At 36.0% G+C, this 72,089-nt stretch overlaps 1 long non-coding RNA gene across 1 annotated transcript; it reads right to left on the reverse strand.

Annotated features, from left to right (window-relative positions):
• Window positions 1-1,078: 1,078 nt before the first annotated feature.
• Window positions 1,079-37,164, reverse strand: LOC103657690. Its single transcript, XR_566924.2, has 2 exons — window positions 36,763-37,164; window positions 1,079-1,913 (listed from the first exon to the last, which is right to left on the reverse strand). It is a non-coding gene; the product is annotated as an uncharacterized LOC103657690 (long non-coding RNA).
• Window positions 37,165-72,089: the final 34,925 nt, after the last annotated feature.

A 72,089-nucleotide genomic window follows, 5' to 3' on the forward strand; every position in this document is an offset into this window, starting at 1 on the left:
AATATGAGAGCTGTATTACAAAATTTCTATGCTTTCTCCCAACTCTCTGATTCTGTTAATTCCAATAAAAATATAAGGGTAAGGCCAAATTGTGGAATGAAATTCCCAAGATCATAGTGAATATTATGTAGGCTGGACAGACATCTATATTTCTCATAATTTTATAAGTGATCCTGTCACTATAATAATTCATTCTTCAAATTACTCCATCTACAAATTGGATTGCCTGACACCCATATGTGCATACACGTTCTTTAAAACCATTTCTAGGGAGGGGCTTTTTCTGAAAATCAACAGACAGATCATGTTCAAGAACGAAGTATTCTCTGGCCAAATGAAGAAGCCTTTTGAGATGCAGCGTCTCCTTTTAAACCATGTTCTCTGTTTTCTAGGTGCACAGAGCATGAGATGGTAGTCAGAGACCAAGCAACTAGGGTTAAAAAATAAGGTTTAAGAAATATATATATAGGGGCGCCTGGGTGGCACAGCGGTTAAGCGTCTGCCTTCGGCTCAGGGCGTGATCCCGGCGTTATGGGATCGAGCCCCACATGGGGCTCCTCCGCTGGGAGCCTGCTTCTTCCTCTCCCACTCCCCCTGCTTGTGTTCCCTCTCTCGCTGGCTGTCTCTATCTCTGTCAAATAAATAAATAAAATCTTAAAAATATATATATATATATTTATTTATTTATATTTATATGACAGTGGGAGGAAGGAAAGTAACAGATGGCCCTGTCAAAGACAGGGATGGGATCAAATGGAAGTGGAAGACATGGGTGTGGGAAAGAGGGAAGCCGGGACAACCAGGAAAGGGACCCAGCAAGGGATGCCCATCATTTAGCGCATCTTTACCACTAGAGGCCTGATTCACTGCTATATTTTGAAGTGTCTTCTTCCCAGACTCTATGCTTAAGTAGCCATATCTTTAAACTGCCTGACTCCAGCAGCTGATGCGGTTGCCACCACAGAAATAGAAATTACAGCTTTCAACCCTTCATTTTATCCCTCTTACCTATAATCCTCTAGTTCCAGTCTGTCTGACCACTTGACAAAGTTTTTCGGTTTTTTTTTTTTTTTTTCGGTTGGGTTTTGTGTGTGTGTGTGTGTTTTGTTTTTTTAATTACTGCAGCTTTGTGGGACCACTTAAATATGCTTTACACACAGAGAACAGTAGATAGCCCTGAAAACTTGATGAGAAAAGAAAAAATCCTGCAGGGAGGAAAAATGGCACAGAGGGCCAAAAGTAATGTTCCTCATAATCGAGATGGTCATGTGTGTCATTCTCAGCCATCATTACCTGGAGGTCTTTCTTGAAAAACTGCTAAGATTCTTTATAGATTTTACATAAGGATTTTCCCCCCCAAAGGCTCACTGGTCTATTTTCACATGTGTGTTGTTTGGCTAGGTCCTTCAAAGGCTTCAAGCTTACTTTTATATTTAAAGAGGGTAAAGATGAAGGCTATTATTTGAATACAGTATTGCATTCAGTGGCATCAAGATGCTTATTATAACTGTCCTGGCGAGGCGGTCAAAGCGACTCATGGCTCCCAGTACCTTCTAATGTGTATTTAGGTGTCCCGTTGGATGGCTTGCCTTAGTGATGTGGCATATATTTGATGAAAGGACAGTAAACAACATCAATTATAAAAGACAATCCGCTAATGAGAGGAAGAAAAGGAAGAGAGAGAGAGACTGGGGAAAAAGAAGAAGAAATTATCTGTAATGGAAAGAACAAAGCACTGCAACTGAATTAAAAGAAATGTCATACCTTAATCATGTCCTAATTTTAGGGCACGACTGTACTCTTCTTTGGAGACATAACATATTTCTTCAACTTTTGTGGGACTGTCATTGAAGATGAAGATCAAACTGCTTTCAGTTTCCTTTATGGATTCGTTACAAATTTTTCCAAGATCCCTGCACAAAACAAAAAGAGATATTAAATGAAACTCAGGCCATGCTAAGCAAATTAGCTAAAATTGATTTTTGTCCTCTTATGGGGATGTTTTCCAATCCAACAATCCAGAGAGATCTGCCAACTTCTCATGTCCTAAATTTTTTCTTTTCTAGGGCTACTAATTTGGCCCTAGAAAACATTGTCTGGGTTTCCCCACCATAAAATGTCTTGTCAAGTAAAAACCAGAAACCCCTGAAAAGATAAAACAGAAAAGCTTTGGCTACCTTTGCTATGCTAATTAGTTATAAGGATTCGTTTTCCTTTGGATGTATTTCCCATGTTTAAAAAGGTTTTAAAATATTACCTACCATTAGTACAACTGATGGATAAATCTAGATTTTATTACCAGGCATATTAAATATATTTGCTTTGTTTTTCAACATCTAATTTCTCTATAGAGACTAATGTATCTAAATAACGCAATGTTATTTCTGTATCATTATTCTAGTCGATGATAGCAGTTGAATATTTAAAAAAATATATTGGATGTGACTAAAAGATGTGGTTTTCTCCATTCCAATTAGGTTAAATGAAGACAAGCACATTGTTATTTTCCTTTTTACTCTTAAATTGGGGAATCTTGGTATTTGGTTAAGAAATTACCATAAGAAACACTGTTTAGAGTGTGTAAGTTTGCCAGTCTTCTTAGGTTAGACATATGTATTCTCTCTTCAAGAATACATTTCTGTTAAAAGGTTATCAATATTTTTCTCAATATCTTCCATATGACAATATGCTTTCTTTTCATAATTTTCTTCTTTGTTCATCGGTACCTGAGGTGATGCTCAAGGGGCTGCCGAGGAAGAGGCATGAGTGACCCTGTTGGGGGGCACTGCTAGGAAGCGTATTGAAAAACTTCACACACTCTCCACTGCTGTTCTCAACTCTTCCGAGGCCAAGGCAGTGGGCTTGGCAGTGAGGGGTGGGGCCTAGGGTAGCTCATTTTCTGTTCGGGGTTTGGGACGGACGCCGATTCACTTCGGCGCACTTAGCCTCTGTGCGCAACCGCTTAGCAGAAACATGACTAAGGGGCGGGGTGGGGGGGGGGAGAAAGTTACTATAAATATGTTACATATACTTAAGAAATTTGAGATGGCAGAGTATCAGATTCAAAGTTATAGAAACATCCGGAAATGTGTACATCAATTAACCGGTCCGTGGTGTGGTGATTGCATCGCTTTTGCCTGATTTATTTTACTGAATTCACCGGAGACTTCCTTTCTCCATTAATGACATGGGGGTGTTCTTCATACTAAACTTTAAAGTTTTAAAACACAACAAAAGTTTTACACTCTCTTCCCACTGTGCACACATGTATGTTAGCATTTTGGAGCCAACACTGCCTTTGTGGATTAATCACTCCCCCCCCCCCAAATTTCCTATGATTGACAAAATTCCTCATATTCTACAATGGGAAATGGGGCTCAGAGACTCACTAAACTTACAGGGGCTGAAGACGCATAAGTAATTATGCTCCCAACTCTCAAATACGTGGAACACTCCCTTTGATAGCAAATAGATGAATGCTTTGAACATTTAGGCTATTTTTAATAACCTAATTGAAATAGTGGTTTTATTAATTAATGTTATGAATATCTTGTTCACAGTGCTGTATAGTATTTTGATTAGATTGGAAAGGATAGCTAGAATGTTTCCTGACAAGAATATTGTTGTGGGAATAAAGAGTTTGTGTAAAACATTTTAGTGGTCATAGGATTTACCTAATATTCTCATTTTTCCTCTCAGTCATCTCTTATAAGATTATGAAGTACTTGGTTAGTTTCTTTTCTTTCTCTCTCTGATATTCCTATTGACTAAAGGAATTTAAGAACTGTGGGAGCTTGAAAGGGAGAGGCAGAGTACAGAATGTGTTCTCAATTTTTAAAAACTTTATTGTAATTTTTTAAAATTAAAATATTCCCAGTGCACTTTCTTGGTCTCTAACCCCTGACAGCTACTATTAATTACCTTTTAACCTGTTAATGGTCTAACACTTTTCAACATATATTAAGCCCATTCCAAGTATTCTGCAAATAATGAACCTATCTATTAAGAACAGGATGCTATTGAAAGGAGTGGGATGGGACTGTAAGCAGGCTCAATTTGAGAGAGAAGAAAACATAGTCAGTGAGCTCTTTGGTCATAGAAATATTTGGGGGGCAGTCTCCTCAGGTAAGGGTAACAAAAGCTAAAATAAACAAATGGGATTACATCAAACTAAGACTTTTTTCAAAGCTAAGGAAGCCATCAACAAAACAAAAGGGCAACTACTGAATGGGAGAAGATGTTTGAAATCATACATCCGATAAGAGGTTAATACCCAAAATTATAAAGTATGTGCAAACTTCATATTAAAAACAACAACAACAACAACTCTACAACCTGATTTTAAAAAGGGTAGAGGACCTGAATAGACATTTTTCCAAAGAAGACATACAGATGCCCAACAGACACGTGAAAAGATGCTCACCATCACTAATTATCAGGGAAATGCAAATCAAAACCACAATGAGACATCCCCTCACACCTGTCAGAATGGCTATCATGAAGAAGGCAAAAGACAGCAAGTGTTGATGAGGATGTGGAGAAAAGGAAATCCTCATACAGTGTTGGTGAGAATGTCAACTGGCGCAGCCACAGTAGGGAGATTCCTCAAAAAATTGAAAATAGAAATACATATGATCCAGCAATTCCATTCCTGGTTAAGTATCTGAAGAAAATAAAAGCACCAATTCAAAGAGATGTACCTCTTTTTCATCACAGCATTATTTACAACAGCCAAGATATGGAAGCAGCCTGTGTCCATCCACAGATGAACAGATAAAGAAGATGTGGTATGTATCTACAATGAAATATTACTCAGCCATAAAAAGAACGAAATCTTGCCATTTGCAACAACATGGATGGACCTTTGGGGTATTTTGCTAGGTGAAATAAGTCAGACTGAGAAAGACAAATACTGTATGATTTCACTTATATGTGGCATCTAAAAAACAAAACAAACAAAACAAAACAGAAACAGATTCATTGATACGGGAAATAAGCTGTTGGTTACCAGAGTGAGGAGGGTTTAGGAGGTTAGCAAAATAGGTAAAGGGGATTAAAAGATACAAATTTACAGTTACAAAATAAATAAGTCATGGGGATGTGATGTACAGCATAAGGAATATAGTCAATAATATTGTAGTAATTTTCTATGGTGACAGATGGTAACTGAACTTATTGTGGGGATCATTTCATAATGTATAAAAATATCAAACCACTATGACATACACCTGAAACTAATAGGGTATTGTATGTCAATTATACTTCAATATTTTTTTAATAAATAAAAAGTGACCTCACAGTTTCTTTTCATATACAACTGAACTGGCTTTGCATGGTATATGAAGTTAAAGATATACAAACACCCACCAAAGTTAAAAATTTAAGAAGGCAGGGGAAGAAGCTTCTTCCCTTGCATGAAAAGATCATTTTAAGTTGAAACTTCGAACTTTCTCTCTCCCTTCTCTCTCTTCCTCTTTCTCTCTCCTTTTGTCTCTCTCTCGCCCTCTGTATATTTATTTATAATATCACTTGAAGATATGTTACAGATTAATTCCCTGATTCATTTTGTTATCTCTTCTTTTTTCCCATATTTCTCCTTTCATCCCTAAATGTTCTGCTGGCATGTATGAATTTAGGTAGGAAGAAAAGCATGAAGCATGACCTTCCATAGCAAATGATGATCTTCCTTTGTCTCCCAGTCTGAGCCTTTGCACCCACACACTGCCTGGCGTGTGGAGACCAACCAGACGGCCCTCACTGTTAGATGCCAGAAGGGACTGTGCAAGCCAAGGGCCCTGGGCTCACAAGCTAAAACTTGCATGCTTGGCAAGGCTCAGATGCCAAGGTTTGAATCTCTAATAAACCACTCACTGCCTCTCCAGTAATGATACCCTGGGGCTGCTGGGAGGGGATTCTTTTTATAGGAAACATACTCATAAGGATTTAATATTATCTTTCTGAACCCTTTGATTCAATAGGGTTTTTTTTTTTAACTTTCCCCCTTTATTTTGTAGACCCTGTGATGTGAGCCAGTGTTAATTCTTTATGCAACAGTAGTATGTAATCAACATCTCTCCACTGAGCTCAAGATTCTTTTTTCTTTTTAACCATGTGCTTAAAAAAATAAAATATCTTGCCACTGAATGTCTTTTTACAGACTGAAAAGACTTTTAGGTTAAACAACATTTGTTAGGCTTTGATGCAATCAAATGCAATTTCAATCTTCTTGAAATATTCAGCCTTGCCTCTCTAAAATTGCACATATGTGTCAGCTCTCAATTTTTTTCTCACTAGTGTTTTACACATGAAATCTATTTTCACTGAGAAAATGGAATCTTTGTGTCTTTGTCTCTCGGTGTGCTGCTTTCTGGCATGTTCTGGCAGGGGCTTTGACTATCGAGGCACTGGGGGAGGGGCCTGGCAGGCATTTGTCAGCTTTTCTTGCATCTGTAATTTCTGGCCACTCAGCAGTATTAGAGGGTCTTAGAAACCGGGTGGGGAGGGTGGGGGGAGAGCTTGTCATTGATGAAAGCCAAACTCCGAATAACTGCCCGATGTTAATGACCGAAGAGAGAGAGGAGAGTCTGAAAAACTTTTATTGTGCTTTAATGAAAAAGATTTTTTGGAAATGGCTAATTTATAAAATTGCACATGGTAACATTTTCAGATCTCAGTTTAGAAAGCCCCTGTCCATATTATGTTACCGATTTCATTGCTTTTAGCTTGGCAATGGTTCATGAAACTATTTTAATTTTCCACCAGTGGCTTCTGGTTATTTCTGCCCTTATTTCCTTGTAACATAACTGACAGCCCAATTAAACATCTGCATTTTTTAATCTGGACTTTCCTCCCATAACTATTTTGCTTTTCTTCTAAAACTTCCAGATGTTTTGGCTCCTTTATGATTTTTAATGCATGCAAGTATATTTGCTCCTATTTCAAAGACAGAGAGCTAGATGGACTGACCATATGTTTCTATATTAAAAGCTTTGTAATACACCAGTAATAAAGTTGGTATTTTCGTCTCTTTGTGGATACACTTACATTAGAATGTATCTTATTGTTTTTTAGCACTTTACTATTTGAGTTGATCTTTGAAACATGTTTGAGTTCAGAATTCACACTGTGATATGTTAGTTAATTGCCGTGGCCGATGAAGAAAGTGTCCAACTCCGTTATCTCAGTATCTAGTAATAGGAATAGAAGCTGCTGTGATTTTATTTTTTAATTTCTGTCTTTTTTTTGGTGAGAGATAAGAAGTTGTAAGCTGTGTGAGACAACAATGTATTTTAACTCAGTTTCCGGCTTTGTACAGACATTAAAGGAATCATCAATATCTTGCCTTGAAGTATCTGGACAAGAGTTAAAAGAGTCTCTAATATATTTCAAGAAAACCTGTTTCCCATAATTAATAACAGGAAGCAGGATAAACAGACATTTGCTGACAAATGAAACTGAGACGGTAACATATACACAGAAACATGGGAAATGAAACAATGTAGCATTGTATAGTTACACCAGAGTGGCTCCATTTCCAGTACTTATGCAATACTCACATAAAACTCCAGAGTAAATGATCATTAATTTTACATTTCAAGGCGAATTCTGACCATTTAAACACATGCTTGTAGAGTGTAATAATTTCTCCCACTCATTAGTATTTGAAGTGATCTCAGGTTATTTGTATGTTTAACATTTAGGCAGAAAAATCATTTCTTGGAATACAGATTTTCTAGACAATCAAATATACGTGAAGGAAGATAATTAAAAAAAAAACATTGTTATGAGATTTTTAAAGGCTATTCTTACTGCAAACTTCTGGAAATGAGAACACCTAGCAGGATAATTTTTGTGTTGTAGGGTTGTTTTATTTGGGGCGGGAGGGGGGATATCATCATAAAGTCCCAGGCAAACTAAATGCAACAATCATTAATTAGACAGGCGCAAAGGATCACTGGGAACTTGACCCACTTGTGCTTGAAGCTTCAGACAAAGCTTCCCAGGGAAGTAATGTGTCTTTATCTTCCAATTGTATCATACGGTGGGGACTCTCTGATCTTAGTACTGACCTTGAAAGCAGCAAACTGATGTGATATGTGGTTTCCCTGCTTCTTAGAAATATTGAACTCAATGTGAATTTTTTTTTTTTTTTTCTTTTTTAACAGCATTAGCCACTTAATTTGCAGTTAATTTTTAGGTATAAATGGCGATCCTTTAAGTGACAATGTTTCATTACATTTTAAAGGTAATTAGCCATCCAAGAGCTGTTAAATGCAAAATTAAGCTTTATCAAATGTTTATTTCTGATTTTGCAAGATGAATCGGAAAATAAAGAATGATGGCAAAAGTGAGGAAATGTTTTTATGATGTACTATATTGCAAATTAAAGAATGTGTTTTGACTATTCCAGTGTAATAAAAAGAAACACAAACTGTGTTACATAGCCAGAGTTATGTGCTTTCCTGGTAAGCACCCAGTAAGTGACAGCTTAAGACTAGAAAAATGAGAATGGAAAGTGCCCTGGGTACCAGGGTCAGAGGTGTTTGCCCATGTGTAATATACGCCCATGTAACTGAACTAGGAGCTAAAAGCCAAATTAATTCTTTTCATAGCAAAATCTGCAGTAAGTATAAATTTAAAGCGGAGGGGTTATACTCAGAGCTGATTGGGTCTAATTAAAAATAAATATGAATTTTCATATTTTATATATACATGGATGAGGAAAAGAAGTATGCCACACTTTATCTCCACAATCTTATATTCATTGTGGAATTTGAAACCCACAAAATGAATATCTTGAATTTAAAGAAAAAAATAAATTGAAAAAATTATCAGGGCAAAGCTTTGTTAATTGCAAGGGCAAGTAAGATATTTTCTAAGCTGTAAAATGTAATAAGTTTGTAGAGGAGCAAGAAAAGTGTATACAAATTTAAAATTATTAAATTTAAAGCATATTTATGTGGATTTTTGTTAAGTACAGGGCAGACAACATACGTTAATTATTAGGAGTATGTCAGTCATTCGGAATATTTTCTGTAAGAAAAACATAAATTAATAAGTCCTAAATTACAAGAAATGCCATCACAGTTCTCTTTTGTTAGATCCTTAGAGAAAGAAAAGCCCAGCTAGTTTAGTACTAGGTTATGCCATTAGCAAATTGATCCTTTGAAAAATATAAAATGTTTTTCCAAAATTCTTAGGTAAGGATCTTCTTGGAAGACTTTTAAGTATAAACTACAAACTTTTAATTATTAACCATAAATTTTTATGGAAACAATGAAGATAAACTTAGAAATAAGAATGTTCACAGGCAAATTCATTATTGTACGCATTCATGTCATAATATGTAAAGTAGTTCTTGGAAGAGGTTCTTCCTAAAGATCACATGGGTAATACGAGTTACATTGTTCAAAGAAATGATCCCAGAGCCACCTAAGATCTGGTTACACATATTTCTCAGGTAGATTAGGTTGACTAGCATTACCAATGCCTGGCAAGAATAACTTTCCCTCCCTTTCTTTGACTCCATCAAAGCACAATGTACTAGTTTTTAGATGAACCTGACAGGGAAAATTTGGTGTATTTATTAAGAGAACAACAGTGAGCTCTGCACATAATTACCATAGTCAGTAAGCCATCTTGCTTATGTAGGAAAGGACTAACTAAAATTCCATCACCTGAAAATGCTATTTGGAAGGAAAAAAATATTTTGGATCTGAACCTCAGTATTATAGTGGGCTTGGAGCAATATTTTGATCAAAGAGCTAAAATAGGTAAAGCAAAGAAAGACTTGTATAAATTTTCTAATAGTAACGTCTTTTGGTTCAAGTGGTTTGTGCATGGTATGTGAATTTCACTCTTCTATTTGTTTATCATATAAATGTATGTTTGATGGCTTCTCTGTCACACTGTTTTCCAGCTTTTATTTGCTTTTTAGGAAACTGCCTCAGGAAACACTGAAAATCTATCTCCTGACTTCTGTCTTTCCCTCTTTTATTTTTACTTATGTATGTATTTATTTATATATGTAGTCCTTTGTAAATTTTCTCTAAAAGGTATTTCAAAGAGATAAAACATGGATATGAATGGAAGGTGGCAAAATTATTTTTTGACTGCTTGATGACTCTGGCCTTCTAACATCTTTAGTAGCTCCTGTGGTCTACCTGATACCTAGCAAATTTCCAATAGGAGCTAGAAAATTTCTGCTGTGACTGTCGGGTGTGAGCTGGGCAATTTCCATTCACAACGTTGGCTGAAGAGGTAGCAAACAGTTGGGGTATTGGTACAATTCTCTAACAGAGGATTAAGCAGTTTCAACACCTCCCTCCCGGCTCCCTCTTCAGCCTCACTGTTATCATCAAACAACTCTGAAACTATCCCATACTTCTTAAACAAGAAAATTCTTCCAAACTTCGGCCAGGTTTCTGGAGCCCTTTTTGTCTTGCATTTTTGTGTGCTTGAGTTAGCCCACCCCAAGATATTTCCTATCACTGCTGTCTTTCTAAGCATGCACCCTGCAATATAGGCCAAACCTATGGATGGGAAACATGTTATTTGGTTAATAATGTGCTAGCAGCTGAGACTATTAAGATTGAAGAGCTGTTTTTAAAAACCCTAGCATGAATAAATGATGGTTGCAATGGCACTTGCATTGAAGCAACAATTAAAATTTTATTTGTAGTATAAATATAGGTCAGGACTGGACCTGTACATGGTCTATAAATACCAGGAATGCTGATTCTTCCGTAATAAACAATAGAACATGCCTAAGATATAAAATCAACCTTTTTAATTTTTTGCCTTATGATAAGTGCAAATGGTGAATGCCATTTAATTCATATTTAATTCATATTATTCTTCTTTCATTTTCTTTTCCTGCCAGTTACACATAGTACTCCTTCAAGGAAAACCAAATTCGCTTTGCTAGATAGGAAATTAATGTTTATAAATTTTAATTTAAAGTAAAAAAAAAGTAAAAAGTAAAAAAATAAAGCAAGTAAAAGCATAAAGTTTGTCTTGGTAGCTTAACAGGTAGACTATATTTCATCCATAATATATTCAGAAGCTGATTTAGTTCTGCTTTACAAAATCTGTGAATATTTAAGAATAAAAATAACTTTAAAGTATAATTTGCATTTTAAAAATTTAAATGAAAAATTTGAATGATATTGTTTAAAAAGAATGCCTGATGTTTTAAGAACCTGTGAATTTTCTTATAGATTTCTTAGAAAACCTAAGTATGCATCATGAGTTTTGTTAAAGTTTATTTGCTTCCAGATAAAAGGTTTATTGAAACTTTAAAAACATGGTACATAAATTCTCCATGAAAGGGAACTAGAACAATGTGTGTGCAACTTTTAGGGACCGATGTTGTTCAAGTCTACATTTCCATTCTGCATAGGATACAATATCCCTTAAGTTTTCAGCTCACTTTTATTGAAGTGTGATAAACAGGCATGTCAAATCGTACATAGCGAATGGGACACAAATCAGCTCTGCTTGTTTCTGTTGTTTTCTCGTTCCCTAAATAAGTATTTATTGCTCATATAAACAGGGTATGTGCCCTTTTATTTGGCAGTCCCTATTTCTTCATTGACTTCCCATTTCACAGGGTGGGAATAGAATCAACAGCCATTTATATGTCTCGGGAAAAAAATGTATTGAACAGGAAAACCACAGATTTTCTTTTCTTTTTGGTAAGTCTTGAACTTTCTCTTATAAATTCTACGGCAGCATAGAGCAATCAAGCCAAACTTGCTACATGAGTTTAAATTAAAATTTCAGATAATAAAAGTTCTTCCTTTAACAATGTTTCTTAAGCAATGTTTTTTCTTTCAGCATAACACACAATGTTAACTGTATATAATGCAGCAATATTTTTTATAATTACCTCTTACAAAGTTAACACTGTGGATTATGAAATTTATTGTCAATATAGTATAAAAAGAGAACTTCTTTATTTTTTGATATTATGTTACTAAATTTCCATGTATAATTTCAAGAAAAATTATTTGGTTATGTTGTAAGTCTCTATGAGAAAATGTTTCTAATGCTAATTATTAGTTTCATAAACTTAAATATTTGAGATATTTGTGGCTTTGAGGGGCAATGTATTTTTTTTGTTAATGGGATTAGAAAATTTGGGGCCCTGGCACCTAACAAAACTACCAAATAGCTATTTCATTATACTCTTTCAGCATACTTAGTATGCTCATTGAAAACAGAACAGAACGTTAAATAGAAGGCACAGAGGATAATACACTCCAATTTCTACTCTTACATAATCTTTTGAAAACATCTAAAATATGCAATCAGGGTTTAAGCATGCCTGGCTTTCAATCAATCCAGTTTTTAGAAAGATAGGGTTGAGCATCAGTGACTCTGAGAGGATAAATTATTCTATCCTACTTATAGTGTATCTACATGCATCCATTATAGCATCTCCTAAGACAGGAAAAATCACTTGTTCCCCTTCACATCTGTATGGGAACATGAAAGATTTTCATTGGGCGGGGCCTTAGACACCACCTGACCAACCCACTCTCCCTTACCAGTATATAGTGCCATCTTGAATGCCCTTAGTGACTATCCATGCTTAAACAAACACTGTTCCCTTCTGTATTTTAATATATCCTCAGTCCAGTACATATGCATGGAATAAGTAACCCTGGTAGAAGGTGTTTGGTGTCCTGTTTCTTATGGTCTTCAGCTATCTTACTTACATCTGCAAATTATCCTATGATCAAGGGTTATTGAGGAATAAACACTGAGGAATAAAATAAAAAGAGGGATCCAAAGGGAAAATATCTTAAAAGAGATGATGAAACTTATCTTTTGAGGGAACAGAAAAAGATTAAAAATTCTCTTTGAACACTGGACAAAATGCTCTCCCCCCCCCCTTAGGAATAAGCAACTGGTGGGAGTCACCAGATACCAATTATTTAGCCTCTGAAGGCAAACGGCAAGATTTTCCTTAGACCATTTAAAATGATTATGTAGGAGTCAAGCCTTCCGAAAGCAAGGGCTATGGCCAGTGTTCTGTTAATTCTTCCCATCTCTTGGCCTGAATATCAAGCTTTTTAGGGACCATCAATAGATGCACAATGCATTAAATTCTACCTGAGTTTTCAGAGGAAGAGGATGGAGAAAAGAGAGAAATGAACGCTTGACTCAAGAGGCTGAGAGTTTATTTGAGTCAGGTGTGGGTCTAGTAGAAATATGCAGAAAAGAATCTTGCGGAGGAAAAATGACTCACAAGAATGTGAGGGGGAAGACTTTTTAATGTCAATGTCCATATTTCCTGATTAAAATATGGACATTTGCATCGTGTTCTAGCAGTCTAAATATAATAGCAGCTCAGACTCTCTAAGAATACTTCAACTCTTAGTCAAGAACAGGAAAAAAAGAAGGAGGTAGAACCCTAATGGTCCAGTAAAAAGTATTGTCTAGCACAGTACACTCATTACAATAAAACCTTTTAGCTATTAGTTAATATTTTAAAGTAAATGCATAGATGATTGATAAATTTCTCAGAATTAAAATAAATAGGTCCTTGGCTAACATTTCACAAAAACTATGTCAATAGTCACGACCAGAAAGAAACTTACATTTTTACTTTTAAAAATAATTTGTTAAGTGGTATCTTCAGGTCTACTTTCAATAGCACTTACATTTTAAACACACATATTTAGAAATAAGGCAACAAAGAAAATATCACTAGTCAAACGTAAGCATTCCCCCACACTGAATGCCTATTAAAAATCACTCAAATATGAATTATTTTATCATTGTTTTGTGCCTACAAAATTCAAAGCACTGTTAAAAAATCCACAACAATAATCTTTTGAGAAGAAAATACTAATGGTTTTTTGTGAAGCGAACCATGTAGTCAATATTCAGAATAATGCTAACAATACTTTACATATAGTTTTTTAGATCAAAACTCTTCTTGGGTATGCAGAAGAAAACTGGGAAAGTGTGAAATATAGTGGAAGGAACAGTAGCTTTGGAGCTCTGGGATCTGGCTTCACTCTGACACAAAGCATGTCACCCAGGCTTCTCGGAGAACTAGTATTAAGCCTAACAGATGAGCTACCCAAAGAGTAAGGGGGAAAATAATTGCCACCATAAACATGATATCATGGGATCTCTCAGAAAAGAGACTTTTCTTTACTTGACATCTGGTAGAACCTGACTTAGTAAAAATCTGAATGAATGATTTGATCTAGGTTCTATCTTAAAATATATCCAAAATCCAGCTATTTCTCACCACCTCCACTGCTACCATCCTAATACAAGGCATCTGCCTCTCTTGCCTGGATTATTGCCGTCATGTCCGAACTGGTCTCCATGCTTCATCCTTGCACATTACCACCACCCTAGCCTAACATGCTCTTCACACAGAAGACAGAGTGGCCCTTTTAGGGTTACAGCCAAATCACATTAAGTCCACTGCTCAAACTCTCCAATAAATTCCCATTTCACTCAGAATAAAATCCCAAATTATAACCACGTCCTGCAAGGGCCCTACAAGGTTTCCCCACACCACACCCACACAGTATCTCCTGCCATTGTTCCCTGTTCACTCTGTTTTAACTCTAATGGTCTCCTTATTCTTCCTCAAGCACCTTAATCACATTCCTTCCCCAGGGCATTGGCTCTTGCTGTGCCTTGGCATGAAAACCTTCCTTTGAATATTCACATTGCTCCCACCACCCTTTCATTCAACAGTTAGCTCAAATGCTACTTTATCATGGAGGTCTTCTTTGAGAGCCTTATATAAAATTTCATACCTCACTTATTGCCTGCCGCCTTACTGATTTTATAGATCTATTTACTGTAAGCAGAAAATGTTTGTTTACCATGGTATTTTCAGTAACTAGAAGAGTGTCAGACTTAAAATACAGGGACTCAAAAATATGTGTTGAATAACACAATGAATGGATAGCCATCAATTTTAGAGGTATATAAGCCATAAAATCTCTTAAGATGCCAACTTTTTCTTGTATTCCACAGTCACTTCTTCTAATCTTAACAATAGTATCCCTCTATGTGATTCATTTATTTCTCAAAGTTTATTCTTTGATGAGCTCTTTATCTGTATTTTTAATGATTAATACTTAGGGGCTCATTAAAATCTGTAAAAGTAACCATTGTCCTCAGTGCAAGCCACTTATTGATCACAGATTTGAAAAGTCATGGGAATTAAAGGAAATGCAATTTATATGATAAAATCCTACAACTCCTGTCTGATTCCCTCAATTCCTAAGGTTTTTGTATTCAACTATATAAAGAAAATTGGGACCATCTGATTATTATAATTTGGACAGAGAAAATTTAGGACTCTTAAAATTGCTAGAGCTATTTCATTCTTAGAACCAATTCTTGGATTTCTGCAGGGGTTTTTCTAAGTCCTTACCCATCCATTCGGTATTTCAACAAATATTCACTTTGCACCTACTAGATTAAGGGCACTCTGCTGAGTGATTGAGATCCTGCCTTCAAGGATTGGTCTTCTAAGGATGAAAAGACAATAACACAAGGAACAAAGTGTTACGTGCCCTGAAAGGGATAGAGCTGAAAGGTTATTAGGGTTTAAAGAAGAGATTAAGCCCAGCAGTGATAGATAGGGAGGTGCATTGGAGAAGGTGGTGAGTTGGACTACATTTGGACATTTGGAGAGGAGTAGGGAAAAATCATTTCAATAGGAGGAAATAGCATAAGTGAACTAGGGAGGTATATGGAAAACAAAACAATAGGTTCACATAATAATGGGAAATCTTGGGCTATGACTGTTTATATACTTAAGTTCTCTGTATAAGGCTATCCTAGCTCTAATACAGAGTAAGGCCTACATTTAAATGCACTTGAGTATACATTTGAAAATATGCATTGAAAAAAACCTAAATATTTCCATTGCTTTCCCTAGTTTTATATTTTGAAACAAAAAGAAATTTTTGATGATCTCAATGGATTAGAAAATTCATAAGTAATAATCACATACTCATATAGGTAAGGTACTCATATCTAGCTTTGAGCACTTAAAGAAAAAAAATTACATAAATTTTTAAACCACTCTTTATACACAGTGTAATTAGTAAATATGCCATATACATTAGGTCACATTGTAAGTGTGGTAGCGGGTTGAGATCTTCGGTTATGTGGCACGATGCTTGCCTACATATGCACATTGAGACGGTTTTCATGTTTTGTGGAAGCAGTGAATATAAACATGGCAAACTTGCTGAGAAACCTTGTTCTTCCATTTTTGTGTTTCTTGTGAGAGTCAACATTTTATCTTCCATGTGCAATTTATAATGTCACTGTAGCTTTCATGATCCTTGCATGCCTCACATGCGCCCTATGGATTACTAGCAAATATGGGGCAAAGGAAGGGGATATTCCTTTCAGTTAGAATGTCAGCATTGTGCATTTTCCACGTCTGAAAGCATCTTACACTTTATAGAGAATCATTTTCAAATGAAAAATGTCGATGTTCCTGTGCAAAGTGGATATCGAGCAAGCCAGAGCAGTTACATGGGTGTTGGGAGGTCCAAGTCACCATCAGCCCCTTAGTGACCAGGCACATGCCCTGAGGATTAACAGCCTAGAGTTCCTCCTTATGGGGGCTGCATTTGCTTTTTACACTTTCAAGAATAAAATTATATTTAGCTTGAAACTACCTACACTGACTTAAGCATGTGCTCCCCATGTGTAAATGAGGACAAAATAAAGAGGAAAATAAATGGCTGCGTGTTTTAGTGTTTTGTTTAGAGAGTAAACCGTCTGGGAAAAACACAAGTTATAGTTCATGCTTGGATCATTATTTAACTTTTGGCAAATACAACATTACCTCAACTGAACTGATGCCTGAGTTATCCTTCTATAATGCAAATCTGAGCCTGCCATACTTTGTTTGTAATCCTCCAATGACCAAATGACCCTTGATTACCTGATTGGTAGCAAGCCGTCATGGCTGTGGGAAGGAACTCTGTGCTTACCAATGAGCTACAATGGGATTCACAGAATAGAGTCCTCCCAATGGGTACATTGAGTAAATGCCTCTGTAAACCCAAGGTGTTTGTGGGAATTCCATAGCCAACTGACTTCAGATGCAAACTGCGACTCTTCCCTGGGTCTCCAGACTGCTGGCCTATATTACAGAGTTCAGACTTGTCAGCCTCCTCAGTTGTATGAGCAATTGCTTAAAACCAATCTTTCTCTCTCTTTTTTTCCTATCTCTCTACACACACACACACACACACACACACTCACACTCGTGCACACACATGCAAGTGCACAGACACACCCTATTAGTTCTGTTTTTATGGAGAACACTGACTGCTACAGGAAGGTTGGATGTCTTCCAGATGGCTGTATGAATACCACCCAGCCTCTCCAGGTAGGATTTGCCATAAAGTTCCTTGTCAAATCCTGTCACAGACTCCCTCTTAGAATTATTTTAGAACTAGGTCAGTAGAGATCTGTTGGATGCATTGGCTTCACCTTTGTACTCGAATTATTCCGACACGCAGGACTGGCTATCCCAGTAGTCACTATTACATCTCTAGAACGCCTGTGCTGAAAAGCAGCAACTTTGAAGGTTATTTCTGCTATGCCGCATCCTGCTGTTCGCTGCCCCAGGAGGCAAAGGGTTGATATCAGTGGAAGGGCTGAGAATAGAAGACAATGGGGGAGAAATAGCAGAGAATCCCATACCTCCATCAACATTTTGGGTGAAATTGTTTCCAACATCTGCAACAATTAATTAATACTACATGGTGAAATGACTTGGCTAGAGATGTTTTCCTCCTGTGATTACAATTTTAAGTATTTGTGGAAGAGTTCATCAAATATGAAAAATAACAAAATTTTTCATATGACAAAATATTTTTTTCTAGATATTTGCCATGCCCTGTTATTTTAAGTATTAGGATAGTGAGGTGGTTTTAGAAGAAGCTTTTTTAGAAACACTGAATAGAATCCTTTATTTAAAAGGACATGTTTAATTTGATAGTGAAACCAGAGTTGATTGGTTGGTTGAAGGGTGGGCAGAAGGTTGAGAAGCAATTTTTGGGGGGATCGCTTAGGTGAAGTATCAAAATTTGCTTGACTCTTTGCAGTTTGGAACTCTGTATCTCAGCCCTGGGGGGAATAAAGGGAATTTGCTTCTGGCACAAATCTCCAGGGGCTCTTTACCCATGGCTCTAAACGGAAACTTCTGCAATCACTTCAACCTTTGGTCAGGACTCTCCCCTGTGGAGATCTCTCCCTTTTACCACGTACGTATAGGTTATTTGTTAGCTGTCTTTAAGAATATTAATTTAGACAAAGAAACAAAGATGGAATTTTTTTTTTACTTTAAAGCTGTGTTTGACTATTTGCTCTACTGTATATTCTATTGCCTTTTATTTCTTTTATGCCTATCGTTATGGGGGAAAGCTCCTTCTCTTGCCTGACTTTTCATGTGTCGTGACTCCACTAGCACACTAGCATAATACTCTTCACTCTTATTCATTCTACTCCAGACAGGCATTTAATTGGAAAGTTTGGAAGGAAAAACTGTGCATGTGAGCCAGCATACATCCATCTCTCTTTGTGTGTGTGTGTATGTGTGTTTTTCGTTCATTCTCTCGCTTTCTCTCCTTGAAGAACTGGCCTGCCTGCAGAATGTGTATACTCTTGGATGACCTTCTCCAAACTATAATTTTCAGCCTGCATGCTCAAAGGTGTAAGCCATATATTTCAAAATGATTAGCTGCAGCAGAAATAAAGATGATAGCCTGTCTCCATCTGTCTTACTTTTTATTTCAGACCTTGAGCAAGGAAGAAGGGTGCTATTTATTCAGTGCCTCAAGAATCCAGATGATGTAAACATTGTTTGAAACAAACAAATCCTTGGCTTCTGCATGAAAATGAAGGATTGCCAACATATATTTACCTATATTTCATACTGTTATTATAACTCCTTTATTTTTTTAATTGTGACTCAAAATTGTGTGTGTGTGAGAGGGCCCAATTTGACATATTCTTACTTTTCTCTTAAAAAACCTAACTCAGTTTCTTCAATTAGCTGTCCTGACACTTCATTTTCTCTGAGGTGAAATGATAATCTGTACTTATATTAGGATAAGTCAAATGAATACAGATGAAGATTTCTGATGGCAAACACCTGTATTATAACTTCCTTTGCTCTATTACAGTGTATAAATTTGACCCAAAACAAATAGCTTTAACAATTTTCTTTTTTTTTAATTTTTTACCACAGATTGTGCTATTTTGTAGAACTAACATGCACTGCCATGACAAACCTTTTAATTCTTTATTACTTCTAGACATTACGAGGAGCCGAGATAGAGGTTGATGACTGTCCTGTTACTGTATTATGATTACTTTATTCTTTCCTTGGGCGTCCCCATTAATTTAGAGGTAGCATTTCTCTCCAATGAGAAAACCTATTAAAACCAAGAGCTAAATAAAAATTTCTCTTCTCGGGAACTTTCTTAGAAATTGGAACCGTAGGGCTTTCAATAGAGGTAGGATGCTATCCTAGCATCATAATGTTTAACCATACAAAAGCTATGACAAACTAGTCAAAACTCTTGAAACTGGCTATATTGGGAGCAGAGAGATATAGAACTCTAAAGGACATAATCTGAGACTATATGTATGTCACAGTCAACACTTCAGAGGGGGCTGATAAAGAACACTATTCATCCTGACAGGCTCACTGAGGTAATGAGCTGAGTCAGCAGAAGAGAGGCCACTCCTGGAGGAGCACCATGGTAGCTGTTATCATAGCTGCTGGGAATCCTACACTGAGGTGTGGTTTCTACAAAAATGAGAGAGAGGACAGAACGCCATTTGTGACACTTGAAATCTCTTTGGAGGTAGCACTGTGCACCTGAGACTCTGTGACCAAACTAGAAATGTGGCTATTGTTTCTGAGTGCCTCACAAGGTTCATCCTGATTCCCTGGTCATGGTGCCCCTTGGCCTCCATTTAGTCTTATGGTGCGCTCCCTTGCTATCTCCCTGAAATTTTGTGTTCTTCATGAAACTATTCTATGTTGTCTCGCAAATTATTGTAACTTAAAATCTTTTTAGCAGTTCCATTTGGCATGTATCCCTCCAGGTCCATCTCCAGAATGAATCAAAATCCCTGATGTTGATATGGCAATTTCTAGAAAGTATGATTCTGTCGTCTGGCTCAAATATCCTTAAGGTTAATTGTGGATGAGTCAAAGTCAAAATAAACCCCTTCTCATTTGCCCTGCACAAAGAAAGGAGTAAAAATCATGGTGTTATTGATGAATGGGACAGAATTAATATGAGGATTCACTGGTAAGATAAGGGATCTAAGAAATATAGGCCCAAGTTTCAAGGTGATAAGTGACAAGAACTCACCTGTCAATTGGACCAATGACTCTAAAATCAATGATCTATGAGCTACTCTTGCTATAAGACTCCAAATTATTCCAGAAATTACAGTTTATTGGGAGTATTTTGTTTCCACCTAACTCCACAAGCACCATGGTATTCCATCAATTCTACTGCTCTGAAATGATTCTGAGACCACTACTTTTTGGGTTTCCAGGTCTGCTGAAAAGATTATATTGGTATCATACATTGAAGACTCAAGAATAGGGCAGCTTTAATTTTGAAGATTTTTGAAGCAGTGATAGGACTGAGTTGACCCAGAGCATGTGGTCAATGCTTGCGCTAACTGCGCTAATGCAGTGCCATCTACATTCTCAATGATATCACTGGTCTGATGAATGTGAACCCTGGAACAAAGAGAATGACATGAATGAATGGTAAGATCCCAAGTGTTACTGGAAATGTATCTGAGTTCTTCCAAATGCCTGTAGATTTATTGGAACAAATGTCCTACAGCAGAAGCTACTTGTTTGATCACATCGAAGGTACTATGCTTGGTGTTTCCTTTCATGCACATGCTCTCAGAATGGGGGAGAATGTGATTATAGTCAGTTAGTAATGACTTGACAGCACTTTTTTATGCAGTATTGAAACAAATGGTAATTATCTGATTAAAAATACTCCTTCAAATTACATGAAACAAGAAACATTAATATAGATCTATTTTTTCCGAAAATGAACTGATACATTTGATTAATCCTTGAATTTCCATTTTCAGATATTGTAGAAATCAAAGAATAGACTTTAGCCCAAAATTATACAGTACATAATTTAATGTTTACTTTTATAATTCTGAGCTTATATTTCCTCTGGTCTTTATTATGAGGATCAATTATTTGAAAATTATTTAAATTAGGATAATTCTGAAAATGAAATTCCTTGAAATTTCTGCTTATTTTGGATTGTGCATGCTTAGGAGGTTGCTATCCCCAAATTTAAGAATTTTGTGATAAATGTTTCTACAACCCTATAGAAAGAGAGTTGTCTTTTAACTTCAGCCTGTATTTTGAATAAAAGTTCATTACTTTGAGTACTTTTATTTTGAATCAAGGTGGTTATGAACACTTTGAGGATGGAGAATAAGTTTTTCTCATGTTTTTGATATCTTCCTACCTGTGTAGGCCAGTATTTAGAATAAACAAGAGCTCCATAAATAGGCATTGAATTAAAGTAGCATAGGGATCCAGTCTCTATCTTTTCACTGTGACCAGAGTCTACGTAATTTGGTGAACATCTCGTTTGCTTTCTACTCTTCAGGGACACCATGTTAGCTTAACTTTACTCTTTATGGAGATGGTAACAAATTCATGATAATACAGGAATATCTTATTGAATGATTTGAAAATCACTTATGAATATGAAGGTTTAAGAGAAAGCTAGATGCAAATTATAACAAGTATTTAAATATAAAGCTTTCTAATAAGAGTTTTTTAAATGATTTTTGCAATAGCTATTCAGTAACATTTGAAAGACTGGTTAGAGTAGTTACTTTTCAGAGACAAATAATGGAACTTCTTCAGGATGGTCAACATAGATTTAGAAGACAGCCTCAACTTTATTATAGAATTTCTCAGAATTTAGAGCAACATTGCAGACAGGAAACTGCCAAACTAGCTTCCAGTCCCTCGCTATTACGCTTGACCTTTAACAAGTTTTACCACAGTAGGCATACTAGATGCATGTTTTAAAATAGTGAATACCTTCAAAGATATTTTCAAGTGAATGAAAAAAAAACACATATAGTAAGAATTCTTTCAGATGTAATATATTTAAAAAATGTTCTGTTGTTTGTGGAATGAATGAGTTTCTGTAATGAGTTTCACTACCTGCCATGAAATCAAGAACTGTTTTTTTTTTTTAGAAAGCTGAGAAGCAACAAGAAGATTTTCGGGCAATGACTGACATTTCTTCTCCAAGAGAGAAGTTGATTTGAGTCAGAGTTTCACATCTAGAAACATCCAGTTGACTAGCACTTAAAAAATCACGAGAGGGAAAGTCTCGTGAGTCCAACCAAGCCTCCAACTAAACTGAATTTTAGTTGTTTATATAAATTTTAGAAAATGCCAGAAAAAAATTGAGAGGTGTGAGATTTTAGAATTTCTAAGTACCTATTTTTATTTCTTGACAGACTCCATTAACCCTGATCCAAGATTGAGATTGTTTACAGATTTTCTTTTTTAAACCATGAGAACATGAACTATGTTGATGTCCAATATCTTCTCTAGAGCTAACATTCAGTAAACATTTTAGATTGATTATGAAATGGCCACATTGTAACAATTTGATAGCTCTGTCTGTGTGTATAATTTTGTCCTTTCATAAGGATCATTGGTGACTGCATTCATTTGGAGGGAGGCCATTACAGGCTGACTTCTGTGCTACTGCAAATTGTCTTAAAGCTGAGTTCAGTGCATTTACTAAAATGCTGTGAGATTAATTTTTAAAATTTGTGACCAATACTAGTATACACTTTTTTTTTTTTTTTGCAGCATTACTGCTGTTTAGATGGAATAGCACAATATACTATGTTGATGAGGTAAAGGAGATAAAAAACAGGAAACTGATGAGCCATAGTGAAATATGATTGAGAACAAATTGATTTCATAAAACAAATATAATTGGCATGACAATAAAAGGTGTACTATCCACATAGGTCAAACTCTATTATAGTGACTTCCAAGAGAACTCAGTATATAGGAATTTTAAATAAATAAGGAAAATAAATGGGCTTTTCCATGGTGCCTATACATGTTCTGTCTCAATGTTCCTTGTAATGGAACTCATTAGAGAGATTTGACCTGCACATCTAAGAATTGATTACCCATGATAATGTGAGATCAAGCAGGCATCCTTTCTAGAATTAATACCATCTTGCATTTATAAAATGCTTTATTACACTGATGTGTCCCCTCCCCCCCCACCTATTATCCCATATTTTAGGACAATAATAGAAGAAGAGCCATGAAGAAAAGCAGTTAGATGCCCAGGTGAAGTGCTTGGTCTTTGGGTTCAAATGCTAGTCCACCATACAGGCATTGTGGCAGCTTGGGATTATTACTTAGCCATCCTCTTTCTAAATTTCTTCATTTCCAAAAAAGGAATAATAATGGGACTTACATCATAGAAATTTCAATGAGAATTAGATGTACTGTACATAGCACTATGATTTACTGGCAGTAAACACTTAATAAACATCTGTAGTGTCATGGGATATATAGGGTACGTGTGAGACTGTTCACAGATGAGAAGCTGAGTAACAAAGGGGTTAAGTGCTTCTGAAAGAGGTTTGATGCTTCTTATTAAAACAAATTGACTCAGCTTTATCTGTAGCAGGGCTTCTATCAGAACTAATGTTATTAAGCAAATGGAAATGTTGTGCTTTCATCTCTATGTTTTCTTTTATCCAGTCATTTTTAGAGAGACACCTGAGAAATGGAAAGAATTCTATCTTATCATGCTAGATAATTTACTCCATGAATTTGGATTACTCACTTCTCTCTTCAGGGCTCAGTTTCTTTGTCTACGAGTAACCTCTAAGGGCCTTTTCAGAGTGAAAATAATATTATTTCACACACTAGATCATAAAACTCTTGAACTCTGAAGTTTGACCCTAATAAATAAATTTCCTAAATTAAAAGAAAAGAAATCCACATTGTGACCATGAAAAATGCTACATTTTATTTTATGTGTATTATTTAGGCACTGATATTTTCCTAGCTCACAACTTGCTTTGGTTTAGCATCCCATTTCAAAAAATAAGTTATAATGAAAATTCAGATGCATAAATTCAACTTAGTATTGACAGCAATTATGGAATTAAAGTTTTCCCTACCAAGTTCAAATGTGACCATTAATAATGTATTGTGTGTTTCTGTGTGCATATGGTATAATGAATCACAGCTTTACAGAATGACAAAATCAAATCTGATATGGGTAAATATTTCTGAAAGCCTACATGATTTTCATTAAATAATTCACATTTTCAGTTAAGGAACTACTTTCTAGACTTAATATGATACTTTTATTTTTCTCTATTCTCCCTTTCTAAAGATTAGGCTTATATGATTATTTGAATACAGCGACTTTTTTTTAAAAAAGAGGGATAAAAAAATCATAGACATTTCCACAGTTTCATATTATAGATAATTTTATAACACTTGATTTTTGTATGCTGTGAATATCTGCAAAGGCAACTTAATTTGGATCTACTCTGTGTTTCTACCACATTTGGGAGGCAGAGATAATTTTGGTGGACAAACAGATATAAGAAATCAGTTTCTAATTGTCTGATTTATGACATAATCTGAATAGTTGTTAAATTGTTGATCACAATTTCCACAATTAACAAAGGATAAGCTAAAATCTCTTATATCTACTTTAGTAGAAAAAAAATCCCAGTATAGTTATAACTCTTTATATTTCAAGTGTATTTTTATAATTCATTTTACATTTATTATTTAACTCACTGACATGATATTTTCCTCCATGGATTCCCATCACTCATGCTGCAATCCTGATTTTTAGACTTTTAGTATAAGCCCTGCTTCTGACATCTGAAACTGAAAATTCAATTCCTTGCATTTATTCCCTGTGGAAGTTGTATCTACATATATCACAGTTATAAACTAGTTTAAACCTAAAGCATAGCCTGAATTAGCAAGAGAATTTATAACTTTCCTAAGTGTTCATAAACAAGAAATCTGAGTAAATTTGCATTGCTAAAATTCAGGGTAAAAACTTCCTCAACAGTATTTCAATGATCAACTTCCTAATAATAAAAATAGGGGTAGTGCTAACTTGAAATACAATTTTGGTAATACCTTGAAGATGTCTATTTTGTAACTCTTAGTATTAATGTCCAGATCAGCATCTGGGAAACCCCCACAGTCATACCATATGATTGCAATAATAACAGTTAAGATCTAGTGAATCCCTTCTTCAGTTGCACAACCCAGTGGTTCCAGATTATTATGGAGTTTGCAAAGACTATCCCACACACACATACACACACACAATCTTTATGAAGAAGTGACCATGTTGTTTCCTGGCCTGACTTGGTTCATCAGTAAAATGCATTGTCTGAATTATTTAACTTCTCCTTAAACTACATGGCTTTACATATGATATTTTATGCAGGAAATCAGCAGATTCAGATGAAGGATATCCTTCACAAGGCACATATAGGAATCAAAATTTATAGACAAAGGGATTTAACAAGTGGAAATTAGACATTTAAAAGGAATCATTTTTGAAAAAGTATAAATATGACTAAATTTCCAATAGGCTGGACCACTTGGCACATGTGGAACATATTGAGATTATTTTGAAAGCACAGAATTCATTAATCTGTTAGTAGTCTCAATTTCAGCTAATCATGCAGAGGTATGTCCCAGGATCTTGAAGATCCAGTAGCTCTAATTCCCTAAACTACAGACAGGGAAACTGAGGTCCCAAAAGAGCCACCCAGTTACTTAGTAACGTATCTTCTTATTCCTTACCCCAGTGTTCTTCTTATTTGCTGTGTGACTGTAATGAGAAACAGACATAAAAATACTGAGAGATGTTAATGAATTGACCAGAGTTTGGAGAAATGAGAATTAAAAACAAAACAAAACAAAAAACCCCAATGAATGACACTGACTATGAAATTACCTGAAGATAATTATATAAGGAAGATGATAGGTGGCTGAGAAAAAAAGAAAGAAAAAATTTCCATAAATATTTGGTAAATATGTTTTGCAGTTCTTTTGGCCATGTATAAGAGGAGAGCCTTTAAAGACCAGTTTTCCATACTCTCCAATTCGTTTTATAGTAACAAAGTGATATCTTTGAATAAATGACTTGGTATACAAAAATTACAGAAGAGAAAAATTTTAAATATGTTGTATAGCAATTTCTTCTTTTAAGAAATAGTACAGTCAAAATCATAAAAACGATTTTTTGTATTATTTTCATTATTATTATTATTATTATTATTTGCACCTAGCCTAAAAGATCAGGGGTCACATTTATTGAGGGCTACAACATATTCTGGTTTGAACCTGAAAAAAAGATGGAGTCTTGCGTACTCATCTATTATCATCTTTAAACTATGTCAGCCTACATACTGCCTGGAGTAAATATTTACCAGTGGTTACTACTGTCCAGTCTTGAAATAACATGTAGTTTATAAATGAAAGTTGAAAATACAATTTTGTTGGAGAGCGAGGGCAAGTATCTGACCTAGGTATTTTAGTTACATCTTTTCTGAGGCATTAAGATCTTGACTTAAGTTTTAAATTGGCTTTAGGTATCTCTTGATAGATTGCTACCCAAATAATTAGTAAGGGATTTACAGGGAAAAAATAAATTTAAACTCGCCTTCAGGTAATTCTAAAATTTTCTCTCTGAAGATTATGTTAAAGGTAACCCATAACAGTAAAGGTTCTGATGCAGATTTCCACTCTGATGCCCTCACAGAGGGGTACGTAGCATTAAGAGGTCTATATGGCAATGAATTACCACATAGCTTATGCAAATCCATAGCAATACTGTGCTCAAATAAGGATCTTGGTTTCAATACATTTTTTCAGAAATGCACTGGCTCCTCTTTAAAGGGAAATCTGACTCCACATGAAGAAGCAAAAAACAATCCTAAAGTCAATGCTCATTTCTTTAACTATGATATTGCTGACATTTTCTTATCAAATCAAACCAAACATAACTCTGTGGCTCCTTAGAATATTTTAAAATAAGCATCCATATGAGATACTATGAGTGTAAATGTATGAAAACTAACATCCATGAAGCTACCTATAATTACTGCTCCTTTATCAAAACAATAAAAGGAGGGCAATAGAGATCATGTCAAAGTATAAAGCTGTAATCACATTAGCAATCCCTTATGTAACAAGAAAACAGTAAAGTGTAAAAGGCTCGATTCTAAAGAATTTGAATAAAAGGAGACAGGAGACCTTTTCTCAATTTCTGCAACCAAGGGAGTTAGTAGAGGTAGGGCAAAGAAATCTTTTAATTTAAATCTTTATATTAAATCATCATTATGGTTTTTTAACTAGAAATGAATAAATACAGTTTCCAACAAATATGTTCACCTGAAAATTTTTCAATAATTTTAAGGTAAATTAAGAAGCAGCGAATGTAAGAACTTCATATTTGATACTTCGTTCATTTTTTATTCTTTGTGATACATAACTAGGGGATTAAAAATGAAGATATGAAAGATGATCTAGCAAGTAAAATGTAGTGTTTACTCCTAAAGGCAAAGGGACATCAGGAAATAGAGACTGGGCTTTTCAACTGGATACAGTTTGTTTCTTTAATGGCTTGGAGTAAATGAAGAAAAATATTAAAAATTGTTGATCTTGGTGGTAGAAACATGAAAATACATTTACATTGCTTATACCTTTTGTGTAGTATGAACTATTTCTAAATTAAAAATGATTTTTTCCTACCTTTTGTATTCTAACTTACAAAGACAAGTTTATATCTGACTTCTTTTGTGAAATTTTAAAACGTTTGTTTTCCTCATAAGTTAGAGATTTCCTTTTCCTCAAAGTTCAAAACCATATATTTAAAATAAGTAAATTTATATAATTTAGAGAACTGTCAATTAAACAAAACTTTCAGCAGAAAGATAAAATTTTAAAGCTTTTAATGTATTCCATACCTAATAGCTTTATTATCCCCTTTTATGTTTATATAATTAATTTTGAGTCATTTTATATGCTTTCTGCATGTTATCTAACATTTCAGAGGCATAAACATGGCTATTTTACTCAAAATATCAATTAATGCATCTGTATAAATGGATTTTCTCTTAGAGTTATCAGACACTATGTAAATACAGAAATATCCTTTATAGAATTGTTGAAGTAAATAAGTGTGACTATATTCCAGGATCAGATACCGGGGCATTTTGTGTTTTCTTCTCTTAGTGAATGCAATTTTTAGAAGTAAAATTAATCCTCTAGAAAACAAAAACAAAACCTAGAACATAGGAGCTTCAGGTATTACTAAGAGTGTATACGTAAAAATTTAAACAAAATCATTATAGATGATTTTCTCTGTTAACTTCAAGGATAATTTGTTTAGACAAAAATCACTACCTTAAATACCTTACAAAAATTCATCATAACAGCAAACATACCAAGCTGGTTTAAATATAAGCTGCAATGGGATTACCTTAGTTATATCTTGAAGAACACCTATAGTCGCTGTGTATTAATTATAAGAGAAAGTGGATATAAGTTTACAGATCTTCTTAACCTTTCTCTCTTTTTTTTTAATGCGGGCATCGTAACTACTGGCTTGCTTTTTATGCTAAGCACACTCTGTTCATTCACAATTTGAAGCTTGTACATAGTGTCCAATAATGGTAAAGCACTTGCAAAAATGTTGCACCTGGAACAGGGAGGAGTGAGGAGAGCAAAGGTCAAATCCAGGCCTTAATAAGCATTGACTAAACAGACTTTAGACTCAGTGAAAAGTCCAGACGACCCCTGCAGCGTCATCTTACAGCTCTGATTTTCTTCTTTTCAAGATGTAGTATAATCCATAAATACAACCAAATCACTAGCAGCTTAGGCTTTGGTTTGGTTTTTATCTTCCAGGGTTCCCCCCCTTCACAGAGATTTGAAAAATTAACCCTTTTCTGTCCTCAGACAAACGAAAGAATGAATTTCTTCCTGGTCACTGTTGTCAGCTTAAATCTTTACGTCCTTTTGGGGCTTGGGGGGCACTCTGTGAAGTGCTTACAACCAGAGCAGTGGCCAGAGTGTTTCATTTTCTCCCCTTAAACGTCAACGGATATCCCAGAGATGGCTAATAGCAACAAGGTGATCAGAGACTCTACAGATCAGTGAAATATGTCTCTTTCATGAATGCTTCTAAGCAATAAACATAATACTTAAAACCTTACATGGGATTTTGGTTTAGTTCTGGTTTCCCATCACACAGAGGTTACATTTCCATACAGATTTCTAGATAATCCATACGGATGATAAAAATATAATCAACTAGAATCAACTTTTTGACATATTTGCCTCATTCTGGATTCCCTGGTACAGTTCCCACTCTCATACTCTTAACGGACATAATCTCTTTTCATACCTTTGTTCTATTCCACATTTGCTAAGGGAGAGGTTAGGCCTTTTAAGTTAAAACAGCAAATTTCCCTGCAGGAAATATACCAAACCAAGAATGAATTGGAATGAAGAGTCCACCTTAAGTACATTACTTGAGAGAAAACTTGCACTCCAAAGTGGGTATAGTCCACGTGCTGGAAGTGAGAGCTGTCCAATCACATTCAGTGTAATCCTGTTATTCTATTTACAACACTGCAGATTTTCAGAATGCCAAAGACACCTGCATCTGTCCCTACATTTATTCTTTTGATGTCACATATACCCTGTTTGCCCCACTTCCTTCACAGTTTAAAGATATAAAATTAAAAAAAAAAAAATCAGCTCTGAGTGTAAACCATAGCTGCATAATTAAGGGTGAGGCAGTCTTACCTAAGCAGGAGTGGCTGAGAACATAGAAACTGGGTGAGAAGCCTCAAATGTTCAGATGTGTGCTCTAGTCTGGGGGAAGATTCTTTAGAAGGAACGTGAAAACAGATACAAATGGTGTCCCTGGAGAGTTGAACGGGGCCTGGGTTTCTCGAGGATCTCTGTCTCTGACTGATGATCACAGGCTTACAGAACAGGAAAGGGGATACAGTGAGGGGCAGACATTTTACACAGCTGCAAGGCTCCCAAAACTGATCACAATTTCTCCTGTGCTATTCATCTAAAGAATTAGGATATACAGGAAAACAGACTAGCAAACCTCAACCATGATCCCATATAAATAAAAATACTAAAATTCATTTAGTATTTCTGATTATCTGTGATCCCACAGAATCAAGACCCGTCTATTTTTCAGAACAACATGGAAGAAGAGAAAGTGGGAATAACTCAGATATGTATTCCTTGTTTATACCTGTTTTGAACATCCTAGCTTCAGCCATCTGAATTTATAGCACCAATATAATTTTAATTATTTTTCCCAAGATCCCGTTATCCATTATCTCCTACATAAATGGCAAGATTCACTGTCAATTAGAATTTGTTGTTTTAGAAGTAAAACTTAGCTAAAAATGTGTATAATTTTTAGACTTTGTATTACGCTTTTCTGTTTATATTTAAATGTCTCAGGTTTCTAAATGTATTTTATGCATTTAGGGTAATAGAACAAAAATGGGCTAAATCATTACCATATATATTTTTTTCTAATGGATTTTTTAAATTCATGAATCAGGAGAAAAATTATCAAAAATAAGACATTGTAATTAATGCATATACTTCATGATATTATGAGAATTTAAATATTTTGGTAATACAAATTAACTTTTTACAAGGTTCATAAAGAATTGACTTTATATGTCGATGGCTCAGAACGTGTCTTCATAAGTGTGAATCCCATAGGCACCTGAATTTCAATTTTTGTGAAATTTTGATGCAAAGAAATCCTAATTGATCTGATCAGTCATCAGATGCATTTTTCCAACAATTGCACTAGGGTGGCTTTTGACGAGACATCCCACTGTTGACAACTAGTGGATTTGCTTGAGGTAAAAGGCTACCTGCAGAAGAATGAGCAAAGAATTCCAAATCAGAGACAGCGTTACTGTGAGGCCAATTTTTTTCAATGACGCTGATGTTTAATTCAGAGTTTTTCTAATCTCTATTATATATTTTAAAAATATGCACTTTTGGTACATGTTTCTATCTTTATTAGTCAAAATAATGTCAGGGTCGGAAGGATAACTTGTTTTCATCTAACACTTTTACCATCCGAAAATTAAAATTTTAAAAAGAGAACATCTTTGACTCTTTGAAGTAATAAATAAACTATGAAGAAAATTATTTGAGTCAAGAACTTGTCCAGAAGAAACAAAACCTGAAAACTCACATGCCCACTTTCACAGAATATATGATTTGCTAAGTGAGCCACTGGCTATATAGATCATCTTCGATGCTTGCTATCTTTTTGTAATCCAAGTCCAAATGAAATCTCCAGATCTTTTTTCTTTTTTATATAACGACTACACACATAATGGACCAAGAATTTTATATGGTGGATATTTTAACATAAATTTAAAAGTATATGTATGTTCCAGTAATGATGATTTGTTCAAAATAAATTGAGTATCATCATTCTTTCTTAACTCAATCATTATGCCAATATTTTAATGCTTTTTTAAACCGATCACTTGCTTACCAGCTAGTTGAGAGACTATGGAGGTGCATGATAACTTTTTTGGGATTACATAGGATGAAATGGCAGAAACAGCCAACTCACGTAATTTGCCTTGAGGATTAATCTCGCAGCTATATTAATTTTAATAAAAATTAAATGTTTTCCATTAGTTTAGATTGGCTGGTAAGGGAAAAACACAAAGACAAAACTGAGGCAGTGAGCCTTACAATGCCTCCACTGATTTCTCCCCTGGCCCTTCCTCTGCACATGGTCAATTAGAATTGAAAATCCTGTGCTGATTTCATTCGCTGGAATTTTTAAGCAGGTCAGGAAGAAAGATGTTATTGAAAGGAAAAGTCTCATCTAAATAAGAAAGGAGCACGTGGCCATCTGGTCTTAGCTATACATATAAAAAGTTATTTCAGCTGAACTGCAGGCTTGATGTTTAAAAAGATGTGCCAAAAATCAACCCAAAATCTGTTTACGGTAAAATATCCCAAATGTTTCTTTTTCAACCTCCAAATATGCAGTACACAGTTCATTTCCTATCTGTGATTCATGAGCCCATTTGACCCCAGCGCCTCACTGAGCTTGACTGAGTTTCAGGCAGTGGAACATTCAATCACTCTTAGAACACTACTCCTTAATGGGATATCAACAGGACCGTGGGTCTTTTGAAAATTGTGAAAATAACTTGGATAGTTTTCACTCAAATTAGTTTTGAGTGCTGTCTGCATGTAGGCTTGAAAGAATAAAATCTGAAGCATGAGGCAACCAAACCAATTTTCCTTCCTTTCTCATTGTGACTTGAGGTTCCTGTTCATTCTCTGTGCAGTGCTCGGGCATCTACTCAAAATAATTTCAGGTCTCAAGCCTAAAGGCAAGTTTTTTAAAAAACCCAATCTATCCTTTCATAAAGAGAAATTATAGTGTGAGTCTACTTTTAGAAATCATCTTCATAATGTTAAGAAACAAAGTTTTTCTAAAAAATAACATTTTATACTGTTTGCCACATTAAAGTCATATCTTTTGATATGATTGAAATATGTTTTGATATGAGGCATTTGCAATAATTACATCATCAATACATTAATTTAGCCATCATCTGAGTATGTCCTTCTGCTAGAATAGATATAGCTATGTTGACCTCCCCATCTAAATTTCATTGTATTAAAATATGTTAATATTCTAACTCAAGATCCTTAAAAAAAATCACCTCCGGTTATAATAAAATACCAACAATTATTTTTGGTCATAAAACTACATTCAAATATATTTTATATATACCCTATCTATCCACATATGAAAGAACACATGATTATAATATCAACATATATGCTAAGCAAGAGAGTAGGTTTTCACTAAAGTGTTCAGATAAATAATTGAATTAAGGATATTCTAATATATGAAACAAGAATCTTGACATATCTCTGACATAAGATATCATTGGTTGTTTTTGTATATTTACTATGTTTGTTCTGCCATTTCAAATAAATCATTACTATTGTGTAAGAAGAATAAACTGTACTATAGTAAATTGTTCTTTCTCCTTTATGCTCTGAAAAACCATTTGTTCTTGAATTGGCGTTACGTAGTTCAACTATTTCAATCAAGTCCATTATCTTCCTTTCTTTGAAAGATGCCTTTTTAGTAACCTGTATCCCAGTGGGCAATGTCATGTTTTGTTTTTAGAAAGTAGGTGAAATTTAAATCCAACTACTTATTCATTTTTTATGTTTGACAAAACAATTATATAATTCATCCTCAGGCATGAACTCCACTATATGCTGGAAGAACTATTTATGTAAAAATTACGGAGTCAAGCCCAAAAATTTCTCAAAAAAGTTATTTATTAGTTCTCACTGGAGTCTTACCCCACAGAATGTCACCTAACTTGTGTAGCTTGTTTTTTCTAAGTACAAAATGTGTCTGTTCTTTGAGCTATATACTTTTCTCAACAAAAGTAACATGAAAGCAAAAAAGAACAAAACACTTTTTCTCTTGTTTTAAAACAATCACACAATACCTCAGCAAAAGTAATCTCAATTTATATGTTGTATAAATCGTGCTGTTCATATACATATGTCTTGCAAATCCTTTCAAAAATTAATCCTTTTCTAAGTATGCAAGAAAGAAGTATTCAGAGCATATTCCAAAATTCAAAATTCAAAAAAATAATGTATCAAATACTTGGTATATAGGAACTGGTAAGTATACCCGCCGTTCTACATTAATGAAGATTAACTTAAATTACATATCGAAACTTAGTAATTAAGAGACATTATGTATGCACGGTTGTTCTATATTTATGTCTCAGATATGGCAATATATTTTCATAAAATTACTAAACTTTGTTCTATTTGAATTAAGTAAAATAAAATAGTACACTTAAATACACACATTATTAAAAATCGAAACAACTTGTTTGGTGGATAACTGTTTAGTGTAAGACCCATAAAATAAACTTGAAAATAAAAACAAACACTGCACCAGCCCACAAAATTTTAACCCAATTATTCTCTAACCCAGAGCACATGAAATGAACATTACTTTTAAATCATTTGTATATATTCTTTCTTTAACCAATAAGTTGAGTGAAATGATTTAATGTTTGCAAAAATTTACATAGCAAATAAGAATCACCAAGTCATACCACCTACCAGTATTGTAGCATTTTTATCCAAGGGACCGCACAATGTTTACCATTTCTACATCCTATTCAGGGCATTGAAATTCAGCCACCTCTAAAATGTTCAACCAGCATATTATTAAGGCTTCCTAGAACCAGAAAACTCTGCCTGACTACAGACAGATACCTTGATAAACATGCCCATACTGCCCCATAAACACATCTTCAAGAAAGAGATAGCTACAAATAAAATAGTCCTTTCCTGTGGGTGTTGGTTAACCCCACAAACATGTGAACTTCCTATGGGCACACACCCAACAGACATTGGCGATTAGGTGATTGAAAATGTTGCCCACAAAGGCGAAATTTTATATGTGATGACATCACCAGCAAACCAGGGTTTCTCTGTGATATAATGATATAATTGCCTGGCTGAATGTGTCTCTTGAGTGTGTGTGTGTGTGAGAGAGAGAGAGAGAGAGAGAGAAAGACGGTTAAAGAACAGCATCATCAGAAATGCTATAACCTTCTGCAAGGTTTGCAAGAATCTTGCCACAGACCTTTGACTTTTTCCAGATTTCATACAGCTTAAGTTCATTCAAAAATGCATTTCCCACATGAGTAAATTGTGTTTTGTTTAGTTAGCACACTGTTAATCCTAAAATATCCCCTTGACGGGTCTGTCGAGAGATGAGATTTCTACACCCAATGAGGCATGTGTATCTGTACAATATGATGCAGGAGTTGCAGGGTCCCTTGAGACCTGCATTTGAACGGATAAGACGTCTTGGTTTTAAAGGTAATGAAAGGGTTAAAAAATGAGGCTGTCTGGGGTAAAAGAAAGGGGATATTGTTGTCTTTAATCTTTCCGCAGTATGTGTAAGACTTCCATCCCGGATCTGCACATAGCAGTGGAATAGGCTCGGCATGCATTGCGTGCAAGGTCCTTGATTGTAGAGGGGGGGAAAAAAACCTGGCTGGAGTCCAGACAGGCTGGAGCTCTGTTGATCATTATGTCTAGCCTTCAGGTGTCTCAGCACACAGTGGGCGGCGGTGGGGGAGGTGTAGATAACATGAGAGCAGACAAAGAAAAAAAAATGGTGTATTTTAAAAAGATTATGCGAAAATTTGTGTCCAAGTCCTCTTTAATAAATGAATCCTACCGTCTTGGACTTTTATAATTAGAACACAAGCTCTGCTCTGGCAGATCTCTTTAAGCCATAATTAGTTATGTCTGGAGCCTTTGAATAATTCCTTTCAATAATTGATGGAGTTGATACTCTCTTTTAAAAATAAGGAGGGCAATGTTTTCTTACAAACTCTCTTTTTGTTGGAGGGCTTTGTTCAAAATCTTCATCAGTCACAATCACATTGATTTGATCTGCCTTTTAATTTCTTATGAGACTTAGCTTATAACTTTTTAAGAATTTGGATGATTCTAGAAGTAAAGGCATAATGCATTGCTAGATTACCCTAGCTGAATGTAAAAAGAAAGCAATAATACAGGATCATTCTTCCCTCATTTGTTTCCAATTATTTTATAAATTAAAAAAAAAAACTGGTTTGTATGTGGCTTCTGTTTGAAACTCCAACAAAAAACCTTAGCAAGCATGTAAGTTAGATGCTAAGTGTATCTTTTGCCTTCTAGTAAGAAGAAATCCCAAATTCTTTTATTCTTCAAGCATTCTATAAAGAAGCTTCCGCATGCTTCCTCCCCACCCCCACATCCTCACTCCACCCTATTAGGAATTTCAAAAAAAAAAAAAAAAAAATCTTTATACATGGAAGGCTGGATCCTGATACAGAAAGCTGTCTTATCCTTCTATCTTTACACTGACCACTTTAGCCAGTCACCTTTCACTTCTGCCGGGACTTTATTTCGCATCTTGTGGACGAAAACACCGAAACCAGCTCGGTCTGTATCATTATTATGAAATGAAAAGTGGTGGTTAAAAAATAAATAAAAAGAAAGCTCTGGCTTGAAGCCATTGTTCGGAATTTAAGAGCTATTTGCCCCCAAGTGTCTTAGCAGTCTTTCATAGCTAATTATAATAACTGTCAGATGTCTGGAAAGTCTATGGTACCCTTGTCAGTGGAGTCAGCAAAGTTTGTCTTTTATTTTTCTCGGGGACAGATCAGATCTGATGAGACGTAAAGAATGAAAAGAAGTGAACTAAGTACATATGTATGTGCCTTCATCTTTCAGCACACAGGAGCAATGTTCCGGGGTGCAGCCCTCCTGCAGCTACTCTTTGGAACGCCTGACTTTTAGTTTTAATTCTTTATCTTTAACATAATAAAGCATGCAACAATTGTCCCCGAAACATCTTCCTGCCTGCCGAATACCTTTCCGTACACATATAAAAGAGTGCCCTAAAAATCTTCAAATCTTTGATGCTTATGACATACAACTATTTTAATCAGTACACTTGACGGAAAGAAATGTATACTTACAATTTCAGAATGGTTATTTGTGCTAGTTCCTTGTCCCCGGAGGCACAGCAGAGGCTTTTGCCAGACTGTCCCTGATGCAGGTGCAGAATCCCCGTTTTCCTGAAGGAGGGAGGTAGGAAAGTGCTTCACAAAGTCACTCGGAACTCAGCCACTTGTGCTCAGGCATCCCTTGCTCCTGTGAAAGCTGTACTGTCTGCAGTTCTGAATTGAACTAAATTACAGCCCATGTGAAAGCCAGGGGCAGCGAGTCATGTGGGAGACACACAGCCGTCCTATTGGCCACCCAGCCATAGCTTAGGCACTCTGCCTTTTCCACCATTGGTGAATAGTTAAAACTGAAAGCATCTAGATCCTCCTCTTGAGCTTATTTGTCCTTTATGTGTGGAAGAATGACTGTAGGATTTTACAGTGACAGAATTAGTTAAGAAAGGGACTGAAGTCATCCTTCACAGAGACCAGTGGGAGGAGATTGGAAGCTCAGCTTTTTCAAGACTTTTTTTTCCCTTTTGATCCCCCAGCCCTGCAGTGTTGTCTGTGATTTGCCTGTTTGCCTGTCAGAAGAACGTGTTTGTTTATTTGTGTGTTTTCCCAGTTAACTTTGGAGGTGACAGAAAGTAAATTATCATCTCATTCCTTTGTGGAACTCAATCATGTTTTGAAGCACAAAATCATTTTTTTTTTCAGTGATGAATTCACAGATTTTATTTTGATCAAGAAGCTTTGTTGCAGTTCTAAACTAGCAGGCTGAATTATTCAATAATGACACAGAAATAGAATTAACTTTTTTGAGTAGCTATTACGTTTTGGAGAAGGCAGGGGGAAAAATAACTCTGGAAAACATTAAAAGGCAACAATGTCAAGGAAATCAAAGAAAGGGCTTCAGCTAAGCAGGGATGAAGAGGAAGTATAATTTTTCCAAAGTCATTTTTTAAATTTACCTCTTATGGTAATGCAAAAATTTCATAAAACTGGCAGCGAGGAGTTACATTTCAGCTATTTCAGGATGATTTCATTCACCTGATTCCTAAAAATCTCTGGTGCATTTGTAACGATTTAGAGGTACAAGTTATCTTAGAGATCATCTACTCTGACAAATAATAACTCTATTCATTTATACTGATCCACAGAGTTATGCAAAATAAGTGAAGGAATTTCTAAGTGAGTAGTAGTTTGCTCTTTCTTGTTGTGTACCTGCTAAAACATAGTCATTCTTGATTAATTTCATCATTGCAACAACCCATAGAGTCCATTTTATTACTTTCGTTTCCTGTTGGCAAAATTGGGTACTTTACTACCATGGTTTTAACCCACATATGACTGATTGCATGTCCATGTTTTCAACTAGATAATTTGCCTTCTAAAATAATAATGGTCATGATTGCTATGGGTACCTTCTTATTATGTACGCCAGCTAACATGCACAGCACTTCACATCCTCTGGTTTAATCTTTACAACTACTAATAAATTAGTTTTTCTGTTATCCCTGTTTTATAGATGAGAAAATGGGGCTTATACTACCCAGAGTCATGGAGTTGGTAGTTGATGGTACTTGATTCAAACCAACTCTCATCCATTTTACACACCATAGACATTCTCATTATGATGCTGAATAAGGTTTTTTTATAAATTTTTTTTTCTGGTATAATATATTTGATTATTTCAGCATAAATGGAGAATACCCACTTCAGTCATGTAAGTGTGTTTGGTTCAGACCCAGACCATACCATTAAAAGTGACCCACGTGTGACTATAAATAGGCATTAGAGTAGCAAGGAGCCATATTTTTCTCTGCACCCCTCAAGAGCCCTTGCACAGAATCTCGCAATGATAGACGCTTCCATATTTGTTGAAGGAATGCACTTTTCCCAGAACATTAGTCTGGGGCTTAAGGAACCCTACAACTGGTTCAGAGTTTGAAACCCATGGAATAATAGGATCAGACAAGTCATGGATCCTTTCCAAAATGGCGTCAAAAATTCCATTCCTGGGGGCACCTGGGTGGCTTAGTCGTTAAGCATCTGCCTTTGGCTCAGGGCGTGATCCCGGCATTCTGACATCGAGACCCACATCAGACTCCTCCGCTGGGAGACTGCTTCTTCCTCTCCCACTCCCTCTGCTTGTGTTCCCTCTCTCACTGCCTCTCTCTCGCTCTGTCAAATAAATAAATAAAATCTTAAAAAAAAAATTCCATTTCTGCTGGGAAGTATCAAGAGCCCTCATGGAGTTTCTTGAATGTGTCCCTCCTGCAGCCTAAATCATACAAATTAAAGGGAACTCCCACTCACTCCTCCTACCCCTGTGTGGTCTATTTGTAGACTGGAGGTACTTTCTGAAGGAAATATGATTGCATCCTCTCCACCTATCCAATCTAAATTACACACTGCTATCTTTTAGATTATGCTGTAGCTGGGATCGGTTAAGCAGGTCCAAAGCAGAATCAGAAGATAATTTTCAGTCTTCTCCTTTTTTGAATATTTCTCCTTCATTGGGTGGTAGTTAATTTCCCTTAAATTGTCATCACCCCATGCTATCCAGAATTTTTTTAGTTCTGCCTTCTCATACAACATCCATGTATTAGTATTACGTTACCCTATTTTCATTAAATTTCTCTAGTAGAGTGTAAATATTTCAAGGGCTGAATTGTATTTTTAATCCCTCATAATGCCTATAATAAGAGAGATGAGATTAATTTTTGCTGATTTTTTTTTTTCCTGTCTTGCAGTGACCTATTCAATGGTAGCCAACAGATCACAAAAAATCTGGTAGATAATGCTAGCATGTTAAAAAGAATATTTTCAAATAGCGTCCAAATAAATGAACCAAACACTGGAGGACAAGTAGGGAAATTACTGTGAGATCACAGATTCTCCCCAATATTGGTCTAAATTAATCATATGGGACACTTAACACTGACCAAACTAATGGTCACAGGATTTGCACACATTTATGTAACTCCTCCTTGTTGTCACCTACCAACTTTTTCTTCAGTCCTTCTCATTCACTGGACACCAGGCACCTGGGTCTCAGATTTCCCCTTCATCCCTTGTTCTGCCATCACCCCAGTTTAGTTCAATGCTCATAAAGGCAATCCACTCAACACTCCAATATCTCACTTCACTGATAACAATTCTGATGACGTAGCCACCTCCACTCCCACCACAATCACTTGCACCCAAAATGTACGTTGGAAAAGTTTACTGTTAATATTGTAAAGTCAAGTCACCTACTCTCTATCTACCATTTCCAACCCTTCCACTTCTATTACCATACGTCTTTTTCAACCTTTTTGATATTTCCAATTCTTTCGCTCCTCCATTGTTTCCTTATCTATCATCCTCTTGCAGGGTCCATTCTCTTTCCTTTCATACTTCCTGCCCTATTATAGCCTGTATTTCAAGATGTCATATAGCATCTGGTTAAGGTACGTAACTTTCTCGCCCTGTTTTCCTTCTGATGTCCCATCAGTCCCACCAGGCAAAACCCAATTTTGGATTCATACAACTGATAATCTCTAGGCTATTCTGGCCTTCCAGGAGCTGCTAGATAAAAATTTAATCTGTCTATAAGAGATGTTACTATAAGCTCATAGTCTCCAAATTTGACTAGTTACTCAATGCTGTATAAAACTGCCCACTTAGCTTTTTCTCATTTTTCACAATGTTATCCAATCCTTTCTTTCTCTCTCTACTCTATTGTTCTCCCCAGATTGCATTGCCTTCCCATTCTCAACAAACTTGCCAAAATGTAGATTCATCCTTTTCTCATTCCTTCTCATTAAAATGGAAAAGTTTTTCAACCTGCCCAAAGCAAATCAATTACAGAGTTCATAGGTGATAACTTCTCCAAATTTTTTTCTTAAATGTTTCTATGTTTCTCAAATTGTCAGCAGCTCCTTGCCTACAAAGTATTTTTATTAGCATTTTAAGAAGCTCAAGTTTCTTCAATATTTAAAAATTCCTGTCTTTGATACTAGGCCTCCTTTCCTGTATTCTGTCCTTCCTGGGCAAACCTCTTAAATAATTTAGTGACATTCACTATTTCTACTTTCTTTTCTCTCATTTCTCTACCTACTACAATCTGGCTTGCCATCTTTTTTAAATTAATTAATTAATTTTTAGCAAGACCACCAAATACCTTTGTGTTGCTTAATCTCATGAACAATTTTCAGTCCTTTTAATACTTGTGTTCTTTAAAATATTTAGGCATTTGATCACTTTCTCTTTCTTGGAGTGTTCTTTCCTTTTGGACTCGTTTATTCCTGGTTTTCTTTCTCTTTTTTATGCTTCTCATTCTCTTTTATAAAAACTGGTTCTTCTCTTCTTGTTTCTAATATATTTGTATTTTTCAGATACCTCCTCAGACCCTATTCTCTTCTCACTCAACAGATTCTAAGTCACCTTTTTTGAGTTCAATGGCAACTCAACACAGATAATTTCTCTCTGAAATCTTGGCCTTTCTCCTGAGCACCAGCTGTATAGATTTCACCGTACCTTTCCCATTGGATGTCTCACAGATACTCAACCCAATACATACAACACTAAAGTCATCATCTCTTTCTCTAATCTGTGCATCTTTCGTTGTTGCCTGTCTCACTGAATAGTACACCAGGGACCAAAGACAGACAACTTGGATCTGATATTCAAATCTTCCTTTCCTTTATTGGACTTTCATATCCAACTAATCATCATGCCCATAGATCTCTTGAATCTGTCCATTTCACTCCATCTCATTCCTGGTGTATATGCTTTAGTATGCATGATAGTTCAGGTTAGGGGTCTCCTTTGTCTCCAGTCTTGCTTACCCCTACTCCACCACCTTCACTACTGTAACAATCCTCTCTCAAACCTGCAGCCAAATGGGTCTTCCAAAGGGAAACTGACTCTTTCACTCCTCTGCTTAAAACCCTTGAGTGACGTCCATTGTCCATAAGGCAAAATCTAAAAGGCGCTTAGGTGCCTGCTTTTATAATCTCATGTTTTATCTAGAAAAATGCATGGAAATGTTTAATTCTATTTCATAATTTATAAATGGTATTATATGTTACATAGAATTAAGTCTCTTAAACTTGGCCTCCCAAGCCTTTGAAATCTTCAAGTAAAATTGATGCGATCAGCAAAGTACCACATTTGTTTAGTGATTTGGAGAATTCCCAGGGGAAACTATCATTCTAGTCCTAAATTATAAAGACAGAGTGGATTCAGTACCTTTCCTCTTAGAGAAGATTCAAAACCCACTCACAGACTCAGAGGGACTTGGTTCCCTTTCCCCTGGCCTAAAATCTGTCTCGAAACTCCAGTAGAGTTTTAGGAAATCTTAAGTATTATCACACATCTCTCTCCCCTTCTGGGGGTCTGTAAAAACAAGAGTTTCCTAAACAAAAAAGAACTAATCAAAATTATGAGGTTGGGCAAGTCACATGCTTTCTAATTTTCTTAGATCCTCCTCTTTTTTTCACATTCTGCTCATTCTCCAGTTTTCCCTAACTCAGCTAATAATACGTCCATCCAAAAAACTGCTGACTCTGAAACCTAGCTACCATTCTTGATTTCCCTCTTTCTCCTTTACGTGCCCACTGATAAGTGAATATTGTAGGGCTTATCTTGGAAATAGACTGTAAATGCAATTACCTCTCACCATGCCTTCTGCTGCTATGCACATCCAAACCACTATTATCTCTCACGTGCATTATTCTAATCATCTTGTATCTGGTCCGTCTGCCTCTACACATGTACTCACACCACAGTATATTCTCCACAGAGCAGCTAGCTTTTTAAATATAAAATAAATTATGTCACTTTCTTGCTTAGATTTCCGCAATTGTTGCCCACTACACTTAAAATAGCCTCCATTACTATGACCTATAAGACGTAACATCATCCAATTGTGGTCCCTACTGAACACCCCGATCTCATCTTGTATCCACCCCTCTTTCACTGCACTACAATCACACCTGCCTTGTCTCAGACTTTCCTCAAGCTGTTTGATTAGTTGTGCCCATGGCCTAGCATACCCTTGTCCTAGATCTTCCCCTGCGGTCTCCTTCCCATCATCTGTGTTTCTCTTCACATGTCGCTGTTCAGAGAAATGTTTCTTCTAGGATGACACCCACTTATTATCCTATCTAATTTATTGTCTGGTTTTGGGTTTTGCCCATTGAACTTATTATTATCAGAAAATATCTGATTTTTCAAATGTACTTGTCTGTTATGTGTCTGTCCCTGCCTGAATATGAGTCTAATTTTCTGAAATTTTTGTGCTTATTGTTCAAAACTTGAGCTAAAAAAATTCTAAATACAGTGTAAAACAGCCATTCAGTATATTCAGCTATAAAGGATTGGTTGAGAAAATGAAATTGAATAAAATGCCCAAATGCAGTGGTGATGAAAATAAAATAAAAAGAACACCAATAAATTAATTTTGTGTTTTATGTTTTGCTAATTCTTTCAAATTTGTATATATATGCTTTTATAATTATTCAAGTCCAGTCAATAAAGTTAAAAAAAAGTATATCTATGTGTTTGTCACACAGAGATATTCTTCCTATTAAAAAGGTCAATTTCTACTTTCAACTATCTGAAGGAAAATCTATTAACGAATGAATGTCATTGATGGCAGAACTGGACCTTCTAAATTGTGTATTATTAAATAAGCCCAGAATACATACCATATTATAAATCCTAAAATGTCTTTAAGAAACACACTTACCAGTAACTGTCTTTTATATTTACACAGTACATGACACATCTCATATCTCAAAGCTCTTTAAGGTCCAATGTTATATTTGATATTTATAATAACTCAATGAGGCATGTGGTGAAGTGTTGTTATCCCCTTTAGTACACAGAGAGAAACCGAGATACGGGAAATTACATGATTTGTAGAAACAACAAAACATTGAAACAGAACCACATCTTTGCAGTCCCAACACTTAGAGCTACAATGACAGGGAAAATATTAAGAGTTCTGTAGCTCAGACATGCAAGTACTGACTTATTGGATTATGTTAAGACTTCTCACTTGGCCTCAAACTTGTATTCTAAAAGAAAGGATACATAGAAATGTCTGCTTTTCACACATTTACATACAAACTGTTTTTGTTATAAAATTAGCTCTTGGTTGTAATTTTGTTTGTTTGTCACGGGTGGTCTGAGACTTGGGTGGGAAAATGGGGATCAGATGAAAATGATATCTGAGTAGGAAGTTTCTCAACTGTTCTGAATTTATAATGAGCACACATTGGGATGTGTGGTCAGATCTTAGGGAGTTGGGCCAAACATGCTGAAGAGGTTGCTTCTTTTTTTTTTTTTTCTTTCTTTTTTGAACTCTGTAAAAGACAAACCTTTTATGAACTTTAGATGTTTACCTTTAAGTGACTGAAAGGCTTTTGGTTTGTCTCGGTTTATTATCCTCTCTTGAGTGTTATGTTCGCATTTCCTACAAGTAAGTAAAAACTAACACTCAGACATAGAGGATTTCCCAAATATGCATGTGATTAATGTGGAACAAAGTAAAAACCCCACTATTTCAGTTTGTCATTTTTCATGTGGCTGTTTTGGCATCATGTGAACAAGTGGGAGAAGTAGGCTGACCTGCGGCCTTAAATCTCCCAATGTCTAATGCTTTTGATGATAAAAGGCAGTGTATTTTTTGTTTCTTCCAATCACAGGAAACAAGCTATGTAGACCACATACAACCTGTGAACAGAGACTAATTTTTAAAATGAAATTCATCAAAACAAGGTATCATTATTACCTTGTTTCAGATTAAAATAACACAATTACATTTATGTAGAAGAACAATGATTTCATTAGAGTCTTGATTTCACTTATCAGTACATCTTTTGAGTGTTTATATCTACCTACCAAATAGCAATGCTTTTCTAACATTAATATGCATATGAATTACTTGGGACTTGGTTCAAAGTCAGAAGCTGGTTCTGTAGGTGGAAGGCATGGTTTTAGATTAGCCTGTCCCTCTAACAGTCTCCCTTGTGATGCTGATGCTGCTGGTCCACTGAGGACACTTATTAGCAAAGCTCTAGAAACCACTTAGAAGCATTAGATCAGAACATAGCTTTAGAGGCTAACTACTCAATAGGGCTTACTGATTATTTTCAGTGGGAGTTTCTCTCATTTCCTTTCTCCCCTTTTCTCCTCTACTGTCCATTCTCTCCCTAATTCTCCACATTATGTCATACCTTGCTATCACTTGTCGGCATGTGATGTCTTGTGCAGTTGCTGAACTGCAGGTGATATCTTTATGAAGGGGCACAGCAATCCTTCTCTGATCTTCAGCCACATGCCAGCAAAACAGAATTTATAAAAAGTCTGTTGAACAATGCCACAGCTCCTACTCCAAGTCCTGCTACCTTATTTATCCATTCAAGATATTACATTCATCTTAATCCACAACTTGAACTTTGATATGATTTCACTTAGCTCTTGGATTTTGGGGGGAGGGGGCTTATAAATACGATAACTAATTTTTGCCTAGTGTTTGCTATGTTTTTAGGACAAAATAAATTTGAAAATCATCTGTTTTTCTGAAATCTTTGCTCAGCGTTTTGCTAGACTGATTTTGTTAAAGAACATTCCCCCATGGCGTTGTTCCACTAGACAGCACCAGTGTGAATCAGTAGAATTAGGTAAGACATTTATCCATTGGGGTGTCCAGTGGTGAAAATTTTAGGCAGTGACTACTTGGAGAGGAAACATTTTGGTAAAAGGTGAGATTATTTTATGATCCTCAAATAACATCATTAATTGATGTATTATCTACTGCATTCTTGGTTTGGCTTTTTTTTTTTTCTAATATCACACATATGAGTAACTTAAATTAAGCTGTTCTAGCTTCCTTGGTATAAATTGAGTATCCATATGGTTGTAACACAGTGAAATGTCAAGGTTGAAGTACTTTTACCCCTATTTAGGGAGTTGTAAATATTTAGGGAAACTTCTGCGGAATGTTCTTTAAGTCTTCCTAGGACTCTTCCATGAAGGTCTCTTTTCTGTTATTTCTTACTTATCTTCAGAAATAACCCTCACACCATAACAATGACTGAGTTGATACTTTAAGGAAAGCAAGTATCTTATAGGCAATTAACTTTAAGGAATTATCTTATTGACCTTAGAAAATAAAATAAAGAATGCATAAAGAAGAACGATTCACTCCACAACTCTAGTTTCTTAACAGAGATAAGTACGTGGCTTTCACAGACACACCAAATTATCTATTAAGATCTTCAGTTACGAAAATTGTTAGGCCTAGCAGACATCACGTTACTTTTGAGCTGTATCTATACACTCAATTCCAAGTCTACTTCCAACTCTTGGGTGGTCTAAAATTGAGATAATTAATTAAACCCTTTGAAAAGCATCTGCCATCCACATTTTGTCTTGGATGAAAGAAATTATTTCATGCTTTACTTAAGGAAAGTTAATACCCAAAGGCTGCACATTAGCGCTGTCTTGCATTAGAACTTACCAAATCTGAAAATTGGTTACTCACATGCAATCTTCTTTAATAACTTATGAAAATTTAAATTAAATTGGATTAATAATTTATGTTGAAAGTTTTACCAGTGAAGCTTAAAATTTTAAAGTTTCAAAATAAGCAGTGAAAATACCAGTTAGAAAAATGGGTTGTCGGATGTACTCTTTTAAATATTGTTTTAAAAGACATTAAAAACAGGAAAAAATCCTTCTTGGGGACTTGTCTATGATGGGAGCAATAAAATGATTGAAAGAAAGGTTAAAAAGAAAATGAAGTCATTCTGCTCCCTCCCCCAAACAAATTATTTTTTCCACTCATACGGGTTTGGGGAGTGAGGGGAATAGTAACATCAGTGGGCTGTTTTAACAGATGATTGTTATACTGGAAATTTCCAGGTTAAGCTTTAGCATTAGAGATGGGCTCAGGGAATGAAAAGCAAATGACGAAAACATGCTTCTTAGTGGGGACAGAAAGGACTATACAGACTATCATCTGTGAAGTATTCTAGTATCCGAGCTGCAGGTCTGGGTAGGAGCAAAAGAAAGCAGGAATGGATGGAGCATACTAAGATGATTGTAGATTGGTCCTTAGGTTGACAATTACTAGATCAAATAAAAATCCGCTGGCTAAATCTAGCCAAGCGCACTTGAGAGGATATGGAGGCATGGCAGGGTGGAAAGGCATTTAAGGTATTTCTTGTTGAGAACTCCTGCCAGCAGCTACAGGTAGACAGGAATAGAGTGGATGACTAGCGCATAGTCTCCCCAGAATTGTTAAGAAGTCCCACTGCAGCTTTCCATCCACATACTGCAACTGGAGCAGGCGTGTCCCATCACCTGTTGGCCCGGATATGGGACTTCATCTAAGCCCAGTTAATTTCAGTCTTTTCCTTAGGAATTTGAACTTGTGACTAAAAGATTTTAGCTCCAGGCAATAGACTAAAAGGATTGACAGTCCATTTTCAGCAAAGAAAGTAAGGAAAGTCTTCAGCAAGAATGAGGAGTGATGCAGGAGAGCCTACAGATGTGGAGAGTATACTTCTTGAATTTTCTACAATGCCATAGTCTGGTCTCAGTCTTAAGACTTGGTATTGTTCTGGCCCTAGGGTTTCCTGACATCTTTCCTTCAATCCCCAAGGAACTATGTTACTTTGATTCAGATCAGACATGGGCTGGTCACAGAAACAGATATCCATTCTAGATAGGTTTGGTGCAACTTCTGAGCATAGCCATCATATAATATGTAAATAAACCTCTTTTCCCTCTGACTTGTTTAATCAATTGTGTTTTAATAGAAACAGATCTACCCCTTGTATTAGAGTCACTTCCAGCCTCATGGAGTAACTGCAAAGTGGTCTTTAAGTCTGCCTCAAGCACCCTATGAGGCCTAAACATTTTCTTCCTTTATAATATAGATAGTAAGATTGAATCAGTCAGCCAACAAATATTTATTGAGAATGTACTATTTTCCAGCATTATCATCAGTGGAGAAAATGAAAGTGAGGATAATGCCTTTTCTTACCTCACAGGAAGAGATAATAAGGTATGGAATCATTGAAATGCATCTAAAATAATAAATATGGCATTGATTTTTTAGGCTTCTTTTGATATATTGAATTATATATAATGTATTATATATGTAATCTAAAAATAAGAACCATTGAAAAGAAAATAATCTTGACATTAAGGAAGTAAAAGTCCAGTCAACACCAACACTAATGTTCTCGGCTCTGCAAATCTCTCTTACAACTGTCTCGTTTTGATTTTTGATGTTCTTTGGTGCCTGTAAAGGGTATGATTTTCATTAAGTTCTTTGGGGGAGCTTTTCATCGATGTTTTGAGTTCATCTTCATCACTTCACATTTACTAATTCTCTCCTTGAACTGGAGTCAAATCAACTCTCAGGGGAGGGAAACTCAAGTGACACTGATGTATTTCATTTGATTTTGACTTCCAACCCCAAATTAGGGGTTTGTCACAAGAATCAGGGTTTTATAAATAACAAGATATCACTTTTCTTATTTGCTTATATTCATGAAAACAAAAGTGAGATCAAACTTCTCATCCCCCAGCAAAGAATTTCAATTACAAGGGCTTTTTGCTCTCTACCCTCTGCTGCCTAAAGCCAAATCCTTTGCAGCTCTTACCACTTCCAGATTGCTGCAAACCTTGATCTCTTCAGATCCTTGTTATGAAATTCATGAAGCTCTCTGCCTCTCAACTTTCACATTCATTCTTTCCTGTTCCTATTGTGCTCTGCCGTTTTAGGGAAATAGAAATTTGCTAAGACCCCTTTGTAGTCATGAACAGAAGTAATGCTATCATAAAGTATTTGTAAGGATACACATCTTTTAGCTATAGTATCTCTAAAATTCAGAACTGCTAAATATATTTGAGCTGCCCTTTCATGCCATTTTCCAGAATATTAAGGCACCTAATTAAATTATGCATGCTGCCTTGACCAAATAAGGCATTTGCTTCATTTTAATGGGGAATGACATTTATTTTCCTATCCTAAAAGAATTCCACAGAGCTTTCCTTGTAATAAAGGCTAATTTTATCTCTAATAGGGTAACTACATAGACATAACCACACAATTTCTGTTTGTTAGTTTTTTTTCCAGATTAGTCCTCTTAATTTAAAGAGGTAGATTTTCCATACCTGCATCTAAAAATTGACAATAGGCTTGATAACTAGCTTCAACTTTTCATCTTGGTTTTATGGCATATGTTCTTGTCATATCCCCAATCTGTGAACTGAACATATCATTTGAATGTACAATTTAGAATCAACATAATTATTTTAAATGGGTTCTTTTGATGTTTCAGATGACTATTGAAATTTATACAATGGGGTCAAATTGCAATTTACAAACTTTTGTGCATATTGAAAGTGATTTCTTTGGCAGTGATATGTTTTCAACAGATGATGATGATGGCAGTTATCCTCTGCTGGTCTGAATTTAATTTTAGTCATTTTTATTATGATATTCTAACCCATGGCATATTAACAAATACATAACTTCTAAAAGTGCTGAATTCTCTTTGAGATGCAGTTTATCATACTGTTAAATACTATACAACATAAGCAAACAACTCATGTAGAAAAATGCGCCTGCTCTTTGGAGGGAGGTAAATAGATAAGCTGTCCAAGGTACAAGGAAATAGAGCAGAGATAATGCAGGTTTGAGATATTCTCTTGCTTAAGTGATGCATTAAATCAATATTCCACAAAGTCTTTTTCTTGTTATGTTATTTACTTGGATACTGTCACTATTTTCCATTAAATTGTCTATTTCAGAAGAAATATTTTTCTCAGTTCCCAATTTCATTTGATTAGTATTCTTTAAACTCTTTCACTATATATGCAAATTATCAACTATTTCCATTATGTCACTCTTCTGCTCAAAAAACTTCAATGGTTCTCTATCTCTTGTCTCATCACATGTAACCATTTTTTCCTGATTTTCAAGATCTATAGTACTGTGCCTTCTAACTGTGCGACATTATTTTCTAGTACTACCCAACATTCTTTCTAAAGCACTCGGGGCTGCTTCTCAGGGTCATATAAACATACCACACTAGTTTCATCCACCACAACTTTATCCTCTTCCTCCTGATTCTCTTCCTCATCCTTTGTGTGTTTGTGTGTGTGTGTGTGTGTGTGTGTGTGTGCAATGCCTTTTTTCCTCACTCCTTTCTTCAGTCTTTAAAGTTGAAAACTCTCCTTCTTAAAGCCTTCTCTTACTTCCTTAAAAATAAGTGATTGTCACTTAAAAACAAATCCTGAACACACAAGCACGGTCTCTAACCCCATAATATAGGTCTTTTTGTATTTTATCCTATTTATTCTAATAGCCATTATCATATATTGTGAGGTTCACTATGTCTAGCTTAGAATAAATAAATACAGCAAGGTAATGATTTGTCCACTCTTACATATGAGCCAGAATCAAGAAATCAACCTATGTCTGAATCCAAAAGAACTCCCCCTCACCTTACGAAGCTGTCTGTATCACATGAATAATTTCTCTGTTGTTAAATTCCATGTATTAAGTAAGGTAGTAAACATGAAACACTGGAGGAGTAAAATAATATGAATTAATAAGCTCATACCTTGTTTTAAACCCGCTGTGCTGGTTGAGGGTCTGAATCTTTCTGAACTAGATCACTTCTCTCTGTTTCCTTAAAACTCTGTAGGTAATTCCTTAACAGTAGTTTGTGGTTCTTTATTTTTCTGAGAAGATGATAAAACAGTGAAGACATACTTGGCATTCAGTGAAAACATTTTCAGTGGGAATGTTGTAATTCAAATCATGATTATAAGGAATTTTGGCAAATCAATTTGATTTATGTATACTGGAACTTCTGAAAAAATACATAATTGGTAACACCTGTCATAAAATCTTCAGGTCAGAAATAAAAGTACTTCATACAAGATGAGTATTGAAAAATCTTTGTTCATGAATAAATAACCCAACTTTAAAAATTAATATAGGATTATACTATACCTCTGAAAGGAAACGACAAGGTATTTCACATATAACAAACTTTAAAATGACAGATGCATAAGATGAAGTTAAAAAATTAATCAAAATAATCCATGTATATTAATAAGGTAGATAGTTTGTATCTTTATTTTAGCCACTCCTGAGTGTTCAGTGACTGCTTAGCAATGCTAGACAACTTTGTTGAAGCATTTGAAAAATGGTCGAAACACCTAGGCTCCCTTGGAATAGATTTTTGTGAATATTTAGTAGCTTTTTAAAAAATATGATTGGTAATATAGTGGGCTGAAATTGAGTTCTAATCTCTGGAACCTGTAAATATTACCTTAAATAGTAAAAGATGTAATTAAATATTTGGAGATGGGGAATATCTTGAGATTATCCAGGTGGGTGCAATGTTATCACATTTATGAGTCACCTGGTAAGACAGAAGTGCAGGGAGATTTGACACAGACAGAATAGAAGATACACACACACAGAAAAGAAGGCAAGATGAAGATGGAGGTAGACAATGGAGTGATGTGGCCACAGACCAAGGAATGCCAGCAGACACCAGAGGCAGGAAAAGGCAAGGAACAGAATGTAAGTATCAAGGAAAAATTAAAACAAGTTAAAAATAATAGAAGAATTACATTATGTTTCATAGTTTATTTAAATCATTCATCCATTCTTAGAAATAATTTTTAGCTTTGGTGACAACATCATTTGTAATTTTTTATATACCACCCCCACATAATAAAGATAAAAAACATTGATTTTAAAATTTGGAATTATTCTACTAATCAGATTGAATCAATTATAGAGCTTAATTTGTCAAGTGTTTGTGGAAATAACCCCAAAAGATAAATTAATACTGCCATGAAATGTATTCCTAAGCAAAAACATGCTTTGAAAATAAAATCTGATGATAAGACTAAGAATTTTAAAATAAGGATAATAAAGAAGGTTTAATTACAAACCACAGATGCAGGATGGTTTTTTAACAAAAGTTTTCAGTGGAGTGCTGTGAATGTTTGATGTTGGGAGGGGGTGAAGGGGAGGTAGGAAAGAGTCCTGATTTGGAACATTTGCTGATTTCCATGATGTAAATACACTTAATGTGGCTGATGTGACATCACTGAACACGTGGGGAAAGGATGTGCACAATTGGCTCTTGCAAGCCTATGCATCTGGATTTCAATTCCAACCACTAGATATTTTTCACTTTTACACTAGACTTTCAAAACAGATTTCTGCAAATGTGCTTACTATGGTTGCTTCCATTCAGGGTTTATTTTCATACAAGTTATCTGTTTTTATGAGTAATTATCTATGTGCTATAAAAATTTCCAGCAATGCATATGACCAAATATAGCTTTGCAGAGAGAGTTAACTGTCAAAACAACTCAATAACTAAACTTTGTATTCTTCTTCTTCTTCTTCTTTTTTTTTTTTTTTCCTGAAAAAACACCACAGAGGGAGAAATGACTAGTTTCCAGGCAGGCTAACAGAAGGCTTCATGTAAGTGGCATCTTTGAGTGAGGTCTATAGAATACGAAACCAAGAGTAGAAGAGAGAAGAGGCGATAACAGGTTATAAAAGGTTTACAAAGAGCATGAAGGGCATGGAGCTTTGAGACATTCAAACAAAATTTACTTATTTATTTTTAGGGAGATAGCCCTGGTGGCAATGTGGGGATTAACTGGCGTAGGGAGAAGCTTTGTATTAGGCTGAGTAGTTGGAGGGCATTATAGACATTGTTAGGGCTACTTTGAAAAACAGTAGTCTCTACTCCTTGGAAAACTCTATTTCTGATTGGAAGCCTTAAGTTGGAGAGTTCTTAAGTATTGTGACATGGTGGACATTTCATATATTCACATATTCATATATTAAATGTTGACTAACCCCTGCAATTGGTTTAAAATAAAAATTTTAAGGGGGCGCCTGGGTGGCACAGCGGTTAAGCGTCTGCCTTTGGCTCAGGGCGTGATCCCGGTGTTATGGGATCGAGCCCCACATCAGGCTCCTCCGCTATGAGCCTGCTTCTTCCTCTCCCACTCCCCCTGCTTGTGTTCCCTCTCTCGCTGGCTGTCTCTCTCTCTGTCGAATAAATAAATAAAATCTTTTAAAAAAACTAAAAAAATAAAAATTTTAAGGAAACTTGGAGGTCCTCTGAGCTGGTGGATACCCCCTACTGCCTGCATAAGCCCACATGAAAGTTTGCTTTTGTGTGATGAATACATTGCCTCAACTGGTTGAATTCATCTCTTTTCTGTGATAAGTCAATACAGCCATGGTGAGCGTGTGACATTACAGCCTATCCTTTGAATTGGTAGGGCAAAAAGTCCAGGTTAAAGTGGCTGGGTAAGGAAGAAACAAGGATGGGACCCACTATTATCTGCTCCAGGGTATACAGTGATGTAGGAGATGTGGGAAAACGTGAGTGAAAGAAAGCAGGTTATCAAGCGAACTAAAGGTGGATTAGGAGGGTAGAGAATGGGAGGGAATGGTAGAAGCCTGGCTTTTGTTTACTCCAATAGAGAAGGTAGCAGAGGAAATTCTTTGCTTGAGGAAGAGGGTGATGGTATATAACCAGAGTGGGAAAGGCACTGGAGAAGCTCTCAAGTGCCCTAAAGATGATAGGAGGAATGCCCAAGTCCCTGAGCAGAGATGTGGGAGTCATTCTAGGGAAAATGAGGAACGAAAACTATAATAACAAGAAGAGGGATGAGGCACTTGTGAAGCTTCTCCCTCTTTCTAAAGTAAAGTCCTAGTCACATGTATCTAAGAGGAAGGGGTCATATGTCCCTCTTCCAACCCTATAGGGTGCCTGACGTTGTAAGGGAGTGTGGGGGCCCGTCCCACAGTGAAACAGAAGTCCACCCACACAGACATTCCGGTCATCCTGCAGTGGAGACAGAAGTTGCAGATTCACTAAGGGAAGGGGTTCGGCCAATTTTAGGAACAGTACTTTCAACAAGCAGAAGTACCCCTCACCGCTGGGCTATGGAGGATATAGACAGAAAAGACAGAAGAGGTATACCCATCAGAGTTTCATAAGCTGAGTTCCCCCCTAAACTCATTACTTCCAGATATACTTGGTAGAGTCACTTGAGCCAACAAAATTTGTGCATTTCTGATGGCTGAGGAATAACCAAACACTGCCAACAACATCACTTCTCTCACTCTCTTTTGTGGCTTTAATTGGGCATTTTATATGTTTCCATTTTTTTTCTCCTTTCTTAGCATATGTGTAATACTTTTTTTTTTAACTTTTTTTAGTGGTTACCTTAGAGCTTTCAATATGCATTTACAACTCATCCATGTCCACTTTCAAATAACACTGTACTACTTTACCGGTTGTGTGCGTACCTTAGAACAACAAAGCAATCCTAGTACCTTATTCCTTCCCCCTTGTTATCATTGCTCTCATTCATTTCACTCATATATAAGTATACATGAGCATGGATATATAGATATAAGATATATACATAAGCATACATCATTGAACACATTGTTGCAATTATTCTGAACACACTGTTATATGTTAGATTACTTAAAAATAAGAAAAATGAAGGTTTATCTTTACTTGTTCCTTTTTCAATGTTCTTCCTTTCTTTTTGTAGATCTAAGTTTCTAACATGTTCTATTTTCCTTTTTCCAAAAAACTTCTTTTACCATTTCTCATAAGGCAGATCTACTGGCAACACATTTCTTCAATTTTTGTTTGTCTGATTAAGTCTTTATTTCTCCTTCACTTTTGAAAGATAATTTTGCAGCATACAGAATTCTAGTTGGATGGGTTTGTTCCTTCAAAACTCTAAATATTTCACTGCACTCTTTTATTGACTGCAAGATTCCTGAGTAGGAGGTGGACGTAATTCTTACCTTATTCCTTTAGAAGTGAGGTGTTTTTTTCCCTCTGCCTTCTTTCGGGTTTTATTTTTTTCTGTATCTTTGATATTCTGTAACTCTTAAACGATATGCTGAGGTAGAGTTTGCTTTTGTTTTGTTTTGGTTTTTGCATTAATCCTGCTTTATGTTCCATGAGCTTTCTATATCTGTGGATTGGTGTCTGATATTAGTTTGGGGAAAATTGTCAGTTATTATTGTTTCAAATATTTCTTCCATTCTTTTGTCTTTCTTCTCCTCCTGGTGTCCCCTTTATGCATGTTATACCTTTTGTGGTTCTTCCACAGTTCTTGAGTATCCTGTTCTATTTTCCTCAATTGTTCTCTTTGCTTTTTAATTTTGGTGGTTTTTATTGATATATCTTCAAGCACAGTGATTCTTTCCTGACCTGTGTCCAATCCACTAGTCAGCCCACGAGAAGCATTTTTCATTTGTGTGACAGTGTTTCTGTCTCTTGCCTTTCCTTTTGGTTCTTCCTTAGGATTTCCACCTCTCTGCCTACATCGTCCATCTGTTCTTGCATGCAGTCTACCTTATCCATTAGAACCCTTGGCATGTTAATCATAGTTGTTTTCAATTCCTAGTCTGATTTTAACATCCCTGCCATGCCTGTTTCTGATACTTACTCTGTCTCTTCAAATTGTGCTTTTTTTGCCCTTGGTATGCCTTGTAATTTCTTTTTTCTTGATAGCCAGACATAATGTACCGGGTAAAAAGAACTGCTGTAAATAGGCCCATAGTAATGTGGTGGTGAGGTATGAGAGGAGAGAAAGCTTTCTATAGTCCTATGATTAGGTAGCAGCCTTTCAGTGAACCTATACTTCTGGACTGTGAGCTTCACGAGAGTTTTTCATGTTTTTTCTCCCCACCCCCACCTGAGGTGAAACAGGATGGCTAGAGTGGACTGGAGTTGCTCATTTCACTTCCCAGGTCAGTTAGGCACCTATAATCGCCAGCAGGTTAAGCTCTAGTTAGGTAGTTGCCCCTAAGAGCAGTCCTTGTTAAGAACAGGGCTTACTGATGTATTTCAAATGGTTCCCTCTCCCCTTCCCTCTGAAAGAAGTCCAGGGGGATTCTTGTTTCAGATTCACTGTGGGAACCTGGTGGAACTCCAGGAGTTAAATCACACAATATTTTGAGGGCCCTCCCCATGACTAGGTCCCCCTGGAGTTTTTGATTCCTGGAGGTGTGGGCACTGAGGCTCCAGCAATTCATCAATTACAGTTCTGGGGTTCCTACCCCAGTTCTGGTTCCCTGCTGGTTTCTGGGGAGTGAGCAGCTGGTTCCGTAAGCTGCAACTCCCTGTATTCACCTGTCTTTCCAAACTTTGAGGCAGTAGTTCACCATGTGTCCTCCCTGCTCTTATGGGGCCAAGAAGAGTTGTTGATTTTTCAGTCTCTTCGGCTTTTTACTCCTTGCTTGGATAGAGTGGTGACTTCCAAGCTCCCCACATGAAGAACCAGAAACCAGAAGTCCACACAAAGCAGTGGCGAGGGGCTCAGTGGCACAGAACTTATAAAGAGGGTAAATACGCTGGCCCGACAATCTCTTTGCTCTACTTTGTTGTGACAGGTGCTGGTATAAATGAGACATTTTTGGGGTTCCTGTATTACAGCACCCCCATGTAAGGCTGTTCTTGAAAACCCTGAGTAACATCTACAAAGACTTGGTAGATTTAATTTATCACAGTAAAAAACACAGATATCTGAAGGAGGAACACAGGGGAGACCCCAGGGACTCAACCTCATTCATAACCAAAAAGAATGGTGAGACTATAACAAAGTAAAAGAGGAAGGGTTCAGAATTATCTGGCTTTTAAAACATGAGTTCAGAAAGCTGAAATTGACCTTAACTATAGACATCCCAGTTAGGAAATACCAAGAGAAAATGAAGATGGGAAAAATCAGGATCTATTGCCCTTGTCACCCCATCCCCAGATTTTAAATCCAAACTTTACAAGGTGATGACATAACTGCCCCTAGGGAGGAAGCCAATGACCCAGGTTAGGATACTGCCCCACTGGGACCACTTTTATCTAGAAATCATAATGGTGCTCTGATTAGAGGTATATTGTAATGTTCTCCAGGTACTCATCTTTAATTTTAGTCAAAACGACAGATGTGGGGGCAATGTGGCTGTACGCTGTCACAGGTGATTTCACTAAACCTGAACGGCTAAGCAGGTGTCCTCCCCCACCCCATGCACGTGCCATTGAAGAATATGACAAACTCGTCCTCCTCAGAAGAGCCCTTTTTCATGCAGAGTTATTCAGGTTAACCGGCAGAGTCAGAACCAGGTTCTGCATGCTCCAAGAAGAGAGATCCTATCATCAAGTTTGTGTGGGTCTGCCAGAATACCTAGCTGAGCTGAGTATACGGATTTATCCAGCCTGATTTTCATTTGTAATCAAATATCTTTATCTTCTCTAACTAGTATTGGATGAATTTGTGGCTACCAAATCTACCAGACCCATGTTTAGTTTCCTATTTCCCTAATGTTGCCTGAGAATTCTACTTGTTATTTGGCTGTTTTCCAGGTCCATCTTCTAAGAAGATGCTTTATTCAAGCACTTTGATGCATCTGGCTATGGGTGTTCTCTTATCGCATCAGGTAGTATTTCCAACAGTTTTGGACTTGCAACCTAATACTTTCTGATTTCTTTGTAAAAATGTTTATCATGAAATAATTTGGAGGTAAATTTTATGACACTTTTTGGTATTTATAGTACTCTGATAAATAACAAAATCAGTACTGAAAATAAAGGTGTTATTTTTTAACTGCCAGAAAATATCTACTTGTTTTATTTATTTGAATATAAAACTCTGGAAAAAAATTCTGAAATGTCAAAGATAATAAAAGGATTCCAATAGTGTTTGTAAAGCACAACTTACCTCTTGTTGAGATTTTTTCAAATAATAGTTTACTTCAGAAATGTTATACTTGAAATAATATATTCTACGTATGTTGTCTTCCAAGCTAAAATAGAAATAATGCTTGGTTTCTGCTACCAAATGTGGATACATCTTTATATCAATATACTTTTGGGTATCTCCTTTGCTATTCAGTTATTGGTAATTATCCAGAACAATATATGATTTTTAAACTCAAATTCTATGAATTCAGGCTGTCTAAGCGTTTGTATGAGAACATGGTTCTCCTATAAAGCCAGCAATAATAACTTTAATTTTACAATATTTTAAATATAGGTGGAAAGCCAAAGACCATCCTTCAATTATTTTCAAATAATTACATATTTCCCAAATGTATATTTCTATAGCAAATATTGAATATGAAAAGGGTTTTTTTAATTGCAAGAATTCCTTTTTCTAGGAATTCTAGTCACCTGGTATCTATCGCTGACTGAGTGGGTTCTTTAATCATAATTTTACTGACATACATATATTAAATTATCTTGAAAAAAGTGAACATTTTCATGCTTTTTAATGTGTAGTCATGTGATCACTTTAGTACAGCTTTCAGTTTGCCCAAGAGTACTGCTCTGGTTTTTCCCATAATTGGATCTCATCCAGTTAATGTATGACCCCTTTTAGCCCTTGTAATATCTGTTCCATAATGAGCACGGGGAAGAAAAAAGAAACTGTTGAAACTATCACGTAGTAACTGTACCAAGAAGATGAGGTGGTTAAATTTAATATGTAGCATTACTAACCAGTGATGTGAAACATTCACTGGGAGCCTGCACTTGTGGGGTGCCACTTTCCTTACCTCTTGCAACTATATAAGAAAATAAATCTCAGGTTTTCATTATATGGAGGATGGGAAAGGGTCATAAATTACAGATTAATATGTATTTCATAGCCTTTCCCCTTTTCCTCTGTTAATGGGATACAGTTGAGGCCATGCAAATATGGATTAATTTAAACTACTTGAAAATCTGGTTATGTATTTTATGAAATCATACACTTGTTTCTGGAGAGAAAAAAATGTATGATAATGGGATCAGCTTTACTTGGAATACTCCACCATCCTTGTATAATTTTTATGCAGGACAAGTTAGCAAAACGTTTTATAAACTGATAGGGAAAAAATGATTGTCCAGATATTTTAAATTTCAGCTGGGCCAAAGGCACAAGGACAGTGATCTTGTTGAAAGGTGTGGGGTGTGTGTGTGTGTGTGTGTGTGTGTGTGTGTGTGTGTGTTTCGTTTCAGTGTGCTTTCAGATTTTCATCCATCTATGTTCATCTTTAATCTGGAAAGGGCTGATGAATGTCATTAAAGGAGAACTGGAACTCATATTGCATTATGACAGAAATAAGGAATTTCTTCTTGCTTTAAATGAGTTCAAATTGTTATGATCAAAATAAAAAAAAAGAATTATACACAAAAGCTTTGAATTAACTTTCAAACATGACTCCACAAACTTTGGAAAAATTTAGAGAAAGTGGAAATGTTTCCATACAAATGAAGAAATGTTATTGTACAGATGTTTTTGAAGGGTAAATAATTAAATGATTCTGGAAACTATAGACTTACAAATTGGTTGTGAACTCCTGATAGTAGCCAAGAGTAAATACCTAGCACAAGTTGAACAGACTGACAAAGAATCATACAAGGAATGATCGAAAAGAAGCTCAAAACTTAGGTTGAAATAGGTAAGTTGTCCAATAGGACACAGAGTGAGAGTTTTCCCAAAAGAGATCATGTGGAAGAGGAGCCGGATTGCGACATGGCTCCAGACGGCACATCACTGGCCAAACTATTGGTGAGGGAAAAGTGAGAGATTTTCTAGTAATTGGAATTATTTGTAAATGTAATGGGCTATAAGAGTAATGATTACCCAGTCACTTGGAGTTTAACCAGAAGCTGCAGAATTACCGCTTATGTTTTAAAATAATAAAACTACCTCCTCCCCCAGAAAAAATCAAAAACAAAAAACTTCTTGTATTGTGTCAGGAGAGAGAGATAACTTCTAGTTATTCTTATTTGAACTCATGTCAGTTTCTTCTATCTCCTTAAAATACTCCTTTTATCCCACTTCTTAACCGATTCTAATTTGTCCCTTAAAATCTTATTTATAGTAATTTGGCTTTGATGGCAAGGTTTTAAGTTAATTAAGTTTAGATTGTGACTTAGCAGGTAAAAGATACGTAATTGGATTTTTATATCTTCACAAATAATGTTTCCAGATAGAAGATATCTCTCTCTCTCTCTCTTTTTTTTTTTTTTTTTTGGTCATTGGCTATTTATGTAGAGATTCATGTTGCTTCCCTCAAACTATGAACATAGGAAATAAAAATACTCAACTTTATTTGAGTGCACACAAAAAAGTAAGAAATGTGAGAATTGAAATGCAATAATTATAAGAATATTTCTATGCTTGGGCTTGAAGCTCTTTCAGCCAGTATTGGAAAGACTCAAGAAAAAAAACTAAAAATGTTTATATGTTCATAGGCTCACAGGATGTCTGGCCACATGGTTGAAATTTCAAGTTTGGCTCCTTGTGGCTCCTTCCTCTCTGAATTAATTGTAGCACTGAATACATTTTGAACCCACTACAGGAAAGCATCACATGTAAATAGAAATCCTGCTGTGTTTGATTGCTTGAGCCTCTGGAGATAGGCACCAGACGTACACTCTCCTCTTTGGCATGTAGTGGAGGGAAGCAACTGTGGAATCAGGTAAATCAATTAGCAAGCAATTGTAGTGACACAGTAAGATGCCATGGAAGATTATGAGACACCAGTGTGAGAAGGAGAAAAATAGATCAATTCTAGACCATTTCTGATGATACTTTCAAAAGATTTTTCAGATTTTCCTTTGATGGATCTGAAGGCGAGGAAGAGTCAGAATTGACTTCTGAACATCTAAGCTTGTGTTGATGTCATATTCTGAAACAGAAAATTCAGGAGGGAACAAGTTGGTGCTTTTTGAGTGGGAGACTGGAGGGAGAGCAAGATCAAATATAAACATGTGAAGTTTTAGATGCTTATGAGGCATTTATGAGGATATGTCAAGTGAGATGCATGAGTCTGGCACTTAGAAGAATTATCTCGGCTGGAGATAACAAATTGAAAAATCTATATTTCTGTGTTATTTAAAGCTACAGAAAAGTATAGGATCATCAAGGAGAGTTTAGAGAGAAAGAGAAAGAAATGGAGACTAGCCTATAAAAAGGTAGATAGACAGGGTTAATATACATTTTCCTAAAGGGGTTTAATCAAATGTGCCAGCATTTGATGGCAAGAGCTGAACTCACTACCCAGACACTTCTGAATGGATCCAGGAAAACAAGTGAATTCTAATATTTAGGACATAGCTTGGCAAGACTGACAGATTGAAAGGTTAAGAAAACTAGACTGGAATACAATATAGTCCATGGGGTGGGCTTGGCACTGGGAGCCATGACTCAGCCTCAGGAAGCAAGAACTGTCCAGGAGGCATACACATCCATGCACACAGACAAGAACAGGCCAACAAATCAGGGTCAGGGATGTCACAAACAGAAGTCAGTAATACTTGTTATTGTTACAGCACAGTGAGATGTGATGATCCATGCACATCTAGAGATGAATAGGAGGAACCAAACCTTGAGGAATCCTCCCTTCTAGCGAGAATGTAAGCTCTACCCAGAAACTCAGCACAGGGTCACTGTCACCAGTTTTGAATTCAGTGATTATAAATACTGCTGCTCTCCCTACTAAAATCACACTGGCATGCGGAACTCAACATTTGCCAAAAGTGAACATCATATCCCCCTGCGCCCCATTGTCCCTTCTTTCCTCACCATGGACATGCTTGTTACACTTCTCGATCACCTCTACAAAGCACTCAAGTTAGTAACTGAAATGTAAATCAGTTCATATAATTCTCCTTATGAGACCCCTCCAAGGGCTTCCTTTTTTTTTTTTTTTTTTTTTAAACATTTTATTTCTTTATTTGACAGAGACAGCCAGCGAGAGAGGGAACACAAGCAGGGGGAGTGGGAGAGGAAGAACCAGGCTTCCAGCGGAGGAGCCTGACATGGGGCTCGATCCCAGAACTCTGGGATCACGCCCTGAGCCGAAGGCAGACGCTTAACGACTGCGCCACCCAGGCGCCCCATAAGGGCTTCCTTTTGATCATATAATTAAATCCGTGACTTCAAGAGTTCTTAATGTTCAGATTCCTGACCCACTTTCCCTCCTCATATTATAGCAGTCTACCGCTTACTTATTACCCTCTGGCCAACTGGCCTTTCATACTCTTAGATGCACTGAAATCTCACCTTCGTAATTTTACTTAGTTCTCCTTGCACAGAATGTCCTTCACCCTACTGTTAAGGCAGGTCCCATTCTTCCCTCAGGTTTCAGCATGTCTCTTTCTCAGAGGGGTCTTACTGAATATCCTATTTAAAGTAGTTCCCCTCTTTTATTCTCTCAGCTCATTTCATTCCTTTCTTTCCCCACATGAATTAGAAATTATATATTTACTACTGTGTATTTGCTTGCTAGATGTCTGCCTGTTCTTTACACTATTCATTCCATTAAGGGCAAGAACTGTGGATTTTTAATAAATTACTGTATCACTATGTATCCCCAGTATTTAGCATATGGAATATTAACATTAGCAATATTTACTAAAGAAATGAATAAATACATGAATAAATGAATGAATGAGTGAGCAAGTGAATGAATTAATAAATGAAGGAAGAAATGTTCTCATTAACATCTGGCTTTTTAGTGCATGAACACAAGCCACCAGCGACGATAGTAGGGTTCAGGCAATCAACTTCTCTCTGCAGTGTGTGAAACTACAAAATGTAATAGTCTTACTCCAATAAGTAAAATGTCATTACAACATCTGCTCCTGGATTTTAATGTTTTTGATACTTGATTTAGTTTTTTTTCCCTTTGTTCTAGGTTTTAAATTATGTTTGGGAGTATAATTAATACATTTAAACTTTAATTGATTTAGAAATCTGCTTTTATTTTTCACAATTTATGTCCAATGAATAAAGAATAACTAATTTGCTTTCTCTAGACTGAATGTGATTCTCATTTCACAACTTACTAAATTTCTCTACTCCATTCAGAATTTAGAAAGCCATTGTTCTCGGTATTCTTGCAAGTGACTTGAGAATTCCAGCTTTAGTCTGAGTTTATTATTATGGAGCAGAATAAAGTATGCTTGGAGAGTAAACCCCAAACTACTTACAATTTTTAAATCTAGTTTTCACATAAAATTTGTATTAATGTCCAAAACAAGTGACTGAGGAAATGAGGCCAGTGTTTTGCTCTGGTATTGATAAAATGTGTTGGGATAGCTATTGTATAGCCTGCTAAAATCTGTGGTTTGAGGAAGAAAAAATATATTAATTAGTTTTCATCCCAAAACAAATTTTCTTTGAAATCGCAAATCATTGTGACTTTTGTACTAAGCTGTGTCCGGTAGGTGTTAGGGGCTTAAACAATGTTAAATAATGACAAAGAGTCTTCTATTAAAATTCAAACTGATCTAGGCAGTCATTCTTCAAGGTTCCAATAGGCACTGGTCTCAGTTACCATGGTTTAGTTATGTAACACCCACCTCCACATGACACGGTTCGAATTTCAGTTACCACAGCGTATTAACTATGAATGATTGCATAAAGTACACCCTTTACTGCTGGCTCTTGAGTTCACAAATCGCTACATAAATCATGGATGCACAGCATGTTCAGTAGCCAAACATGCTACCTCTTCCAGGGTCTGTCACTGATGTTATTCTGTTCACACACAGACAGGAAAGTGTGCAGTTGTGTTGCCTCCTTGTCTCCTGGAGATAAACCTACATGACATTTTGCAAAACAAATCACCGAAAGAGGGAATTAGACAACAAAAATGAAATTTCAGTAAAAAAAAACGAAAAATGATAATGCTTGCTGTGAAATTTGGAGAGACGGAAATATCCAAGAAATACATGACTGTGGGAAGAGGCTCTACACATGCAGCCAGAGAAGCTTAATAGGATGAATGTATCAACATAAATGGAAAGGATGAGAAGGATGACAAAAAAGATAAAAATGTTCCAGAGGGGAGACTGGGGGTGGGAGGGGGAGGGTTGGGAAAGATGTTCCAGAGGAAGCGGAAAACTTCACATTAAAGGGATTCTTGGAGGTATTTCATGACTTTGAAAATGCAAAAGATAAAACGTTGGAAGTTGATCCAAACTTAGGAAGGAATATGACAGCTTGCTAAGGCACAGAGAAGATGCTCGCCCTGCATCTCACGCTACGATACATTACATTATGAGAAGAAGGCAAGCGCTGGCCAAACTACTATTAATAAGATGCTTACAATGAAACAAAATACTTTAATTCTCAATGTTTCTAATGTTTTACATTACAGTATCCTAAATAAATATTAAGTTTACTATTTGTTTTCATTTCTCCATACATTTATCGCTGATAGGAACAGGTTTTAATATTTTAGGAAAAAAAAACTTTAAAACATCATGGTAAACTCATAATTTTCCCATTGGTTATTAAGATCACTTTGTACAATTTCAGTTTTTTGTCTTTACAGTCCCACACTATGGTGAAAAGCAAGAACTGCCTGTGCTAATTCCCTTCCTGATCTGAGTGATTAAGAATCAAGTTCAGTACATTTTATCAGGTAACAGGTACTGAGTGATTTCCAAATGATCACTAATCGCATTTACATAATTAAAAAAAAGTACAGTTCTGATATGCGTTGGAACTTATTAACAGCCTAAAATTAAAGACAATTACTGATATAGCCTTTTAAACATGAATATTAACTGGCCTGCTACTGATCAACATGAACAAGGGCAATAGAGCATATGGAGTCTTCACTGATCATGTTTAACTGGAAAATATGTCATAATTGAACACTGAAAAAAGTAATTTAGGAAGCATAATTTAATCTCTGAAAGATATATTCTAAAGTTATGATTTATTATTTTGAAAAAGCTTCATCTACATTTTTGCCTATCCCAAGAAAGATGTCATGATTTTTTTGGGAAAAGTTATAAATTATTTTCATATCTCCCCAGGTCATAAATAAATTAATTGCATTAAGATTTGCTCCCATTTTAGGAGCAGAGATAAATTAATAATGCATTTTAGTGTTAAAGAAGTACAAGTAAGGGCTTATGTTAGCCTTTATATTAGCTTAAGCGGAACCATAATCCAGTAAGCAGACTGGAAACACTGTGTATCAGTCAGGGTCTAGGCTAGAGATAGAACATAACTAAAGTTGTTAAAGAGACTCTAATAAAGTGTGTGAACAGAATTAAAACAACCAACAATGTTTGCTGAAGCAGCCAGAGATTAGCAAAAGTGAGAAGACTTCATCACCCTTGGCCTAAAGGTTTAAGGAGAAGACATTATGTTAACAGCCCCGGGAATTCTGATGTGGAGGGATAAAGGCTACTGGATGACAGCTATAGTCCTGGAGGCTCCAGCCACTGCTGGAAATGTGGCCTGAATCAGTAAGACAGAGGGCACAAAACACCCTGATCTCTTCTCCAGTTTCCAATCTCTGGCCAGTGGACCCCATTGGTTAAATACCACTGGGAGCAGCCAATAAGGGGATAGATATATGTACTATCCAACATAGAGCAACAGCAGTCTCTATGCATTACGTAGAGGTCAACTTCCCGAGGCCCTACACAGAGAAAGGAGTCTGGTTCTGGGGGTATGGCAGACAGAATAACCATCATAATCATAAGACCTTACCAACATACTTGTGTCCCACTGAATTAGGCTTCAGAAGCAAGACTAAAACACATCTCAGGATTTGAGAGTGAGCAGAAATTTAGAAACTCTACTTGAATTTTTTTAAATGCATTTTATTGTAATAAAGTTACAATCTCAAGCAGGTATATTCCCCACTTCCCTATTTAATTTTGCTTAATCCTTATTTTCCCACTTTACTTAAGCCACTTCTGTATATACCTATATTTTGAGAGCCTTAGAGGCACTTACCTGGGAGAGATCAAAGATACAAACAAAATAATTGAAATATAGCATGGCATTACATAAAAGGAGTGTGTTCAATGCTGCCTGCCCATTAAGAGGTGGTCAGGGGATGTCATTATGTAAGATTATTAAAGGTGAACAGGCAGCCACCATCCCCAGAGAGCTGAGGCAGCATGTTCAAAGGTAAGGAAGAGGGAAGCAGCATGGTACTTTCCTAAATCAGCAAGCAGTTCTGTACACTGGAACACAGGGTAAGAATGCGATGTAATACAGATTTGGAGGGAAGCCTTCTCCAAATGATGCAAACGTATGTGTCTTAAAAGTGATGTTGGATTTTATATTTTTAAATAAGATGGAGAAAAGAGTGAAAGCTAAGGGAGAACTAGTTACTTTAAAAGCTTGCACTGCTGGTCAGATAGATTCTGCCTTCCGAGGAAAAAAAATGTTGGAGCAATTTAACTCAGGATTAAACTATTTTTTTTTTTTAACTCTGGAGGTAATAAAAACATGAAAAAAAAAAACCTAAAAACGGTGATTATATTATTTATATACTGATAAACAATGGCTCCTGAAATGCTTTACAAAGACTAGGTCAAATATTTAATTGATAACTATAAAGAGGGAACTATAAATGTTGCATCAGACCATGTATTTCACAGTGGCCACAGCATCAGTCTTTAGGTATCAAGACAAAGCACATAAAACAGTGTGAATGAATATGGTTGCCATGTATAGCTACATATTTGTGTGAATCTGGGGGTTCTGACACTCTGTGACTTTAAGACACAGAAGAAAAACTGGGTGGGTGCTAAAGCTCATAGGAGGTGTCATATCTTTAGCTCTTCTTGGAAAATAATGCAGGAATTGGCCGATTTATGGAGGCAGATCTCAGAGAAATACATGTGAGAATGAATTCTGAGTTGATAGAGTGAGGAAGGGAGAAATAATTTTAAAGAAGACTGAATTTATCGGGGCGCCTGGGTGGCACAGCGGTTAAGCGTCTGCCTTCGGCTCAGGGCGTGATCCTGGCGTTATGGGATCGAGCCCCACATCAGGCTCCTCTGCTATGAGCCTGCTTCTTCCTCTCCCACTCCCCCTGCTTGTGTTCCCTCTCTCGCTGGCTGTCTCTCTCTGTCAAATAAATAAATAAAAATCTTAAAAAAAAAATAAAGAAGACTGAATTTATAAGCTTTGGTGTACTTACCAGGGAATCTAGTCATGACAGCACAAGCCGTTGTGAATAGTTTGAATTGTTTCCTAGTTTGGTTTGATCCAAAAGTGGACCACACACAATATAGATGAGAGAGCAGAGACTTATCGAATAAAGATTTTTAGGGGATATTCCCTCTTAAAATGCCCTTCCCATCATCCAGACCTTCCCATCATCCAGACCTTCCCATCATCCAGACCTTAAAAAAAAAAAAATAAAAAAGACAAGACAAGAAATGGGGAGGGATGCATTGTCATGTCTGAAAAATAATTTAGTGGAAATTTTTTATATACCAAAGATGTTGGCAGTCAACTCCATAGTTGATTTCAACAGGAAGACAAGAAGTTAGTCATGCCGGTAGTGGCAGTGGGACATTAATTCCAGGTGGAAGTGGTAACCAGGATAGGCATCAGGGATAAGCCTGCTCACCAGGCTGGTCTCACTGGCATAGAATAACTGATTAGAGGGTCTCTAGGGTCAAATGAGACAATCCACAAAAAAATTCTTTGTTTTAGTTATTAGGGGAAAATTCATAGTAAAAGATACCAAAACAGAGAATTGTGGCCCCTTCACCCCATTTCCAGACCAACTCATAGGACATAGCTCCTTGCATCAAACACCCTGAAGGAAGACCCACCAATAATATTCAAAGTGCATATTCTAAATTTTCCATCAACTATCCCCTAATCAAACTAGCTTTACATACCAGACAATTTTGCACTGGGAAAACAAAAATATTAAATTTTTCAGGTATTTTTGGACTCTGAATTTGAGGTAGTTTTGATTCCCAAGGATCCAGAATACCTCCATGGGCTCTCAGTCAGGTGTTGGTGCTTCTGAAGATCCTTTAATGATGAACTTTTGATCTGAGCTCACATTATAATAAGCTCATCGGATCCTCAAACTCACTTCATAGCCCCATCCTCAGTTCTTCAGTGTTTAGTTGAAATAGATATTTTCAGCAATTGGCAGAATCCTCACATTGGCTCTCTAACCAATAGGTTGAGGGGTATGGTGTTATGTAAGGCTGAGGGGAGGCTTCTGGAACTACACTCTTCACCAAACTATTAAACCAAAAGCAATTCCGTGTAGCTAGGGAAATAACAGAGATTAGTGACACTATCAGAGACTTGAAAAATGCACAGTTGGGGATTTCTGTCACATGGACTTCGAATTCTCCAATTTAACCAGCACAAAAGACAGATGAGTTCTGGAAAATGGCAATGGGTTATGGACTATTCTAAATTTAATCAGATGGCAACTGCAGTTACTATATCAGATGTTGGCCTTAAATGTATTAAAACAGGAGTTCAATAAGGATTATCATGTGAGCCAGAGAGGAGGACGTACATGATAAGGAACAAAAGAGAAAGGGAGAGAGGGGAAAAAAGCTAATACGTTGTCTGGCAATTCTTCACCCACAACAACTAGGGGGGAAGCTTTCTATTGGAAGGAAAGGGTGGTAATAGTCCAAGAAAAATGGACAGAACAAGAGAGGAGGTGGTAAGTGACTTTTATTGCAACTTCTACTCCAAGCATGGAATATTTTATATATTTTGAATATTTTCTGTCCCAATCTCTCTTTTCTTTCCTTTTGTGAATTCAATTTCATATACGTTAAGCTGCTTGGTATTGTCCCACAGGTTGTTAAGGTTCTGTTCATTTTCTTTTTTTAGCCTTTTTTTTTTCTGAGTTTCAATTTGAATAATTACTCCTGTGCTGCATAATTACTATTGTGATCTTTTCTTCTGTAGCATCCTTCTGCTGTTAAGCACACCTAGTGAATTCTTCATTTCAGTTATTGTGCTTTTCAGTTCTAAGATTTGCATTTGGTTCGTTTTTATAGCCTCCGTGGCTCTGCTTAGATTCCTCATCTTTTCACTTGTTATGTATATCTTCTTCTTTATATTTTAAACTTATTTTAATAAACGTTATAATGTCATTGCCTGCTAGAGACTCACATTTTACTACCTCTTCTCACGTCCAGTAATTTAAAACTCTGTACTGGTATCATGGATACATTGTTGAGAGTGTGACTATGAATTGTCTTCCTTTCAAGACAACCAGAGTGTTGAATGTAGTTCTGGAAGGCAGCTGCTACACTGGCAGATGAGCTTGATCTTTTTCAGGCATGTCAGTTGTTGTTGTTGTTGTTGTTGTTGTTTTTACAGTAGACTTCATTCTAAGACTAGAGTAGCCTTGTTTGTAATATGTAACTATTCTGGGAACTCAGTTAAATGCTTGGGTGGTTCCATGTGTTCTCTCCACTCCGGATCACTGGAAATCTTACATCTCCCAACAGGGTGAGGCTCTAAGGTCTCTGTTCAGCTCACAGCTCCCTCATCCTTTTTCAGACCTCATTATTTCCCCCTGCTCATGCACAGTTAACATCTGGACCAAAACATCAGAAACTCCTAGGCAGATTTCTAGATCACTTTCTTTGAACAGCTTTCTTCTATTTTGTATCCTGCCCTACATTCTCAAACCACCTTAATAGCTTCCTTTTTCTTATTCTATTGAGACGTTGTTTCAATATTCTACAAAATAAATACAGAATTATAAAGGCAATCACCATGACTACAATAATACAATTTTGGTAAGAAAAATTATAAAGAATATAAGGAAAATAATGAATTGTTAAGGAAACATTACAAAGGATAAGGAACAAGAAATTAATTAAAATATACAAATGTAGACAAAGAAGGAAGTATGGATAGGTTATTAGGTTTCTGGTCTGTTTGCTACATGGCAGGTAAAAAGCCAAAGGACTAAAAGATTGGTGAGCCATTAAAGCTGTAAGTTCTGTTAGGTGAGAGCATTCAGTTATCTGTAGAGATGATTTTTTGCCCCCTACAACTGCCCTACAAATAGCTGAATATAGTCACAACTGAGTGCATTAATTTGGGGCAATAAAATATTAAGAAAAAATCTAAATATGTTTTTATGTACTTATAATATTTTAGAATTTTCAGTCTATTTTTATAACAAGTCAGACTTGTGGTATCCATTTAAAAGGTATCATTGAATATTGATTTAGACTTCGATTTTAAAATTAAGTTGTGTTAGTGCATATTTAATATAACATTTAAGAAAACGTAAGGTTCAATGCATTTCTCGGCTCTTTTTATTATATTTAAAGACATTATTCAGTGCTTGTAGATATTGTTTGTGGTTTTGCTGGTTATACAATTGAAATACTTTAAAAGAAAACAGAATACAATAAACATAAGTGGAGCTTAAAAGGTTTAGATGAATTTAATTAATTAAGTTTATAAATTAAACCAAACATTAAATTAGGCCCTAGTTAAAATGACTCTTCAAATTAGCTAGATTTAGGAATAGAATAAAATTTGAAAGATGAACTTAAAAAGCTTAAATAATAACGAATATCAAATTATAGTCTTAAGAAACCATCACATTAATACTCTTTGGTGCACAGAACCTTCCATCAAGAACACCTAAAATTTGATCAACAATGTTTTTATAGCACCATGTACCTACTAACATTGCAATTTTATATTTGTATAATTAGTTAATTTCTGTCCCCACTATTGACTATAAGCTTTATGAAGGCAAAGACCATGTTGGGTTTTGCTTTTTATTTAATTTCCAATGGAGTGTTCAAAGTAGGTTCTCAAAATATATTTTTAGATATGATGAATAAATGTTAACAGCATTTTTCCATTCTATAATGAGTATGAATCATCTTTTTATTGAAGTAAACATAGATAGCTGTGTAAGTACAATGCAAAAATTCCATTTATTTCTCAGGTAAAAAATAAAGAAAAAACTTTCTGCCTTACAGGAAGACAGCTTCAGGTACCCTGTCTAATAGTAGGGGTATTGGGACACTCATTTCTGCCACCATACACTTTCTGTGGGAAGGAGTGGAGGCTCCTGGAGCAGGAAATCATTATTGACGTGGAATATTACTCAACCATCAGAAAGGATGAAAACCCACCATTTGCATAGACATGGATGGAACTGGAGGGGATTATGCTATGTGAAATAAGTCAAGCAGAGAAAGACAATCATATGGTTTCATTTATATGTGGAACACAAGGAATAGCATGGAGGACATTAGAAAAGGAAGGGAAAAATGAAGGGGGAGAAGTCAGAGGGGGAGATGAACCGTGAGAGACTATGGACTCTGGGAAACAAACTGAGGGTTTCAGAGGGGAGGGGGTGGTGGGATGGGTTAGCCCGGTGATGGGTATTAAGGAGGGCACGTGCTGCAATGAGCACTGGGTGTTATACGCAAATAATGAATCATGGAACACTACATCAAAAACTAATGATGTACTGTATGGTGACTAAAATAACATAATAAAAAAAAAAAGGAGATCATTGTTGACATTAGTGAGGTCTGTTACGGAGGATTGGCTAGGCAAGAGTCAAGACTGCCGGTGATTTAAGAGGACCAGCTGTGAAAGGAAAATACTGAAAATAGAGGTGTAGGCAGGATTGAAGTTTTCCTCTTTATATGTGATGTTTCTTAAAAAGATGATAGTAATTTGGTCACATTTATTTTCTTACCATGGAAGAGAATGGCCTGTGCAAAGAGGGAGAAATGTTAATGGTGCAGTATCTCCGTGGAGTGGATGGCATGGCATGAATACTAGAGGTCTTAGCTTTGGGGATGGGGAGAGGAAATGTTTCTTTTAAGATGAGAGGGAAAGATGACAGTAGATGCAGCTATATGCAGGTGATATATGGGGATACTTGGGCAATAAATTTCAGACTATCTTATTGCCCTCTCCTTTTCTCCAAGTCCTCCTAACCACGTTCAAATTTGCCTGAAATTTTGGTTTCATTACTCAGTTTGAAAGGAGAACTTTTCTTTATTACTCATTTTTTAAAAAAGATTTATTTATTTTAGAGAGAGAGAGAGATCACGGGGAGGGGGGACAGAGGGGGAGAGAGAATCTCAAACAGCTACCCCCATCCCTTTGAGCACAGAGTGAGACAGGGGGCCCAATCTCAGGACCCTGAGATCTTGACCTGAGCAGAAATCAAGAGTCAGATGTTTAACCAACTGAGCCACCCAGGTGCCTCTGTTTATTAGTTATTTTTACCTTAAGTTGAATATTTATCAGAAATATTCCTAGTTTTGAATATGACTGGTTTAACTAATGACCATCAGAACCAAGTATAATTGTGAGTAATTTATTTCTGGAATATGTATATCTATATAGATATAGACACAAAAAGTATGGAGTCAAGCATGTAGTAAAAAGTAATATGTAAAAAGAGCTAATGTGTGATACAAAGAAAGAGCAACAGAGGTAGAAATGGGTAGAAACAC

This window comes from Ursus maritimus, unplaced genomic scaffold (assembly GCF_017311325.1).
Source record: "Ursus maritimus isolate PB19 unplaced genomic scaffold, ASM1731132v1 scaffold_2, whole genome shotgun sequence".
Lineage (NCBI taxonomy): Eukaryota > Metazoa > Chordata > Mammalia > Carnivora > Ursidae > Ursus > Ursus maritimus.